General features: G+C 30.1%; 3 protein-coding genes across 4 annotated transcripts; 1 reads left to right on the plus strand and 2 right to left on the minus strand.

The window, feature by feature from the left end:
• Positions 1 to 6,271: 6,271 nt before the first annotated feature.
• Positions 6,272 to 10,104, plus strand: LOC105774077 (dihydroceramide fatty acyl 2-hydroxylase FAH1). Of its 2 annotated transcripts, none has more exons than XM_012596415.2 (7): positions 6,272 to 6,415; positions 6,517 to 6,577; positions 6,707 to 6,799; positions 7,155 to 7,351; positions 7,443 to 7,548; positions 8,871 to 9,017; positions 9,714 to 10,104. In XM_012596415.2, the coding sequence occupies exons 2-7, from the start codon at positions 6,527 to 6,529 to the stop codon at positions 9,831 to 9,833; spliced, it is 714 nt and encodes a 237-aa protein (XP_012451869.1). In that variant the 5' UTR covers positions 6,272 to 6,415; positions 6,517 to 6,526; the 3' UTR covers positions 9,834 to 10,104. The 2 variants fall into 2 exon arrangements, with proteins under 2 accessions (XP_012451869.1, XP_012451870.1); XM_012596416.2 differs by having other exon boundaries at positions 6,316 to 6,419.
• A 29,500-nt stretch (positions 10,105 to 39,604) lies between these two features.
• On the minus strand, positions 39,605 to 41,754 carry LOC105773714 (berberine bridge enzyme-like 21). The gene is made up of 2 exons (XM_012595797.2): positions 40,005 to 41,754; positions 39,605 to 39,829 (listed from the first exon to the last, which is right to left on the minus strand). The coding sequence occupies exons 1-2, from the start codon at positions 41,581 to 41,583 to the stop codon at positions 39,720 to 39,722; spliced, it is 1,689 nt and encodes a 562-aa protein (XP_012451251.2). The 5' UTR covers positions 41,584 to 41,754; the 3' UTR covers positions 39,605 to 39,719.
• Positions 41,755 to 59,611: 17,857 nt separating this feature from the next.
• On the minus strand, positions 59,612 to 60,933 carry LOC105773715 (mitogen-activated protein kinase kinase 4). Its single transcript, XM_012595798.2, has one exon. It carries the CDS (start codon positions 60,904 to 60,906, stop codon positions 59,815 to 59,817), a length of 1,092 nt encoding a protein of 363 aa, XP_012451252.1. The 5' UTR covers positions 60,907 to 60,933; the 3' UTR covers positions 59,612 to 59,814.
• Positions 60,934 to 72,089: the final 11,156 nt, after the last annotated feature.

Consider the following 72,089-nt stretch of genomic DNA (forward strand, 5'->3'; position numbering starts at 1 on the left):
CTAATAACAATTAAACCCATTACCCAAAATCTAAAAAATAACTTATCCAAATAAATAACTCAACCCAAAATATAAAATTTTAAAAATTATATTTAATACAATAAAAACACTTATTATATTTTTTTTGTTATATAAATACTTTTCAATGTGTTAGAAAACTTTTATTTTAGCTTTTTTTAGTGCATTTAGTGTATTATATTAAAAAAATTATTTTTAAGTAAAAACTAATCTAAAAAATCAAATATGAGCGGGTTGGGTCGTGCTCGGGTTTACTTTTTTCCAATTGGGCCGGGCTTGAGAGCAAATAAATAAACCCATTTTTCAGATCGAATCGAGCCAAGACTTAAAAACTTGATCTAAATACTTTACATGGACTCAACCCGACCCAATCTATCAACGTCTCTAATCTCAAAATCTAATTTTTTTTTTCTTTTTATAATTCAAAATTACAATAATTTAGTGAAAACAAAAGGTCTGAATTAGGCAGGCCTCTGCAATGGCCAAAAACATAAATTAGTCAAATAAACGTACAAAATAAATAAAACTATACAGGCTGTCCCCTTGTCGCCTATAATATTTTGGGTAAATATCAATATTACTCACTAGATTATGAGTAGGTTTTTGTTTTGGTCATTTAACTAATAAAAGTTACAATTTATTAATATTCTTTATTTTTGGTCACTGACACATTTCTAGTTTGTATAATAATAATAATTTTAGTCCTCAATTTTATACTTATTATCAATTTGACCTGATTATTTATAAAATGATAAAATTGAAATTCTTTTTAAAATTTAGAAATTTCTAAAAATTAAGTAAAAGTAGATAAAATTTTCAAAAATATACAAAGTGAGAGAAAATGAGGAAATTTATTTTAAACCCTCCAAAATTTCTTTTCAGTATTATTTGTATAGAAATATCCAATACTCATTCTTTAAAAACTATAGAAAAATAAAACATTAAGCAAAATTATTAGGTCTCTGCTTTTTGCCTATTTTGTTTCTTGACATAGCTTTTTCTTTAGAAGAAAAGAAAAATATTAGAATATAATTTGTTTTTACAATTTAGGTTTTGAAAAAAAATGAATGGATTGAAAATTTGTATTGAGTTTGAAAAAAGAAAATTTTGTGATATATTTTATATATTTTGGCTGAAAATGACATTAGTTCGATTTAGCAAACCTCTATAATATCAGTTCTGGATGTTTTTCAAGGGCATGGAACTCAACTTGATGAGATTACTAATTTGGTTCCGAGAAACACTAAAGAAACATGTAATGATATAACATTTTTTGGGGTTTTGTTCTATTTTTAATTTGTTATTGGATTCTATTGAATGATAATTTTTTATTTCCTTTACATATTAGTTCTTCAACAACAACATGTTCAAGATTTTATTTTTCTACAATTTTTCATATAAAATTTTCTACTTTTAAATAATTTTGAGTTTTTTTATAATTTTTATATACAATCGAGTAAATTTGATGAAAATATAAAAGCTGAGGACTAAAATTATTATACCAACTAAAAATATGCCACTTAACACTCGTGTGACAAAAAAACCAATTTTGAAAACATTATTGACCAAATTGTAACTTTTTTAGTTAAGTGGCCAAAGCAAAAACTTACCCATAGTTTAGTGATTAATGGTGTAGTTTACCAAAATATTTTTTGGTATGGTACAATTAAGGGGGTTAGTACTTATACACACGGTGGAGACATATTCACATCAGACATGCACACACTATGTTCAAAGGGAGTTTTTCCCTTTTTTCAACATTAGCGACCACCATGTTTAGGTAGGCTCAAAGACCACAACCTGAGGTCGAAATGGGTAAGAATGATGTCTTTATATTGTTGCCTAGAATGAGTTTGTTGCATTTGAGGTTGTGCTTAAAGTCGAGCATGATTGAGGATATATAGATGAGGGTGAGGTCTTGGGGACCCAGTAGGTGGAAGACCATGTTGTCAACTCCACAACTTACTCCTAGTTCAATGACACAATGATGGAGGATATGAAAATTGAGGAGTTTGGGAGTAAGGGTTATTGGTGTCGATGGTTGTGGGCAAAGGCGGAGCCCAACGCTCAGCAAATATGGCGAGAACTAAGGAACGCTAGAAGTATAATAAATAAATTATTATTTATAAAATTAAATTAAAAATAAGGAAAGGTTGAATTTGGTTTAAGTCTTGTTTGTGGTTTTTAAATAGTTTATTTATAAAATTATCATTTTAATAAATATATCATGATAGAAAAAGAGGAAAATGGATGTTCATTCATTTATAATTTTGTACGCATTTTTACAAAATTTTATTTTTATCAAAAATGAATTTTAACTTTTTAAATTTTAAAATTTTAAAATCAAGATTAAGTTGACATACTATGTAAAGTTGAGGGTTAAATTTATTGATTTTTTAGAATTAGGACCAAATTGATAAAATATATAAATATTAGAGCACTAAATTTGTTATTATGCTAATGAAAAAGGTCACGTCAAGCACTCCAAGAGTGATCAAAATATTAAAATTTGATAACATGAGTGACTAAAATAGAAATTTTAAACTTTTATGACCAAAATAAAATTGGTGATTATTTACACAGTTTACCCATTATAATTAAAGTTTATTTATTCAGAAAAGGACAAAATAAAAAAGTGGGGGAGGTTGGGTTCTTTATTTATGTACATATACAGATAGAGAAGAAAAGGGATGGTTTTAGAGAGGCTTTCATGGTTAAGTGGAGGGGGGAGTTTGATAAGATAGAAAATGAAAATTAAATTAGGGGTATGGTTTCAAGAAAAAAAAATGTAAACAAAAAGAGGAGAGTCTCTCTTAAAAATAAATTCGGATCGAGTCTTAGTTCAATTGATATTATTGTTATTACATCAATAACGAGAACGTGGGTTTCAGTATGTTTTTCTTCTTTTATTTAAGGGCAAAAAAAGTTTTAGTTCAATTAGTACGATTGTTATTATAGAAATAATGAGGACGTGGGTTTAAACATGTTTTTCTTCGATTCAAGGGTTGAAAATGTCTTAGTTCGGTTGGTACTAGAGGACGTGGATTTGAGCATTTTTTTCTTTAATTTAAAGATTAAAAGAAGATTATGAGAAATTTTATCATACACATATACATGTGGAAACCACGTATTTAGAACAAAGAAGTGTGTTAAAAATAACATACAATAAAAATGAAACGCATGATTTGGAACTAATTAATAATATCACATGAGATATGTACGATATTAAAATGAAAAAAAGATTAAATTGTGACTAAAACAAAATTTAAAAATAAAAATACATCAAATTAAAAATACTACATGAATATAATTATTTGAACCAATTTTCTCTATATTTAAAATATTTTATTTCATTTCATAAAATTTTAATAATTTATTTAATTGAAACGGACGAATCGATAAAAATAGGTTAAGTAGTACTTATATACATGATTATACGTGTTAAGTTGAGGTTTAATATGAAATGTTTAAGTTGATGCATAAGTGAGAGTGATATAGGCAAAATTGGGTTGAAATTGGTATGAATTTAGAATTGGCTTAAATGGTGTTTTATTTGATTGTTTTGATAATATATGTGAAGTACCTATGAGGGTACATTGGTTAGGAAACTAGGATGATTGTTTTGACATGTTTTAAAGGTATTAAATCGTGTTTTAAAGTGACTGAACGATTGGTTTTTGAGTTGCTTGGTGTTCAAGGTTGCAAGGAAGGTAAACTTGATGTTTAAGGTTCATTTTGAGTCGACACAGCCAGACACACGGCCGTGTGAATGGATCGTGTGAGACACACGGCTAACACATGGGCGTGTGTCCCCTGCACCTAGGAAAATTTTTGAAATTTTGCGAAAAATTCTTGGAGTACCGGATTTATTTCTAACACATATTTTAGGCCTCGAGGGCTCATAAAAGGGACAATATGATTAAATTATGGTGTGTATGCTAGATGATTATATAATGTTCATATTTGATCTGAAAAGTCCGATAATGCTCCGTAACTCTATTTCGACGACGGATAAGGGTTAGGGGGTGTTACATTTTCAAGCTTATCTTCATATATTCTTGTATTTGTTGTTCATCACTAGTTTATATCATACCGATTATTATGTACAAAAAAATAGATTGGTTATTCATTTCTTCTATGATTCATTTGTACTATTTTTCTTGAGATTTAAGATTTTAATTGCAATAATCAATGGAAAAGAGAAAACTTCTTTAGTTTGTATAAAAAAAAAGAAAATAAATCATGGGAGAAATTTATAATTTTTAATATTTTTTTGAAAAATCTTATTATAAGTTCTGGTCATATATGCTCTTTTTGACACAATGTCTAGAACTACCGATAGCTCCTCCTCAACCCATAAAGAGGAGGATAGTGCACTTCAGTGCACTCAAACCCATGTCCTCCTACATTGACAACAATATTTATGCCAATCGAGCTAAGACTCAATCTGCATTTTGAATATTTTTAAAATAGGAGGATATTTTTTAAAATTTTAAATATTTTTTTGGATTTTTATAAATTTTTTACTTTTTAAATTTTTAAAATTAATTAATTGCTCATGTGACATACACGTGTGTTGCAGTTGATAACTTTTCCTTCCATTTTGAGATAATTTAACAAAACACAAATTCAAGACTTAAAAGACAATTTAAATAAAGAGCTAAAATAATTTTTTTAAAAGTTGGAGGACCAAATAAATCATTATACCTTTTTTCTTTTATAAAATGGAGATAAATGTTGGATTTCTAGAAACATTAACTTAAAAAATAGTTTTAAGTACAAATTATAATAAAAAAAGTTTAGATACTAAAATAAAAAAATATTTAATTTAAGTACCAATCAGTAAATTAAACCAAAAAAAAAGTCAGGAGCAGGAAAGTGATTGTTTTATATCTATAATGATAATATATAAAATTTTGATTTATATTTATGGATGAGATGTGATGACATAATGCCATTATTTTATAAGATCCTGTTTCGGCCATATATATAAAATGTATTACATTAATAATTTATATTACATCAAAACTTGAGATACTTATGCATATGAAATATTAATAAAAAATTTAGGGATCAAATTGCAAAAGTTGCTAACTTCAGGAACTAAATCTTGCTCTATCCCGAGTTACTATTTTACTAGTTTTTAACTTTATAAAATAAAGTTTAGTATTTAGTACACTGACTGTGTACTTTTTTCTTCCACAAGTAATTTTAAGATATTAATACAATGTTGAATTTAAGTTATAAAATTTGTTTGGTATATTATTAATTATATTGTTTGATAAAGCATAATATACTTTTTCCTCTCTTTTTTAAATATTTATTTTTTAACATTTTATTAGACCTTATAAGGTACTTGTCAACCCGCTTAACTCCCGCTTGTGAAGTCTAAAACTTCAATAATAATATACTAAATACTTTCTCATAAAACAAATTACCATTATAAAATAAATGTATTACCATTTAATATTTAAGTATTTTTCATTCCATTAGTAACAAGAAAAAAGAGTTTAAATTAATATTATATTATAAAGTATTGAAAAAAATCAATCAAGTGAAAACCCACAATGGAAACTACTTGATAGAATTTTTCATTAAATAGGGGACGGCAGGCCCAACCCCTCTAAAATTTAGGCCTTTAAAATTGTTTGCACTTTGGCCTTCTTAAAAATAAAAATATTTTGATTTAATTCTTTAAAAATTATAATTTAATTTAAGCCCTCCCTAAAAAAATTTTCTGGCTTCGCCTCTGTTAAATAGTGTAGAAAATGATAAGTAGATAGGATTTACTTATCACTTAATAAAGAATAAATTCAATTGTATTTTATTTCATTAAAGATTATATTATGCTTTATCAAACAACATAATTAATAATATACCAAACAAATTTTATAACTTAAAGTCAACATTGTATTTTTCTGTACTTATTTTTTTCAGCAAATAATTTTTCATTTTATCAAAATAGCCTAACTCAAACTCTTACTATGGTTTGAAATTTTTTATTTTTAAGACCTAATCGTCATGAATATTATTGTCAATATAAGAGAATGTGAGTTTGAGTGCGTTAAAGCGTAATGATGAACTCTAATTTTCCATGTGTGTTATTGAAGAAATTACACTTTCCGAGAGAAATATTAAGAGAAAAAAAGAACCCTTATTTCCATAAGAAAGAAATTTTAATTGCGGGAGCATTAGAAGCTCATTGGAACTTTACTTACCTACTAATTAACAATACGTTACATAAAAGTTATCAATATGGCAGAGATTCCCTCTTATAAATATTGCCCTTTCATCTCTTTCTTTCTATTCACTTCAGTTAGCAGTTCCTTTCAGTACCCTGTTTTCCCAGAAAACTTTTCCTGGGTTTGGCTCTTGATCCAACCCATAAGTCTCTAGGGTTGGTACTGCTTTTTCATGTCTCTTTCATCTATTTCAAGTTCTGGGTAACTTTCTTTTCTTCTTTTACTGAATCGTGGGATTTAATGTGTTTGTTGACAGTTTCAAAGATATGGCTGGAAAGGAGTTCACTGTTAATCTGAACAAACCCCTTGTCTTCCAGGTTTTTTTTTTTTTTTTTCTTTTTACAACTTTCGGTTTTGCTTTTCGTATATTTTGGTACAAACATGATGACAAAGGAAACATAAGCTAATAACATTTTCACATGTTGATTATAAATTGGTAATGGCAGGTTGGTCACCTTGGAGAAGCTTACCAGGAATGGGTTCATACACCTATTGTGACAGATGAAAGTCCTCGCTTTTTCAAGAGTGATTTCATGGAGGTATTTTTACCAATCTTTCCCCTTTGAAATACCGTGGAGTATCTTGTAATGGGAGTTAAATTGTATTTTTTTTTCTCTAAGCAAATTAAGAGTAAACTAGTTGTTTTTGTAGACGTGCAAGCCATTTGATTATTCTGTCAATCACACCAATTTTTAACAAAAATAATCAATTTATTGTTTGATCTAATGTATAAGAATTAATTTACTTAACCTTTTTCAGTAAAAAAAGCAAAATATAATTTAGCTCTTTCAACAAGAGCCTCCATCGCACTTTCACCCTTTGAAATACTTTAATGATTGCATTACCCAAATTCAACTGAATTTTGAGTTTGGTCATAATTTGTGGTTGAAATAGATCCTGACTCGGACAGTGTGGTGGGTGGTACCATTGATATGGGTGCCGGTTGCAATGTGGTTCATCTCAGTCTCGTACACAATGGGTCATACACTTCCCCAAGTTATTTTAATGTCTGTTGTTGGAAGTTTCATTTGGACATTCTTGGAATACTGTTTCCACCGTTTCCTTTTCCACATTGAAACAAAGAGTTACTGGTTAGTGTTTTCTTTTTCTCTTGGACTTACTTATAACGCACATACATATTTTATGAGAGGATGTAGTAATTCATTGACAACATTGGTGAAGGGCAAACACTTTTCACTATCTAATCCATGGCTGCCACCATAAGCACCCTATGGATGGGCTAAGGCTTGTGATTCCACCTGCAGAAGCTGCTATACTAGCTATAATGGTATGTATATATTTATATGCATTCCTTTATTTTTTGTTTTTCATATATGGGTTGATTAAGAAAAATTATTATTATTTACAAATATTTATAAAAAACTTTTGAAATTTTATCAAATAATATTTAAAAACAATAACATATATTTAATTTTATCAAAATAAGTCTAAAACTCTAAAACCAAAAATTAATATGAAAAAACCGAAAATAGAACCGAGTGAATTCAGAAATTCTAAAAAATCCAACCGAATCATCCCTACATACATTGCATGGGTTTAGGGCTCTCACCTCTATAATTAGTAATTTAAAATTTTAAAAAAAAAAATTTATTGAGTTGGTGTTACGGGTCAACTAGACACCATCTCTATTGATAATTTATTAAAATATTAGTACTGACTACATTGAATTAGACCAGTGGAGGTAGCGATTTAATGAGAGGTATAAATTCAGTTGATTCGTGAACTGGTTGAGTCGAGTTAAAAAAATAAGTTGAACTAGTTTTTACTATATATTTTTTTTACTTAATTTTTAACAATTTATTTACCTTGAATCTACCTTACAAAATATTTTTTATATATGCAAAATAACAAATACTAATACAAAGATAAATTTTATCAACAAATATAATTTAAAAATAATGAAATTTAAAAACAAGTTGGTCCCATATTAATTATTTCTAACAAAACATTGGGATAAGTAAATTTTGATAAAATATTAGTTATTTGATCTTCACGTGTCAAGTAGTGTTAAAAATATATAATAAAAATTTAACGGTGAAATTTATATTTCCAACTAATAAATGGGAATACGTGGCCCAAAATAGTGACCAACTTTTTAAGGGTAAAAGAGAAAAAATTTAAAAGTTTCAAAAGATAATTTAAGTCGAAATGATTGAGACTTTTAGGTTAAAATCTTAGTTGAATTATGGTAGTTGATAATTTTCGTTAAAATTTGTCATTATATTTATTTCTTATCAATTATATATTATGTTCCAAGGGTGAAGTTAGAAATTTTTTTAAAAAAATCGAAATTAAATTGTAATTTTACCATTTTAATAGCTTATATCTTTATATTTTTAAAAAGATTAAATAAAAAAATTATTTTAGGGGGGCCGGGGGCCTACCAGCTCCCCTAGCTATGCCCCTGTCATGTTCTATGAAGACAACTTAATTAACGTGCCAAATTGATAAATTGACAGTAAATACAAATAATGCTAATCGTTGGGTTGAGATTATTAAACATAAAAATAAAATTACTTCATTTTTTAAATTTTAAAGTATATAGATGAAATTTCAAATCTTAAACGAGACTTAATGTGTTTGTACCAGTTTTGGAACTTGTATGGGATTTTATTCACTATCTCCACAAGACCTGCATTATTTGGAGGTGGACTAATTGGATATGTGATATATGATATGATACATTTCTATGTGCACCATGGCCAGCCTACCAAACAATCTATCAAAAAACTTAAGGTATGAGACTCCTTTTGAATTGCTAATTTATCCTTCCTCAATCATTATCTATAAAAATTAAATTAAATTATTGTTTTGGATTTTTTTCGTTTAAATTTGAGGTTTAATTTTTCATTTGACTTAATTTGGTTTTTATGTTTATAACGATATTATTTAGTTCAAATAGTTAGCATTGTTGATTATCCTGGTTAAAATGTTAATGTAATTTTTTTTCTTAAAATTCTCCTTTCGAATTGTTTTGGTGCTGAAAAGTGCATTTTAAGAAAAATCTACATTAGCATTTTAGTTGGAATATATAATAATATTAACCATTTGAACTAACTAAATAAAAGTAAAGGAATAGGATTAAATCCTAAATTTGAGTATAATAAAAGGATCAAAAGAGATTAATATATTATTTGGTATTCAAATTTGGTTTCAATGTTTAATTCGGTATTTGAGTTTAACTTCAATATTCAGATTAGTACTTAATTTTTTCCTTTATCCCAATTAAGCATTTAAGTTTGACTTAAATGTTCAATTTGATATCCAAAATTTTCTTTTGGTCCCAATTACGTACTTATGTATTTTTTCACTAGAACACACGTGTCAAATATTCATTAGCTGCTGTTTGATTTTGACATGAAAACTAAAATCAGATACCCAAAAACAGATTTTATAAGAGGCTAAACAAATAGATGCTTGGTTTGATTGCAGAAATATCACTTGAACCATCACTTTAGGATTCAAAACAAGGGCTTTGGCATAACTACAACATTGTGGGACAGAGTTTTTGGAACCCTTCCAAAGACCAAAGCAGACAAGAAGAGTGGATAGATGATGATGATGAGGCTGACAAGCATCACGTGATTGCACCCTGTGATGGCCTTGTCAATGTTTAAATAATGATTTTGCCCTCTTTACTTTTATTTTGCTCAATAATGGTGGTTGGGATTGTGAGGGAGGATCTTAGCTAAGCAACTCACTTCATGTCTCCTGTTGTACTGTGTTTTCCCTATAAATAGATGAAATGGATAGTGTAGTTGTAATGGTTTATAAAACTTTATGAAGGTAATAAATTTTATAAAATTTTATAAAATTTTAAAAATTATATTTTAAATAATTTAATCATATTTTTATTTAATTTTAAGAATTATATTAATTGATTTTTCAATTTATCAAACAATACTGAATATATCAAATAGGTTTTTCACCTATTGTAATTAATTTTAAATACAATTAATTTCATGATATTCAAGAAAACATGAAAACTTTTCAGTTCAAATAATAGGTTTTTCACGCATTTCAGTCTAATTTATAATAAAAAAATCAAGTGAATATTGACGAGTTAGTATAAAACACATAATAATTGAATTAGATATTTCTTGAAAAGAAAAATAATAATAATATAATTTAAAACCCGATATATGATGTTTAAGAAGCCCTTATTTGAGCATTTTCGAAAATGTTTGGCCCTTATTTGAACACTTTTAAAAAGATTTATCTTTCATTTGAACACTGTAGTAAAAGTTAAGCCCTTATACGATATTTTGAAAATTTTAACCTTTTTGTGAGTAACCCCTAAAAGATTGGACCTAATTTGAACATTTAATCTTTAATACCCAAAATCATATATGTGGCTCCACCATTGTTTGTATGTGTCACATCCCAAAAATCGGGTTAGAAGAATCGGATTCGTGACAACTAAAAATTGTCACGTCTCGATTTATAAGATTATCTTTGTGTGTTGTAAATAAATTGAGGGTTTGAAACGGATACCGAAATTAGGGTCATAAGTAATTAATTAAAGTATTAAAATGATACAATCATGTATTATTATTTTAATTAATCTAAAACAAAACTTGATTACAAGGTTTAATTTGAAAACAGTGTGTTTTAATTGAGTTAGGATCTAACTGGAAAAAGGGTAAAATGAATTAAAATATTAATAATGAGACTTGACTATAAGTATTAATTATTGTATATAAACTAAAATACGAATGTGTTAAAAACTATAAAGTTAAATAAGTTAATAATAAAAAAATTTAGTAAATGTATAAGCTAATAAAGAATAGGTAAGTTGAGTCCGAAATAAATATATACTGTCGAAACCATTTTTTTATTTTAAAAAAAACGGGGATCGACTTTTAAAAATGAAAATGGGAGTCACCACCGATCCTTTATTGAGGTGTGATCGGTACACCTTAAAACGATTTTGGGTCTATGAATTTTGAGAAAATAGGTTCGGGAGTCGATTACGTACGAGGAAGGGTTAGCACCCTCGTAACGCCCAAAATTGGTACCGAATTGATTGTTTAATGTCTTAGTGTCGAGAATTTCGGAAAAGATTTAAAATACGATCCTTTGAAATTTAAATTTGAATAAACCAAATTGAATAGCAAGATGTACTCATTTAAAAAAAAAATAGATTGTCACAATCAGTGAGTTAGAGTGCAACAATTCAATCGTCAAAATTAGAATTTTTTAAAAAAATCATGCATTTTGAGAAGGTTGTTCAGTCATTTAAGTCAAACGAGAAATCAGAATCCAGTAAGTTAGGTTTTGATTTCTCGAAGTTCTTAAACATTAAACATTGCCTTTATTTTAAAATCGAGATAACAAAATGTCGTATCCAGTAAGTTAGGATCCAACATTTTGAAATCTTAAGAACTCTATTTTAACAATTGTATGGTTTTAATAAAATGAACACTTGATTATCTAAATTCATCGAGAAGAATTGAAGCCCAGTAAGTTAGGGCACAATTTTCTCGAGAATCATGAATATCAAGTATTTTGACAATTTGCAAAATAAGATGATTTTAAACAATTTCATGAAATCAGATATTTTTAAAAAATAATGTGATGAGATATTAATGTACAACATAAAATAATAATTAATAAACTAAAGTTTAGATTAATGGTCATCAATAATTTATGAATACAAATAAACAACATCATACATGTACGAATAATAATCACACATCTCAAACCATGCAAACCTAATTATCAACATTAAAAAGAACCATAACATTAATAATTAATCTTTAAGTAACTAAAAGGAAATGATAATCAATAAATTGTAAACACCAAATTTTAAAAGAAATATATATGAATTTGTATTAGATTCAAAATAAATTTAATAAAACAAACACTACATAAATAATATTATTTAGATGAATTTTGAAGCAAATATTATGCAAAAAGAAAATTAAGGTTATAAAAAATTTATAAAATAATAATATTATAAGAATAATGTTATAAAAATAATAGCATATTATGTATGTACATGTGTATAAATAAAATAGTTTAAAAATTGTATATATATATATATATAATGGAATTATGAAAATATTGTTGTATAAATATTTTAAAGCACAAAAATATGTTTAAGTGAATCTAAATATATATATACATTATTAAAATATATATTATGTTGAATTAATATATAAAATAAAATAAAATAGTATATTGTAAAATTAAATAATAACATATAATAGTAATATAAAAAGGAAATAGTAATACAAAATAAAATAAAATCCCATATATAAAAAGCTAAATATATCGATATAAAATATAATAGTAATAGTAATGGTAAAAATGATAATAATAATAATAGTAGTACAAAGACAACAGAAGGACTGATTTGAAATCAAGGCTGAAATTTAAGAGCCAATTCAAACTAAATATAAGGGCGCGAACCATATTGAGCACGCGAGCAACCAAGAGGGGTCAAAAGGAAATTAACCTCGACCCTTTAAAACGCTGCGTTCCAATAAGGATCGAAGTAAAATCAGCAGAAAATTGCACGGCCAGAATTAAAATAGCAACGAAAACTAGATTGAACTACTGCGTAAAAGAAAAGGGACTTAGCGCGCAAATAACCCTCTCCCGCCAAAACGCACGGATCTAGCCGCATTTGGGTCGGGTCATCGGGTATGGTCGCTAAACGGCGTCGTATCATGGCCACTGCTCAGGCTCTGAATGACGTTGTTTCTTTAGTCAAAATAAAGGCTAAGTTAAGCCTAAAATCAGCAGACATTTGAAACTAACAAATCAACCCTAAAAAAATACTAATCCCTTCCCCTCCATGCGCCGTTTCAGACTCAGCTGCTCGAAGGCTCTCCGATCCCACCCCCGATCTTCGATTACGACGCAGAGGGCGAGGACTCGGCTTCGCAACCAAGGTAAAATCCTTCACTTTCCTCCTGTTTCCCTTTCTCAAACAATAAATAAAAAGAAAAGAAAACGGATCGGAAAATGATAAAAGAACCAGAGAAATGAAACTCGAAATCACCTTTAAGAAATTGTTTTTTTCTATTGCTTTTTCAGATTTTTTTTACAATCTCCGTGTGTGTGTTTTTTTGTGTGTTCGTCCTTTACAAATTCTAAAAAAAATGGCTTTATAACCGAAAGTAAAAATGAAAAATTACAAAAGATGTATTTTTCTTTTTTTCTTTTTTTTGCTGTCGGTTTCTGCCCCCCTTTTCGTTTGTTTGTCCTCTGTTGCTTTGTCTGTTGTAGGTGTACGGTCGTACGGTGACATGGTGCGGTGCAACGCGTGAAGGCGTGGTACGTGGCGGTGGCGCACGTACGAGGGCAGAGGCTGGGTCCTGGTTGCTGCGGCGCCTGGGTCTTATAAGGTTTCTGCAAATGTAAAAAAATCCGGGCTGGTTTTGGCTATTGGGCTGGAATCGGGTTTGTCGTATTGGGTCAGATTAGGTTTGGGCTTAATTGGGTTTGGGTTATAACCGGGTTTAGGACTGTATTTTGGGTTAGATTTTATTGGGCTAATGTTTCAGTATTTTTGGACTTTTGGACTTCTAATTTATTTTTAATTTTTTGATTTTATTTGTTTTTGTAAGGGCCGGGCAAATTGGGCCTATTACATATACAATTAAGAAATAAAATTAAGTAAGAAATGAGCCTTAAGTTTGGTGGTTAAGTGCTATTCCCCCATCAAGAGGTCCTAAGTTCAAGCTTCTTTCTCTCATCCCATCAAGAGAACAAATATTATTTGAGGTAAAAACTAAACAAGAAATAGACTTAAGTCTAATGGTTAGCACACTAATTTCCTTCTCAATTGACGCTAGTTTCCTTTTTATTTCATAATTTAGCCAAAGAAGAGATTCGAACCTGGATCAATTGGGAAAGAAACTAGCATAAATAAATTAAACATTTAACTGTTAATACCCAAAGTCATATATGTGACTCCACCATTGTTTGTAGACTTACCAATTCGGAAAAGAAAAGAAAAAACCCTTATTTAAGAGTTTCAACTTAGGGTGAGTTTGGATGGGCGATGGAGTGCGATGCGGTGCATTTAGCCTACTTTTTGTCTCACGCTACAATATCACTATAGTATCTAATCTTACCGTCATCGTTGTTTTTACACTAACTGCAAGTAAATACACCGCCTATCCAAACCCATCCTTAGTTATGACATTACAAAAATACATTATTTTTACAAATAAAAATATATTATTTTGAGAATATGTTTAACTTTTATATTTATACATAAATCTAGAAATTACATACGCATGATAACCTAAAACATTATGATTTTTATTATTTGAACTTTACCATTTTAACCAAAGTCACATTTGATATTTATATCATTTTTTATAAATATCTTACATAAAGTTTTCACCCACGTTGTAAATATACTATAATCGATGTTTATAAATTGTTCCATATTTATAAAACTATGCTAACAATGTAAAACGGACATGGGTCTCACTTAATTATTTTAAATTTTTTAAAATTTTGAAGTATACTTCAAAAGACAAAATATGGTTAGTATGGGCAAAAGGTGAGGTTCTCAAGTTCCATTATACGTGGATATCATGTTCGATTTTCAATCTAGATTTTATTCTAATTTAAGTCTCACTATGTACGAATCTTTTTTTTAAATTTATTCCAAACACGCATATATCAAATATAATTATAATTTCATTAATACATTATTATGATTAATTCTCGTTATAGTTATACGAGTATATTTATTGTAACTGCCTAAAACTAGCAACCAAACACAAAATACACCAGATAAAAAGGTGAGATGTTTAAGCCCACCCCAATCCACACTACCAATTCCCACTACAAATGCTCTTTCATCTTCAACCACCAAACGTACCTAGAATTATGAAGAAACTTACCGAATCTTATAAAATTCATGTAAAATTATTTAAAGCCTCGACAAGGACATCATTAGATGCAAATATGTTTAATGTATTGTCTTATCCAATCTTCTCAGTTGATTTGGTCTTTGGAAGGGTACCAAAAACTCTGTCCCACAATGTTGTAGTTAAGCCAAAGACCTTGTTTTGAATCCTAAAGTGATGGTTCAAGTGATATTTCTGCATCCAACCATAAATATAATCCCCTTGTAAAAAAAAATTGGTCTTTGGAATTTATTACAGTGTTTGTACCTAGGTTTAGTGTTTCAGACGCTGTTTGCACTAGCTACAGATGTAGCCTGAGATCTTGGACTGGAGTGTGATATACCTCTATCTTTCCCAAAATACCCCAAAGAAGTAGTGGAATGGTCATGATATTTCTTTGATTTCTTTGAGGAAGACTGATATGACTTTCTGGTAAATCTTTTACTTGAAGTTCGGGCTTCAATCTTAGTTTGTCTCTTTTATTTACTCAATTCTTTAGCTTTATGTGTTCGGTCAACCAGTTCAACAAATCCTTTTAATTCAAGAATCCCAACCAATAACTTTATGTCTTCATTTAAATATTCTTCAAACCGCTTACACATTGCCATTTCAGTCGGGACACATTCTCTAACATATTTGCTTAGTCGAACAAATTCTCTTTCATATTCAGATACTGTTCTATTCCCCTGCTTAAGTTCTAAAAATTCTTTCCTTTTCTGATCAAGTAATCTCTGGCTAATATACTTCTTTTTGAATTCGGTTTGGAAAAATTCCCAAGTAACCAGTTCTTTTAGCACAACAGAAATTAACGTGTTCCACCACTGGTAGGCTAAGTCTTTTAACAAAGATACAACACATTTTAGACATTCGGCCGGTATGCAAGACAATTCGTCCAAAACCCTGATAGTATTTTCTAACCAGAATTTGGCCCTTTCAGGATCATCTTCAGTTGTTGCTAAGAATTCTTCTACCCCATATTTACAGATTTTATCTACAGGAGGCTTACCAGTTCTAACAAGTTCTGTACTTTGTGACATATCAGGAACCGGTTGAGAAACAGGAGGGGGTGGAGGTTGTTGTACAGCTGGGTTTGTTATTACAAACTCTGTAAATCACTCGTTCATCATTTGGAAGAAGGTTTCTTTTGCCTCTCCTCCTCGACCCTCAGATACGAGCCTTTTACTACTAGATATTGCTCTTTGTACTGAAGCTTGAGCATTGCTCTCAGCTTCTTCGGATTCAACACGGTTGGATGACATTATTCTATGAAAAATATATTTAAAATAGTCAGGAGATATCACACTATCATAGATTATATAATGGCATGTATAGCTAGACTCGTATACGTTACGTTAGCCCGAGAATCGGCTAAACTGTAGCTCTGATACCAATAAATGTAACACCCCTAACCCATATCCGTCGTCGAAACAGGGTTACAGAGCATTTTCAGAGTTTACAGAACAAATACAGTTAATTAATATCATTTACTATTCATATCCGAAATCAATCATATTGTCCCTTAAATGGTCTTTCGAGGTCCAAAATATACATTTAAAACAAGTTGGGACTAAACCGGGAACTCAGAGAATTTTTCACAAAATCGTAAAAATTTTCCAAGGTGTAAGAAACACACGCCCCTGTGGCCAGGTTGTGTGTCTCACACGGTCAAGAGACACGCCTGTGTCTCAGGCCATGTGGACATTCGAAATAGGGACACACGGTCGTGTCCCAGCCCGTGTTCAAATTAGGGTGGTTACTGACTTTGGTCACACGGTCAAGCCACACACTCGTGTGCTAAGCTATGTGAATATTTTAATTTACATTAATTAGGTGCAGGGGCCACATGGCCAAGTCATACACTCGTGTGCCAGGTCGTGTTCCACACACGGCTGAGACACACGCTCGTGTCTCTGCCTGTATGAAAATACTTGAGCATTCTGTTTTGCAATTTTAAAGATGCAGGGGACACACGGCCAAACCACATACCCTTGCCTATGGCCGTGTACCACACACGGATGAGACACACGACCGTGTCTCTACTCGTGTGGACAAAATAAAGCCATTTGCAAGCCTTATTTCTCACCCAATTGGTCTTCCACCTACATTAACATTTTAATACATTCACAATCCAATTTTTAATATACTTACAAGATTTCCATCATTCAACCATTTCAAGAACATATCAAACATATTAAGGCCATATATATGCACATCAAAACATACTAAATTACAAGCCATATCAAATGGCTAATTTCAACCAAACACATACATACTATCCATGACCACTTTAGCCTATACATGACATTATAACCAAAATGTATTTATTATATATACCGGGATAAGCTGATGGATAGTGCGATGATATCTTCGCCAAGCCTCCAACCCAACAAGCTTCTGAATTACTATAAAACAGAGGAAATAGAACAAAGTAAGCATTTAATGCTTAGTAAGTTTGTATAACGGAAATTAACTTACCATTTAATTGCATTTAAGGTAAATATACATAATATATTCAAAGCAAGTTGGCCAATAGCCTATACACATGTAGGGGCCTAATTTTGTCCGGGCCTTAAATAGAAACCAAAAATAAAAAAAAATAGTCCATTTACAAAACATCAAGCCCAAATTTAAAACCTATTACCTAAATTACAAAGCCTAAAAATTCAAAAAACCCTAACAGCCCAAATGGCCCAAACACCTAAACTGTTCAGTATACAGAAACCCTAACCCTAGCCTTTTACGCCGCACCCTACCTGGCCGCCGCTGCTCCTTTCCATGTCAGCGCCGCACCAACTCGTCTGCCACCATCATTAACCACCACCTGCAAAAAACAGCAAAGAACATGCAAGGAACAATAGAGAAAAAATAAAAAATGTAACGAACAGTTAAACATATGGCTATAAAAGCCATAACCAGATCGTAAAGTTTTTTTACTGAGAAATATACAAAAATAATAATATACAAAAAAGCAGAGAGTTTGAAATAGATTCAAATATCAAAAGGTGTTGTTTTTTTTATTTTTATTTTTTTGAAATAGATAAATAAAATAATAATAATAACTTACCTATCGTTTGTCTCCCCTCGCCATCGAACATTGCTGGCGTCTGATGAGGGTTTAAAAGGCGATGAGGGCCCTTTTTTATTCTCACGTATTATTTTCTTTTCTTGATTTCTAAACCAAAAAATTGATTTAAAAGTTTTAAAAAAGGGGGGGCTGAAAAGGCCCATTTTTGTGTAGCTCCGGCTACCGGCCACAACAGAGTTGCGGCAGAGGCTCGCCGGTCTCCATGGCCGAATTCTAGGATACCCAGAAAGAAAAGAAAGGAAGAATTTTTTTTAAAGCTATTCAAATGATTTTTTTGTTCTGTTTTTATTATTTATAATAGGACCAATACGACGTCGTTTTGAGTCGTCGTTTTGAGCCTAAGCTTCAGGCGCCAAAACGGCGTCGTTTTAACATTAACTCGTGACCCGACCCGATAGCATTTAAGATCCTCGTGTTTTTAAACAAAATGGTCTATTTGCTTTATGGGTCTTTCCACTTTTGGACTCCTTTTCAATCTGGTCCTATCTATTTTATATATTTTAAAATTTTCCACATAATTTTATTTTTGTTTCATTTTGGTCCATATTGAAACGACGCACTCTAAGGACTGGGAATAATTTCCCATCTAATCCCTGTACCTTTGCGCGCATTTTACTTTGGCCCATCCTTCTTCCCTTTTTTTTTTTTTACAATCTATCCCTAAAATTCGTTTAAATGGCGACTTAATCCTTGGTTATTTAATTTCAACCCTTGATATATATTTTTGATATGTTTTGTTTATTTATTTATCTATTTATTATCTTATATTCTTTATATATATATATATTAAAAATTATAATGTTTATATTTTCTTTATTTAAATACTTGTTGTTCGTATTATTTTATCCTTACTACTATTATTTATTTATTAATCCATTTATATTATTATTATATTTTGTATATGTTTAAAGTGAGATTATTACATTTTTCTACTTGCACATTTTTACTTATTTATTATTGTTATTATATTACTTTTTATCTCGTTTTTACTATTTTGTCATTTCTTTTAGCATCCTCGCATTATTTATGCTTATATTCGTCATGAGGCATCTAACATTTTATTTCTTTTGTTCGTATTACTTTATTTATTTTATTTGTAATGACACGAATTAATATCCTTATTATAGTATTATTTTATTTACCCATTGTTTATCGTCTTACCCAAACAAGCTTTTAAATTATTTCATTATCATTATATCATACATTAGGCTTAAATATTTATTCATTTATATATATGCCCGAATAAGTTAAAATGCCCATCTCTGTAAGCATCATGTTCGTTTTTTTGCACGATGAATAAAAAGAAAATTTTAAATCGAAACGACGTTCATTATTTTTGGAATTAGAAAAGTCGTGTTCGTAACTTACGAAATATGTATTCTTTCTAAAACCGAGATAATCGAATATATTTTAAAATAAATAAAATTTTTAACGTTTATTCTCGTTTTCGGGGATTTAAGGCATTGTGTCCTAACTTACGGGACGTGATCCTTTTTCTCGATTAACTTGAAACAAACCCCTTTTCGTGAAAATGAACTTAGTTAAGTAATGTTTTAATAAAAGATCGTATTTTAAAATCTCTTTAAAATCTCAATTTTCGACACTAAAGACACCAAATAATCAACTAGGTACCAATTTTGGGCATAACGAGGGTGCTAGTCCTTCATTGTGCGTAACCAACTCCTAAACTCATTTTCTGGATTTTTTGTAGATTGAAAAACATTGTTTTAATAAATCAAACATCTTATTAAAATGATCAAATTACAAGATGACCCGATCACGCCTCATAAAAAAATGATTGGTGGAGACTCCATTTTTGTTTTTAAATAAAAAGTCAATTTCAAAAAAGGGTCTCGACACACATATCCTCATAAAAATGTTAGTAATTTATTTCACTTGAATATCAATAAACAAGTATGAACTTATCATTAATCAAGTTTCCTTATTCATGTACCTTCCATATCATGTATTCAAACTTCATATACAAGTCATGTTCATGTAGTCAAATATATGTCCATAATCTTTTATCAGAAATTCATATTGTTATTTATCATAACTTTACTCGTTGAACCACTTATAATATCGATGGATACATGGTTAGCACACACAAAGTGTACATACTATATTCCGTCAATTCATATTCAGGAATGCTCATTGAGCATTTAAACGGGAAGCTCTTCCAAGCCAAATAACAGAAAGCTCAGGTGAGCTTGTAACGGAAAAGCTTATCCAGGCTTAATAACAAGAAACTCACAAGAGCTTAAATCAGAAAGCTCATGCGAGCTCAACGGGTAACTCTGAAAAGCTATTATCAGGAAGCTCATGAAAGAGCTTTTAATAGGGAAGCTCAGGATAGCCATATATCAGGACGCTCACCAGAGCTGCGGTGTGTCCGCAACACATGCAAGATCACTACCGATCAAAATGCTCATAGGAGCATATAAACGGGAAGCTTGGAAGAACCATATATCGGAAAGCTCAAGAGAGCTTATATCGGGATGCTCATGTGAGTTATAGCGGGACGCTCTTACGATCTATGGTGTGTTCGCAACATATGCAGAACCACTACCACTTCAGGAACCTTATATCCATCTAATTTCATTTGTTCAAATGGGATTTATTTCTAGTTGGACATTGTCGGATATGTGATTTATTTTCATACTTAACAATTATACAAATTACATACATATAAATCAAGCATATCACATAAATATACAATTTAGTTCCACGAACTTACCTCGACAATGTTGGTGTTTGTAGGGTACTAATCCGATACTTTTTGTTTTCCTAGATCCAATTCCGTACTAGGTCTATCCGGATCTATATGAATTTTGATCCGTACTAACTCAATTTAATAAAATTCACATTCAATTCCATCCAATTCAGATCTTAGGCAAAATTACCATTTTGCCCTATACTTTTAATTAATTTTGATTTCGTCCCTAGACTCGGAAAATGAAATTCATGCAATTTAATCCTTATTCCAAGCCTAGCCAATTTTTACATATCACAATATAAGCCCATGTATTTCACAAAAATCATAATTTTTCCATAAATTTCACATCTTTACAATTTAGTCCCTAAATCACAATTTCATCAAAATTCACTTTATAAAAGTTGTTTACTTATCAACAACCTTTCATTTTCTACCATAAATTTCATAATTCATACACATTCATCCATGGAAAAACCCTAGTACTTTGATAACTTTACAAATTAATTCCCGAGATAGCTAAATTAAGCTATTACGATATGAGAAACATAAAAATTACTAAAAACGGGACAAGAATATTTACCCAATTAAGCCAAATAAGCTTGCTTGTACTCTTTTCTCTTAGCTAGAGTTTCCATGTTTTATTTGGGAAAGATGATGATAAATGATGATATTTTTATTATTTTATCGTTTATCATCTTTTATTATTTCACTTTCTAATTTCATCCTTTTCTTTAATTAATTTTCCATTGATGACTAATCATACTTATCTGCTAACTCCTCTTAATGGTCTAATTTCTATATAATGACCTCAAATTTTGAATTCCATAGTTATTTGATCCATTTAGCTACTAGAACTCAACTTACATTTTATGCAATTTAGTCCTTTTTATCGGATTAGACATAAAATCAATAAAATTTCTTTACGGAATTTGCATTTCGACATTTCTATCATAATGCAGAGCATGAGATAATATTAAAATAAAATTTCTTCCGGACTTGAATTTGTGGTCCTAAAACCATTGTTCTGATTTCACTGAAAAAGGGTTGTTACAGTCAATGATATGTCAAGAATTACACAAAAAAGTACTAATTTTTTAAAATCGGTTGCAAAAAAATAAAAAAATTATTAACTTATTGAAAAAAACAAAATGATAAAAATTTGTAAAAGAATATATTAGATATAGATGAGTATAGAATAATGTTTTGTTATCTTTAAAATTTAATGTCGTGGCACTATTTTATTGGTGCATAAAATTATTATTTTAGGATGATCTTAATATAATTTATTCCTTTAAAAATATTAGAGAATTAATCTTAAATATTATAATTTTCAATATTATTAAATATACATATTTTTATTTTAATAAAAGTATTTAATATTATAATTTTATTTCATTAATAAAATTTAACATTGATAATAATTTCAAGTTCTAATTAATATTTTAATATTTTATTACAAAAAATTTATATTAATCTTTTAATAATATATTAAATTTATAAATATTTAGTAATAAATATTTTATGATATAAAATATAAATATTTTAATAATACGAATATGAATATTTATTTAAATCTTACTTAAAATTTCATTTCCCTTCCTGCTATAGTGTTTTACTATCCACTTTAAAGTTATTTTTATATTTTTAAATATATCTATTTTTTTTACATAGTGCCTAGAACTACCTATAGCCCCTGCCCAATCCATAAATAGGAGAATAATACACTTTAGTGCACTCGAACTCATATTCTCCGACATTGGCAACAATGCCCATACCAATTGAGCTAAAACTCAATCGACAGTGTTTTAGTATTTTTAAATAGTCATGCAAGTTGTTTAGCTAACCTACACTACAGACTTATTTATGAGTCGAGCTATTCACCCAAACTCGAAGGCTTGTCCGAAATTTAAAAGGGTTTGGCAAATATTAATCCTCAAAAATGGGTTTGGGTAAAAAATAAGTTTGTTTAAACTATGGTCCAGGCTTGAGCTTGAATATTCAAGGCTTGAGCCTGGCCCGTTTTAAATTCATTATATAATATAAAGCCTCATTTAATTCTTACATAAACTTTTAATAATATTTTTGGTTAATTTATGGTATTAGTCCTTATACATTGCGAATGTTGTGGATTTAGTTTCTATACTTTAATTTGATCAATTTTAGTCCTCAGATATTGTGAACAATTTTTCTATTTTTATATAAAAGACATAAAAATTAAAAAACCTCAAAATAATATAATTTATTTTATAAAACAATTTAGAATTCATTATAACTAAAACATAAAAAATATGCACATGAACCTTATTATAGTATATAAACATGGTACATGATGTGATTTAATGAAAAAAAATAGAACCGAAGAAACATATAAAGATAATTTAGAACTAAAAAGAGAAACTTTTTAACCTATTAACATAAATGATTCATTAGTGGGATTTACCCTTTTCAAATCATTAATTTCTTTTTGTGGTTAATATCTTAAAAAGTCCTTAAACTATTATACTTTGTTTAAACAAGTCCTAATACTATTTTTGTAATTAAATAAGTCTCTAACATATACTTTTACTGTTACAGTAAAAATATTTTCAACTGTGAATTTGACGAGAATAGTTTATTATATAAAAATAAAATAATATTTTTGAAAGTAAGATGAAATAATATTTTCAAATTCGATTACTCTTTTAAATCTTATGTTGATGTTAAAAGTGTATAGAATTTCTATTGCATCAACTATAAGTGTCTGAAATTTAAAATAATTTTACTTTAATATTAAAATCAATGACTTTTCCGAATAAAAATGATAGGATAGGAACTTATTTAACTAAAAATAAAGAATAATAATTTAATTTTTTTAACATATTAAATTTTTCACAAAATATCTTGAAAATTTAATAATATTGATCTATAATGAAACATTCAATTAATGTTCATACTTGTAAAATTTAAATTCATTTTGAACTAAATGGGATTTCGTTATAGGTTCTGGTCATATCTATTTTTTTTTTACATAATACCTAGAACTATCCACAGTCTCTCCCATCCTCATAAATAGGAGGATAATGCACTTCAGAGCATTCGAGCCCACATCCTCTTATATTGGCAATAATGCACATACTAACCGAACTAAAATTTAATCTACTAACAAATAACTTTTTAAAACCAAAGAAACATGAAAAGATAATTTAAAGCTAAAAAAAACCTTAGGTGAAAGTAAACATTACAAAGGACTAGAAATAAACTAGAGGAGAAGCTCCATATAACTGTAATCCTTCCTTCCTATCAAAAGCTAACTTGGTAATTTGATCAGCTTCTATGTTATTTTTTCTAGGCACATAATTAATGAACCAGTTCGCTTCCTTTCATATAAAAAAAAAACCTTTTTAACCTATTAACATAAATAATTCATTATTGGGATTTAACCTTTTCATATCATTAATTTCCTTCTTCTTTTTTTTCACAAACAATATATTGGGAAGTTAATAACCTCGATTTATGATGAATAATTAGTAGACATTCAATGAAAGACATAGTGAAGGAATGTGCAAAGTGGGTGTGGCGTATACGTTAGTGGGTGCAATTAATTTGTTTAGTGTATTTATAAGAGGCGTTACGCTGGTCTGTTGGAATTAATATGGGGAATTTTTCTTTTTCGGTTATTGATTATATTTAGAGTTTGTATTTGTTTTTCAATAATGTTGCTTTCAAAATTTTCTTTTATAAAGAAATACTCTCAAAATTTAAACACACGTTTTTTTTTATTAAAAATGCAATATACTTGAACATGATAGCTATGGACCAGACCCCACACCACCTACAGACCAAGAAGGGTCAAGCTCATAAAAAGGGTGTGAGCCATTAATGTACCCAACCATTGATTAGGGATTGTAAAACCTAACATTAAGTGGATTTTGAATCCATCTACTTTGAATAAAGTGAAATTCTTTCTTTCTTTTTTTTTTCTAAATGGATATAGGGTAAGGCAAATAGGTTTTTTTAAGCGATGGGTAAAGAACGATTATGGTAATTGTTTATTTTACGCTAGAGGCAATTATTGGCTGGTTCGAGTCGGGCTGTAATAAAATTTTAGTCCTATTTGATAGGCTCGACTTAAAAAATAGGCTTAAAATTTTACCTAAGTCTGACCCAGATAAAAAAACTAAAATCTAAGCCCGATTTGATCCACCCATATTAAATTTTTAATATTATTTTTTATATAAAAATAAAATAAAAAATACAATACATCAAATACACTAAAAAAATTAAAATAAATGTTTCCCAAAAAATTAAAAAAATTAAAAAAGTCTTTATACTTAAATAACACTAAGATAGGTGCAACTTAACAAGTAAATCCCTCTAAAATAGTAGCAAAATTAACAATAAAATAAGAGTTATACAATATCCAAATAATAACAACAACAAAATAATAGCAATATAATAGTGAAATGGCAACAAAACAATAGTTTTTTTTTTTTTGCAAATTCGGATTAGATCAGACTCGGACAGAAAAAAAGCTTACTCGAGGCTCGACCTATTTTCTGAACGGATCTTATTTTTTTACCCAAAAACATTTTTAAGTCTATATTTTTACTCAAACCCTTTCACTTTTCGAGCGGACCTTTGTACCAAGCCCAACCCATGAGCAGGTTTAGTTCAAGTGCGTTGAAGCACATTATCCTCCTATTTACGGGTTGGGAGGGGCTATGGGTAGTTTTAGGCATTATATCAAAAAAAGCAGATATAATTAGAACCTATAATGGGATTGTTAAAAGAATTCTAGAAGTGAATTTACTTGTTTGGGTAAAAAAATTGGAGAATTCCAAAATTCGTTAGTAATTTTAAGAGGGAATTTTGGTAGCTCGATTTCCCTTTCCAAATTCCATCTACAGAGGTCGTTTTTCAAATTTTATTATAATTTTGTTTCATTTAGTACACATGATCTCACCATAAGATAAATACCAAAACTTTCAAAAACATTTTTTATTCTAATTTATATTTTTAAATTTTTATTTTATTAAAATATTTATAAAATTTTACAAATACAATGATACTGAATATTTTTATATTATTTATTTCGAAAAATCCAATAACCTATTTTTTTAAAGATAATTATTTATTCAAACAAAAAAATTATAATTGCTAGCATTTTGAATTTGATGAAATTTAATATGCTAGCATTTTAAAATTTTCAGATTTTCAAAATTTTTCATCGAAACACACTGTTATTGAATTCGATATTGCAAATCAATTACCATCAATTATATTAGAAAAGAGAAAAGAAAAATCATAAGAAAAAAACATATTAATAAATTTAAATAGATAATTTAATTTTCCTTGATAGTTGAATTAGTATGATTTACTGGACTAGTAATAGGCCTTGAAAATTCCTGATTATAACTTCCATTAGAGAAGAAATTTCAATACATTGAATACACTATTGTCAAAGACAATGATGGAAGTTGAAGTAGCAATATATATATGGAAGTCTTAAAAGTGGAAAATTTAGGTCAACATAGGTTGGTGGAATATGGGTCCATAAAGAAAAAAATTAGTCAACGTTAAAGAAAATTAATTTATTCTGACTTAAATATATTGGTGGATTATAAGAGGATAACGAGATCGTAACAACAACATGATTAGAGCAATTTAAATTTAGGTTACACTTGATATGATGAATACTTTAACTATCAGGTCAACACACGGGGTTCAATTCAAATATATTTCTCTAATGGAAGTCTTAAATATATGTGTGGAAAGACTTAAAAGTGAGAAATTTTAATTCAATATATGTTGGCGGAATATGGGTCCATAAAGAAAAAAATTATGGCATTGAAGAAGAGAAAAAGGAAGAAAGAAAATAAAAGTCAATTTTAGTCTACGCGGGAAAATAAAATTATTTTTTCCGATTTCAATTGAATAAATTTTTGTTATCAGTTGGATTGTATTTTGTAATATTTGATTTTTATTATAATTATTTCGATATGTATTATTTATATTTTAAAAATATTTTTTAGAAATAAGCGATTGAAAAAAGTGGAAGCGGATTTCTTTTTTATCATTTTGATCAAATTCTAATTATAAAGATGTCATTATTAGGAGAATTTTGCCTGGATACCACTATCGACTCAAACCAAACTTCTCTCAAACTGTAAAATAGATAATGTCACACATTTGGTTATACCCAGAGGCCTAGCCGGGGGCAGGCTTTGGCCCCTTAACCAAATGGTTGAATTGTAATATAAGGCCCTCCAATAAGTAAAACATTAAAATTAAGCATTTTAAGCTTTTAATAAAAAATAAAACGTGAAAGAAAGAAAGAATTCAAAAGCAGCATTAGAAGAATATGGGCTCTATTTGTTTATATTTTATTTTGGATCTAAATCCAGTGGAAGAAATAATTTGGGTCAAAATCAGTGGATTGTTAATGGAATTGGGCTTCAAAAGCTAAAATCATAATAATAAAGATTACCTATTGGTTGTAAATAGATTGCATTTTGTTCTTTTTACTTAAAAATAGATAAATTAATCCGTAGACATTAAACAAAAAGTAATCTAGTTCTTTCTGTTAAAAAATTCATTCATTTCTAATACTAAAACCGACTTGCTAATGAATAACCAAACAAGTGACACATTATGTGTAAAGAGATTAATTTTAATGGTAAAATAGATGAAATTTTTAATAGAATGGCCATTTTACTATTCGATCTAACATACAAGGATTAGTTTGCCCATTTTTTTAGTAAAGAGAATAAAATGCAATCCAACTCTTATTACAATGGCTTCCATGATACTTTTACCAAATTTGAGCATTTGATGTGCTTTTAGTACCATGAACCAAACATTATAAAATTAAGGATAAACTTAAAAATAAAAGCTACTTATATACGGTTTAAATTACGTTTTGATCATTAAACTTTAATTTGTTACAAAATGGTCATTAACGTTAACGATTTGTAACATATTAATCACTGAACCGTTAATTGTTGTTGATGTGGCACGCTAAATTATCATATTAGACGAAAAATTTAGGTCAAATTGCACAACTAATCCCTATATATTCTTTTACTACGTTACCTAAAAATTTTAAAATAAAATGATATAAAATTTTAAAAGATAATTAAAATATATGAAAGAATTCATAATATATAAATAAAAAATCTTAGAAAAGATTCAATTTCCAAATCCAATCATTTGCTTGATTTAACCAAAAAAAAAACTTCTTAGAAATCCCTAAAATCTAAACCGAAGTTTGGCTTTCCACCTCCTAAAATGTTTTTTTTTTTTGTCTTCTGTTTTCTTCTCAATTTCTTCTCTCTTTTTTTTTTTTTTCATTCTTTTTATTGCTAATGATGAATCTTTTATGCAAATTTCTTCCTTTCGAAATGACATTTTTTTATGAAAGCACGAAATGACCATTGAATAGTGGTAAGGGGGAGTCTGAAGTTGATGATTTAAGGGTCCTTTGGATGGGAGTTTATTTTCAGTACGGTGTGTTTAGTTTTTTTTTTTTGTCTCACACTACAGTATTGTTATAGTATCTAATCTCACCGTACCACTATTTTCACATTAACCGCAGATAAACGCACCGCCCATCCAAAAATATTTTTAATTTGATTCGACAGCTAGGAGATTGAAGAGGGTTAACTAATAACAACGTTTACTAATGTGGGAAGGCTTAAAACATATTCCTAAAATTAATGAAGCCTTTCTAATTTGCAGCAAACCCACAAATCAGCTTACCGTTATTAAAATGTGCAATTTGATCTAAAATTTTTGTTTTAAGTTAGTTTACCGTTACACCATTAACGAGAGTTAACGGTTTAATGATCCAAATGTTATAAATCAATAACGTTAGTGACCATTTCGTAACAAATTAAAATTCAATGACCAAAATATAATTTAAACCATACGTAAGTGACTATTTTTGTAATCTACTCTAAAATTAAATAGAATTTGTGAGGAGGGATCAAAGCAAATCTCTTATACAATTTCTATTACTTTAGATTATGTATAATGTTGACTTCATCACATTCCCGAATCAATAAGATCTGAGTTGAGCTTGAAATGGGGGCAACTCGTTAATAAAATTTTAGGTTCCATGTGCTCCTTTATATATTATTTCTATGTAAGATTTAAACCTATTCTTTTAATTCATTAATTAATTATTATTATGTGTTTTTTTATATATAGATTTGGATTAATATGTCACTTGATACTTAAGTTTGATATTTTTTCTTTAATATGGTATTTGTGCTTTTTTTTCTATATATTAATATGGTACATATATTTGATAAAAAGTTATGTATTTTTGTATCGAAAGGTGACAATGTTAACTTTTGAATGTTTAATTCGAATATTAGGGTTGAATTGATGAAAATTCATGTTTAATTCTGTTGGAGATCGACCCGAATAAACAACGAGATAGTAAAAGTCGAGAAGAACAAAACACAAATATTTTACGTGGAAAACCCTCAAAGAAGAAAAAATTACGGGCAAAGGAGGTATCGACTTTTCACTAAATGAGTAAACAAACGATAGTACAATATAGAGAAAATAAACCAAAATGTACTAAGTGTACAAACCCAAACCCCAAAAACATAATCTTAACTTGAGAACAAAATACTATCCATAGTTACCACGAAATTCTTACCAAAACTCATATGCGACTACATCTTGTCGCCCTAAAAAAAACCCTTGTTGATTGGTATATCAAAATAATGATACAATGACCCCTTTAAATAGACTTAGATTAAAGTTCTAATCATACTAAAATATCCCTAGAGTAATTAGGGTCCAACTGAGAGAAGCAGTTCTGCTTGAAGTAAAAAACGTGACTGCCAAATAGGAGAACACGTCGTGACGTGGCATATCGCCTCGTCGCGACGTCGTCTCTACTTTTTCATTTCAATGTTGTCATGTTGTCTCGACGTCCTGATGCTCCTCATCATGACGTCGGACCTATTTTGGGTCTTCTTTGATTGTTCGTCAAAACACCTTTCTAAGTGTCTGCAAAACGTCTAATAAATGCGAGGTACACACCACAAATTAAAAAATAATCACAATCATCATATTGTATTTAACAAATTACAAAACAAAATTAAACAAATTCAATTAACACTAAAATTAATCTATTAGCAAAATCATGAAAATTTATTTCAACAAAATAAATCATGAAAATTCACACAGACACTAATATTTGTCGAAACCATTTATTGAACAAAATTGGCTTCATGATTTTTTATAAAAATGAAAACTTTAGTTTTTTAAAGCACTGAGTTTTAATTAAGAACATACGAGTCGCCACTAATCTTTTTAACTACATGTGATCGTTCACCTATAATTTACTTTTTTAAAAAGAAATTTTTTTTTTGTCTACATTGAAATCTAGAGAAAATTTGAGCTTGAGAGTCGGTTATGCACAAAAAAATTTTAACACCCTCACGACGTCCAAAAATCGATACCTTTATTAATTACATGCTATTATTACTATATTTCTGATTTCGCCCTTGAAATAAAGGTATGCATTAATAAAGGTCACTTTTAGATTTATTTCGATTTATATTCAAATATATTTCGGTTATTATTTTAATTATGTTTTTGTAATAGTTGGTTTTCATTAGATAGTTGTTGTTTTTAGGTTATTTTAATTAAATAATCTACATGATGTATTAATGCGAAATGAATTTTGATTTGTTGATAAAATATAAAATAATGTAACTAGAATTTATTAATTTATATTAGAATCAGGAACGAAACCAGAAAATTTATTCGGGAGGTTGGAATTAAATTGTATATTTTACGATAGTAAACATGTAATTTCACCATTTTAATAGCCTATATTTTTATAATTTTAAAGAATTAAATGAAATTTTATTATTTTGAAAATTAAAATATATTTTTATTATTACTAATTTAAAATTTTATAAATTAAAAAAATTTAAATAAAAAATTTTTCATTTTAAAGGAACCACCTAGCTCCGCTGCTGATTAAAGTAAGTGTATCTCATCTCGATATATATAATGTGAAATCAAAACGTGAAAGGGAGATCATTTAAAAGCAGCATTTGAAGAATATGGGCTTTATTTGTTTATATTTTATTTTGGATCTAAGGCTAGTGAAAGAAATAGTTTGGGTCAAAATCAGTGGATTCCTCAATGGAATTGGGCTTCAAAAAGCTAAAATCATATGGCAAAAAAAAAAATTACAACTCCAATTTTATCGAATTTCTTTTATTTATTCATGAAGTTTGGTTTGATATGCAATTTGATACATGAATTTTGATTTGGTATACTTAACACAAAAAAACACTTAAATTATGATTTATATGTATACATGAAACTTTGATCCGGATTCAATCATCTGCATTTAAAGAATTAAGTACATACATTTATTTTCATACTAGATTAATATAAGTATTTGTGTATACAATATATCAACGTAAAACAATGTTAATTCAATAATCTAATTAGCGACATATGAAAATTAAATCAAATTAAAATTGCACGTATAAAATTACATAAAATCAAAGTTTATGTATGACATTACATATTAAATTAAAGTTCATATATAACTTTGATATTTATCCCAATTTCTTTTAAATTAGCAGGTTTACGATTATCAATTAATTATTGGTCCGAACTGTTTCACTCATTTTTCAATTCTAACCCTATAAAAATCTATAATTTTATCGATTTCCATTTCAATCAATTAATGCTTAAATAATAAAATTTAAATTAATTGTATAATATATTTATTCAATTAAATAAACAAAATATATGGTTACAATAATGTCCATAATTTCTAAAAGAAATCACACAATCATTTAAGTGAAGTCTTTTTACTTTTTAATTCTCAACTTTAAATTCAAAGTTTTTGTAGAAATCTAAAACCAATAGAATAAAATTTGTATTATTTGATTGGCAAGTAATCCAAAAATCATACTTGTTGCTATAATAATAATACATTTTATAAATCATAACAATAAAATTAAATATTTAATTTAGCTTAAACTCGATTTAAAGAAAATTTTTAATCAACTCAATCAATTTTTTATCAATTCAATCAATTTTGCATCGATTAAATCTTTTTTAGGTTTTTGAGTATCGGTAGGACCATCGGTTCCCCTTTCAACTAGTTTATCCGCTCTTATTCGAATAACCATGCTTGTCTGTATGTATCTTTAAACATAAAATAAATGGTCAACTTGCATAAAAGGTCCTTATATAATGCATTTTTATTAATTTAATCCCTTTATTATAATATTTTCATTTTAGTACCTCTATTTTTCAAAAGGAGTATTTTCAATCTCATTGCATTTGTGGATATATCATTTTCTCATTTAAGTATCTAATTTTTATTTGGTTAAAAAACTCTCAACCAATTATATCATGACATGTGGCACTTTTTAAAAAAATTAAATTAAAAATAAAATGTAACTATATTTATAATTAAATTAAAAAAGATAAAAATTATAAATGCTTAAAATCATTTAACATAGCAAAAAACAAAATACATTTAAAAGAAGTGAAATAAATTATTAATTACTATTACTTTAGATTATTCATCATTATTATTTGAATAAATGGTTGCCTAAATACAAAGTGATTGGAGCTATGCATAATGTTTGACTGAGTCAATAAGATCTAATTTGAGCTAAGATTTGGGGCAACTCGTTAATAATTGTAAGTCCAACTCACCTACTACTACCCACATGCCCCTTCCTATTTCTATTTTCAACATTCAAACCTATTCTTTTCGTTGGCATTAATTAATTTCAATATATATATTATCGCATGATAATCTCGTTTTTGGAGTTGACTTAATAGAATAATTAGCATATAATCATTTCAAAACCACAAAATTCACATTCGAACATGGCGTGGGGCAATTGGAAGAAACATTGTGAGATGTAATTTAGAGTAGGTTGAGCTTTGAGTAATTTACGATAGACGGATGTTAATTGGGTTAATATTATTGTCAAAACGAATCAAGCTCAAGTTATGAAAGTCATTTTAGATAAGTTTTGTGGGCATTTGAACAGGGATCTAGTCTTGAGAATTCATAATCTATGTAGGAGACAGCGGCGAGTGGTATTACAACATACTGCTAGAGTGTATGAATGAAGAGAGCTTTCTCTTATGGTCCAATAACATTCCAGGAGATTTTGGCAGTGATCTTGGCACTGGAGTAATTTTGTAATTGGTTCTAGTTTTTTTTTTATCTACCAAAAAGATTTCCAATGTTGAGGCGCTAAAATTTTAATTATTATTATTTGGCATAGTGATAAATTGAGCACTTAACGTTTATATATTTTATCAATTTGATTTTTATTTTTATTTTTAGTTAAATTTGACAAAAGAGTTTAATTTAATCATCAACTTTGCACACACAAAAAAAAAAAGTCGAATGGTTGCTTTTTAATGAAAATACAACTAAAACATTAAATTTTTAAACACGATAGCCTATATGGAAATCCATGTGTACTTCATGCCAATTTCTTTGAAATTTTTATGAACTTATTTATTTTTATTTTTTGAATTATAATTTTAAATTATTTGTTGACATTACATATAAGAGAAATAATGTTATGTCAATAAGAAGTACATGTGGACTATCACACGGTTTGCCACAAACATCATTAAAAATTAATATTTTAGTAGGCATTTCTATTAAAAAATAATTCGTCTCTTTTGAAAGATCAATGGTCAAATTTAGCTCAAAATAAGAATAAGAGTCAAATTAACAAAAGTATAAACATTGAGGGCTAATTAAAATTATCATTATATATATATTTTATGGTGACAATGTCAAATTACAAATCGAGAGAAAGGAAATTACATTAATAGGTTTTGAAGCTAGATCACTAAGGCGTCAACAAAAGAATTTAATCATTGCTCCTTATGTTAGTAACAACTATTTATTGTTATTAAATATTAATAATATGTGGTTATTTATATATGTATATATAAAAAAAATAAGTGTTACCTATCAATCAGTCTTAGTTTGGTTGTGAAATCATTAAAAACTTTTTTATATTTTGATAAATTTAGAAAAATACGTAGAAATAATAAAGATCATAAAATTTGAACGCAAGACATTATAATTTTCACCATTTCAATTTTATTATTTCAACTAAAGTTATTTTTAGTTTTATATCAGTTTTTTTTATACATTTGTTGCACAAAATTTTCACCCACATAAGAGATGTGCCATAATTTAAAATTTTTTTATACATTTTCTAAACCACTCATAAAGCTCGTAAATTTTAAACTGATCAAATTGAAAATTGGTACAAACTTAAGTATATTAGAACCCACGCTATCTTCAATTTATCGTAAAAATAACTGTACCAATCAAACCAACACTTAGGGTGTGTTTAGTATTGCTTTTAATAAACACTTTGGGAGGCAAAAAGCACGTTTAAGACAAAAGTATTTCTAAACAAGCTACTTTTTGAGAGAAAAAAATACTTCTCTCAAGCTAAAAAGTAGCCCCAAAACATTTTTTTTTGAGAAACTAAAAATTTTAGCATTGCTAAACTAAACCCCAATCTGCTCATGGTTATCTATATTAATTTAATAACAAGCATGCAATGTGGAGAAGAGAAAACAAGTGAAGCCAACTTGGCACAACAAATATTTACCCAAACCATAAGAGAATAGTCAAAGTGGAGCCTAGCCGTAAAAACCAAGTTTGTATTAGTTCATGTGCATCTCATTATCGTGGGTTGTCACTTTTCATCTGACCTTCTTTGGGTCTTTAATTAAGGACAGATTGAAAGCTTCTTCTCAAAAATATCAGCCGGCCAAGGCCCGCATTTAAAGTCTTCCACAAAGGGTTACACAAAGGTACATTATATTTTGGGACTAAATTTTAAAATTTTCAAAATTTTAAGAGTTTAATGATATTTTTTAATAAAAAATTAGGGTTTAATTAAAAAATTTTAAGGCTAAGGCCCCACTAAGCCTCTATTAGGATATCTCTCTACATTATATTTAGACCCAGAGGGGTGAGATTAATTTTGAGTTAGAAATTATTTTGGGTTTAGATTAATTTAAATTTTTGAATTAAATTATCGTATAACTTCAGACTATTCTAGGTTTTATAGCTTTGACTCATTTCAAAATTATAATTTGTATCATCTTAGATTAGGATGAGTTTTTTATTATTTAAATTAATTTGGGTTCAAGTTTTTTTTAACCGAAAACAAATCATTACATATGTAAAACATGGGAAATATATGATTATGAAAACGAAAAGGAAGGAAGGAGATTATGTAATTATTAGATTTATGGGACACTCATGTGAGTGAAAAATTTAACAAATATATTTATTAAAATGGTAAATTATAAAAATAGTTAGTTTTATTTGCCTCGAATACATTTTAGTTACTTATGTTTGAAATGTTACGTTTTAGTCACTTATGTTATCGTTTTGTTACGAAGTAGTCACTTTGCCGTTAAGCTCTGTTATTTCCCTAACGGCAATCCTACGTGGCAGTCCAAATGGGTTTTAAATGCCAACTTGGATGTCCAACTGGGATGAGAATAGTTTTTCGGTCAAAATGGAAAAGAAAACTAAAAGAAAAAGGAGACGAACGATTTTTCTTTTCCAGTTCAAAATGCAATTAATTTAAATTTTTAATTAATTAAATTTATTTAATTAAAAACTTATTCTCAACCAAGTTGGCATTTAGGAAGGTAATGGAGCTTAACGACAAAGTGACACATATGTCCCTCCAGATTACATTTGGACTGCCACATAAATGACATCCAAGTTGGCATTTAGGGAGTCCCTAAATTGGCATTTAGTAATTTAGTAATTTTCTCATTGAATTAATACACGATTGTTTCGTGACACTAACTTAATCAAAAGCTTAAATATAAGTATATAAAAAAAAGAAGAAAAATAACCAATAGCTCCTTTAAAACCTAACTAGGAAGTCTATTGAGATGGATATAATTACAATTATACACGAACAACAATAAAGATATTAAGTTCGAATTACTATAAGTAGAATTAAACATTATAAAATATAAATTAAATTAACATGTTCAGATCAAAATAACTCTAAACAAAATATACGTGTGATAGATTTAAATCAGAATAAATATGGTGGATACCACATTCATATTATTAAAAAATTATTTTACACCTAGTTTGCTACTACAATGCAAATTTCCTCTACCATTTTAGGACTAAGGGTGGGTTTGGATGGGTGATTGGGTGCAGTGCGGTGCATTTAGTTTACTTTTTGTCTCACGCTATAGTATCGCTACGGAATCTAATCTCATCGCCACAGCTGTTTTTATACTAATAGTAGATAAACACACCGCCCATCCAAACCCACCCTAAGCCAATAAAAATCATTTGGGTTTTCCAATTTTAGTTATTATGAGTTTAAATAATTTTGAAGTTCTTTTAGATGAAAGCGAATTTGATATTTGGTTTGATTTAAACTATTGTTGGACTGTTTTTAATAATCAAATCAGATTGAATAGGGTTTAAATTTGATTTAATTGATCAAGTTTCAAGTTAAAGTCAAATTAATTGTGGGCCAATCACTGTAATATCCCGAAAATTACTACTGTAATACCCCGAAAATTACTACAGTAAGAAAGTAGGTATCCTTGATAGTAAAATAAGGAAATAAAGTGACAAAAAGGGAAATTTTGAGTTATGGCAACATTGGGAATTATATTATGACATATTAATTCAAGAAAGGATTAAATCGCAAAGTGAGAAAAGTTTTGTTGCCCAAGAGTAAATACTTGAAATTTGAGGGGTTAAAGTGTAAATACGAAAAAGTTGAAAGACCAACAGTGTAAATATTTTAAGGGTGGAATAATCTAGAAACTAAGGAAAATGGATGAATTAGGACCAAATTGAAAAGGTGAAGAATTTTGAGGGACTAAATCATAATTTTATCATATTAAGTGATGACTCAAGGATGAAAATTTTAAAGATTATAAAGGGCAAAATGGTCAATTAGAAGAGAGAGAAATCTAGAAGGCAATGATGATGTTGGTGATATTTTAGATTAATTAATTAAATAAATATTAGTTTATTAATATTTTAATTTGATTTTTAAATGATATTTTATTATTTTATTATTATTCTATTTAGTATATATGGAAGGAAAGATGAAGAATCTTCATCTTCTTCCCATGCATCCAACGTATGAAGAGAAAAGAAAGAAAGAAAGAAAGAAAGAAACTTTCTTTTCTTTACAATTTGGTCCTTTCACCAAAATTTCACCATTTTCACTTAGAAATCAAAAGAATTTTCATATCCATCAAGAGAGAAAGATAACAAGGAGACTATGGGGAGCTAGAATATCAAGTTAGATTCAAGAAATAGAAGCTGGAGGAGAGAGAAAATCAAGTTAAAGATTGAAATCAATAGGACAAGGTAAGAACATCAAGATTTCAATATATTTTTAAGTGTGATATTATTGAAAAAGCATGGAAATGATGTTATAGTAGAGTTTTATTATATAAGGTCTTATGTTTTTGATATATTAGTGAAGGAAAATAAGAAAAGTGATGGGAAATATTATAAAGAAAGGGAATAAGAGTGTTTTAAACTTAGTAATCAATATTTTCACTAAAACAGTTTTGGATAGCAGTAGTAGGTTAACTTTGAAAATTCACCATAAATTGTGGAAATCGAATTAGAAAATGAATAAAATATGAAATTAAATCTTATTGAGTCTAGTTTCTCATATAAGAAACAATGTAAGCAATTGAATTGTAAATCATGAGATATAATAAATTTTGTGAGACAATGTCAGAATGAATTCGGGTTCCCCTATTCTGACTTTGGAAAATTATAAAAAATTGGAGAAAAATAATTATGGGCTTAAATTTAAAATCCCGAATGAGTCTATTTTCAAGAGAAACAAACGGGAACATCATCCAAATCTTGTACGAGGAGATAATTATTTTTTAGTGAAGAAGGGTCGGAACTGTCAGATAGCAGAACAGGGATGACTTTAAAGAATAAACTGTACTTATTGGCTAAACCAAAAATTCTGAAAATTTTATAGTAAGAAGATATGTGAGTCTAGTTTCAGAGAAAATTAACGGATCTCAATTCGGAGTTACATAGCTCAAGATATAAATAATTTTGTGACAATGACTTAAGTGGACAACTTTGAATGAACAAATAAATAAATAGTGAAATTATAGATAATGTTACATATAAGCATGTTATATACATTAAGAATGTGGAATGGAGAGGAGGAGGAGGAAAATATATTATTATTCAACTAGCATGAGTTTTCATTAAAATGGCTAATTTGCATGTTTTAGGTTGAGGATTAAATTGAATAAGAGTAATATTTTAAGGGTAAATTTGTAAAATGTCAAAAAGTGACCAAATTGCATGAAATGAATTTTTTATTATTTAAATTAATAAATTGAATGAAATATTAATTTATATCAAGATTGGGTGGAAATTGAGGAAAATAAAAATTACCAAAATGTCCACAATTTTGGTATTTCGCAATTTAGCTTGGTAAGTTCGTGTAACTTGAATTATATTCTTAGATGATTGAAATATATATATATATATATATATTGGATTGAAAAATTGATTTGAATTGTGAACATGAGAAATTGTGAATTGAATGAAATTGAAATAAAACTTTGAATTACATGAGTAAATATCGGGTCTCGTAGGCCCTATTTGTTATGAATATAATATTTTGAGGATATGTTGTAAAGAATTATAAAAGCACGTTAATAATTTAAAAGTTTTAATTCGGATGAAATTTTGCAACTCAGTTTAATACGTATGCAAATGTATGCCTTGTAGTAATGCCTCGTACCCTATTCCGGCGTCGAATACGAGTAAGGGGTGTTACAATGTGACATCTCCAGATTCGGTCATAACGTCTAGACCAGGTTTGGGGTGTTACAATCACAAAGACTAATGAAAAAGAGTCAAAATCTATCCTTGAGAAAGACCGGTCCAAGTAAGTGAGGGTAGGAGAAAGTAAGGGAAATGAGCCTCAAGTCTCACCTAGTTTCAATTTGGTCATTATTAGTGCTAGTACCTTACTAGAATCGAATCACACAACTGTGATCGTTGAGGACGACAACACCTTAGTGGGTCAACCCATCACGTGGGCTACTCTATTGCTTCTTCTTCAAAAGATCTTTTGCATGCAATGAGGAGGATTGATACGTCTAAGCATGAGATAACCAAGCGCGGGTTTGAAGTGCGGAAAAAACAAGGTCGTGCCAAATCTTCAGGGTCGTTGTCTAAATGGATTGATTCAATGACTTGTCAACTAGATAATCCTGATAATGTTTGGGGATAATCCATGTTTGTCGTGATGTGTTGTTAGAAACAGATTGTTTGGAAGTGCTGCATCATGTTAAGGGTACTATGATGATATAGCAGCTAGATTTGTATGTCATTCATGCCATTCGAGACCTGTTGTGTCGAGGAGGAATGATTATTGGATTTTCCTCTTGGTCTCAACCTCCTGATTTTGTTTTGAATGTGTTGCATGAAGATGTTACTAATTTATCTTTTCCTAGATTGATTGCTATGGATTAGCTTTTACCCTTCTTAGTTAAAAAAAAAGAAAAAGGGTTGATTGAATTGGTATCACTTATGGATTCTAACTCAATTAAAAAATTACAAAAAAAAAACCTTATCCCTTTTACAAAATGACAAACATTACAATAAGAATATTTTTTTGTCATTTTATATGTATTACATCATATTAGCTACTACACAATTTTTTACCTGTTTAAAACAAATCACTACATAAGCTAAATATAAAAACTATATAATACCAACAAGTATGGACGGCAATGATAATGCACGTTGCACTTCCATAAGAAGAATGTAGAATCGAACCTTGAAAATCACATTGTCGAAAGGAACGCCATGAATTCCGAACATATGAAAAATATAAAATAAATTATTACCAATAAAACCCCTCGAGAACATTGTATTATTAGAAAAAGAAAGAAAAACTATGTTATACATAAATGTTGGGAAACAATTGCTAAATTGGGTGTCTAAATCTTACTTGATCGAGGTGGTATACTCTGTTCATTCCTAAAGAAATTATTGGCATCAACAGCAGTCTTCACATCAACCAATCTTTCATAATTCCCATTAAAATAACTTTCTCCATAAACTCTCCCTTCTTCATAACTCCATTTTTTAGTAGATCCAACATCAATATCTCTATAATTGAAATAAGCACTCCTTGGATTTTTAGACACAAACGGTGTCATAAAATCATGAAGTAATTTAGCTTGAGTTGTGAAATTCTTATCTGCTTCACTTCCAGGTTGATCCCAGTTCACTGAGTATTGAATTTTATACAGGTTTCCGGCACGGTGGGGGAACGGCGTTTCATCGGGTTTGATTTGGTCCATTCTGCCGCCGTAAGCATTGAAAACCATCCCGACTTTGCCGAGTTCGATCATTTTTTGCCAAAGTGATTCTAACCCAGATTTAGGGATTGGGGTCTGAACATAATCTGATTTTCGTTTTAGAAAACCGGCGTCGTTAAGATCCCGATCGAGTAAAGCCGTCGGTGGTGTACCTAAATCGAAATTAGCCCACCATAGAACTGAATCGATCCATGTTGTTTCATTACAGTTTGATTTTCCGATGGATAATTCCGGGAAATCTTTTTGTAGAAGAGATACGAGACTATCGGAATCTCCCAAATACAAAGCGATTACAGAGATTCTCGCCGTTTTTTTCTTGTTTCTCGTCACCGGTTGTAAAAGCATTCTCATGAACAGATTCTCGTCGGTCGTCGGAGCAATGGTTTGCCATTTGAATGTTATATCGGTGGCGTTTTCAGTTAATAATCTTTCGATTCTGAAAACGGTGACGGTTTCCGGTACAGGGACGAGTTTTATTTTATAAGATAAAACAACGCCGAAACTGGCTGCTCCGCCGCCTCTTATAGCCCAAAAAAGGTCCTCCCCCATGGTTTTCCGGTCAAGGATTTTTCCGTTCACGTCGACTAATTTAGCATCCACGACATGGTCCACCGACAAACCGTACTTTCTTATCAAAGTACCATACCCAGCACCGCTTAAATGACCACCAACGCCAACAGTAGGACAAACCCCCGCCGGAAAACCATGAACTTTACTATTTTTCCAAATGTTATAATAAAGTTCACCGAGTGTAGCACCAGCACCGACCCAAGCTGTTTCATCAGCCATATTAACCGTTATTGACCGGAGATTAAACATATCGAGAACAAAAAAGGGTTTATCAAAAACATAAGACAACCCTTCATAATCATGGCCGCCGCTACGGATTTTGACTTGAAACCCAAGTTTTTGGGAACAAATAACGGCGGCGGAAACATGGGATTCATCTAAAGGAGTGATGATGATGAGTGGTTTAGGGGTTGAAGAAGTGTTGAAACGGGCGTTTCGAATGTAAGCACGTAGAACAGAATTATATGAAGGGTTGGATTTAGAGACTATAATGGAGGAAGCTGTGTCAGTGGGAATGGATTGGGTTAAACATTGAAGAAGGGCTTGATGAGTAGGATCTGGAACCGCCATTGAATGATACAGGTTGAAGAAGAAAACTACGGATAGAAGAAGGTACGGACGCATTGGATTCGGCATTGTAGTGTTTGATATTTTCTTGGGGCATTTGTTCGAGTATAAGCTTGATCTTCACATGGTCTTATTTGTAGCATATATAAGAATATATTGGGAAATGGGAGATTTTTTTATTATTATTTGATGAATTAAGAAAAAAAAATCAACTTAATTAATAAATCTACTTGATATTTGGCGCTCACTATGGGTGTAAATGTAAAAAAATAATTAGTGGGTATTTTTTTATTATAATTTAATTTGATACTCTAATTATTAGAATCTTATTTTCGAGAGTAGTATTCGAATTGACGTCCAGTCGATCTAAACCTCTACAATCGAAAGTATTGTCTCTGTTTTGAGGTTGTCTCCAACCTCCGTAGAGAGCTTTGCATAGTTTACGAAGGAAGACATCTTAATTATTAGAGATAGATACCTGTAAGACTCGAGAAAAATATTAATATGGAGTATGTGAATAATAAATATACCTAAGTGTCCCAGTATTTGAACCACCAATCAAGGCTTAAAGGTAACATGTTTACAAACGTATTTTTAATATTTTATAAAAAATTACACACTTAAAACTTCTAATGCACTTTTTCAAAATTTTATCTACTTAAAAGAATTATGTATTTTCTATATATATATATATATTTTTTTTTGAAACACAAGTTATTTGACTAACGTGTTGTAGGTTTTTCTTGGAGTTGACTAACCAAAGTCTTAAAAGTTGTTTGAAAACTAATTAGTGTTCATGTTCAATACATTAATAATAAATAATAATAAAATTTTATTATTTTAATAAAATAATATTATTATTATCCAATTAATTCTATAGAGAATTAAAAGAAAACCTGGGATGGAAAAGTTATTTTTTAATATTATGAAAGAAAGAAATCTTTGTATTAGAAATCGGGTTGCGTTTTTCCTTTTATTTAAAGAGTAAACAAAATTACATCTATTTCTACTATTAAAAATTGATATGGTGATAGAATAATTAAACAAATAGGTATATATATCTCATTTTGACATATAATAACCAGCTTTTTAACGGTAAAAATAGATGGAATTTTTAATAGAATAATCAATTTATTTTAATCTAATATATAAAAATTATTTTGCTCAATTTTTAAATAAAATATAATTTGACTTTTAGTACAAAAATTTTCGAATGATATGAGTAATAGTGGAATATTTGTTAGGGGAATAGGAACTCAGCAGCACACAGCTTTATGTTGTGGGCAACTAGGTCCCGTAATGTAACGTGGTTACCTGCTTGCCTTAATAAATAAAAAATTATTAATAAAATTAATTTTGACTTTTCAATTTCGGCGCCTATTATGGATGAAATCTTAAAAATGTTGCCTTCTCCACTATAAATATTTATTAGCCGGTATAATGTAAATAAATACTAATTTTAGGGTAAATTATAAAAATAGCCATTTTTGTTTGCTTCAGATTACATTTTAGTCACTTATGTTATCGTTTTGTTACAAAGTAGTCACTCTACTGTTAAGCTCTGTTACGGGGTCCTACGTGGCAGTCCAAATAGGTTTTAAATGCCAACTTAGATGCCGTATGTGACAGTCCAAAATAAATGTATTTAATTAAAAACCTATTTTCATCCCAGCAACTTGACATTCAAGTTGGCATTTAAAACTCATTTGGACTGTCGTGTAGGACTATCATCAGGGAGGTAACAGAGTTTAACGGTAGAGTGACCACTGCGTACAAAACGATAATATAAGTGACTAAAACGTAACATTTCAAACATAAGTGACTTAGACGTAATCCAAGACAAACAAAAGTGACTATTTTTATAGTTTATCCTAAATTTTATTTTTCATCATTTACGACGAGTGCTTAATATATTTTTCTGAATTGTATTTCTGAACAAATTAATAATTTTTCCTTTAAAAAATCATAAAAATATGAAAAAGGAATTATTTATCATTGTTTATCTTTAAAAAGTTCATTGATTTGGACCCTTCGTTTAAAATTAAATAATTAAATATAGAAGGATAAATTTCAAAATATGTGCAATGTTATATGATTTTTATTTTGGTACAATAATTGAATTTAAGTTAATTTTGGAGAAGGTGAACATCGGACCAATAGACCACAACTTGGGTTCTATGTTATATATGAATTTGATTTTATGTAATTTTATTGAATTTAATTTTCACAAATTACTAACATAATTAGTAATATACAAATATTTTGCATTTACGTATTTATATTTATATAATATATAAATAAATTTATTTATTTAAAAGTTACTGATTGAATCAAAATCAAAATTTTATTTGTACGATTGCATCAAATCAAAATTCATGTATAGTTTTAAAATTTATACTAGTATAAAAATTATCAATATTTATGATCATAATCGAATGCTATCTAGATTTTTCTATGGGTTGGAAAGCTTGCTTAACTCAATAGGCTCAATCCTACTTGGACCAGGCTTAGGATAAAAAATTTGCCTCTTGAGCAGACTCGACTCGAGTTCAATTTAAATGATAAAAATATTTTAAAATTTAAATTTAATTATAAAAATATAAGAGATATTAATATAAGAAGATATTTTTAATATTTTATTAATTTTTAAACAGCAAAATGAGTTTTCTTAAATAGGACGGGTCTATCCAATAAGCAACTCTAATGTTAGCTTGATGTCATAAAGTCATAAAATTTATGGGCTATGGAATAAATTTGGACACCCTGATTATCTTTTTTTTCTCAATTAAGTATAATTTTTTAACATTAATTCCATTATAGATTCTTTATCATATATACTTTTTTTGATATAATATCTAAAACTACCCAGAGCCCCTCCTCAACCCTTGAATAAGAGAATAATACGCTTCAGCACACTCGAACTCACGCCCTCCCCTGACCGATAATAATATCGATGACAATAAAACTAAGACTCAATTGACTATAATTAAATATAATTAATTAGAAGTTTGAGTTTGAAATAGAATATATATATATATATATATATATATATATATATATATATATAAAAGGAGATTCTTTATATAGAATTTTACTTAAAATAAAATCCCAATCTAATTTCTTTCTCTCCTTAATTTTCGGTGCCAAAGCTTTTCCATTTTTTAAACGAGTAATGTGATAATTGTCTGTCCATTTCAAGTTTCCTTTTAATTTATCAAAAAAAATAAAAAAATCAAAGATTCCTTTTTCTTTTTTCCTTTTTAATTACTTTTTGGATTTGGTTAATTAGGCATGTTTGAGATCAATGGGCATTGGCCGAACTTTGGACGGCCATTTCAAACATTATGTTATTATTATATTTAATAATAATTTTGTATTTAAATTTAATATATAATAGCAGATTGAGTCTTAGCTCGACTGAGCACATCCAAACCCACGTCCTCCTATATTGATAACAATGTTTATGCTTGAAACGCATTATCCTCCTATTTATGGGTTAGGGAGAAGTTATGGGTAATTCTAGGCATTGTGTTATATATGAAGATTAAATGTGAACAGAACCTATAATGAGATTATTTAAAAAAATAATATATAATATATATAGTTATTAGTATGAAAATAATTTTATAGATTTGATAGCAATTCAAGCATTTAGTGGGCCCGAGTGAAGATTTGATAATAACATTAGGGTAAACTACACTCAAAGTCAGTAAACTATTTGTAAGTTTACATTTTAGTCGTTTAATTTCTAAAAGTTATAAAATGGTAAATGAGCTATTCAAAAATTTTCATTTAAGTTACTAGATTTTTAAAATAGTTATTGTATGGCTTCCTTTGTTAGTCCACCATTTGCACAATCAAAAGCTCTCATTCTCCTTTTCTTTTATAATTTAATTTTTTATGAAACAACTTTGAACATTACAAATTTACGAACCAAAATCTAAACAACTTTCTTCTTCGATCTCCAGCACTAATAATCATATTGACTTGGATCTAAGATGTGTTTTTTTACTCGTTGATGGGTACTGATCTACCGTACCAATTGTCAAATCATCACTGAAGCTCACTAATCAAACTTAAAAAAAATGGCTTAACAACCCAATGACTTAAATAATAACTTTCGAATAGTTCAGTGACTTAAATGAAAACTTTTAAATAGTTCAGTGACCATTTTGTAACTTTTGAAGTTGAATGATCAAAATGTAAACTTACTAATAATTTAATAACCTTAGGTGTAGTTTACCCTTTCTTTTAAAAATTCAAGTTGCTATGTTATAATAATATTGATGAAATTTCATTTAAACATAAATCTCTGGTTCCAATCTATTATGTGTGTGATGAAATTTTATTTTAGCTTTAAAAATATATAACTCAATTTCAACCTTCAAAAATAATTTATGACTTCATCTCTACTATTATGTGTGTACCTTGTTTAGATAAATTACGATTTTCGATTCTGTATTGAGTCTTACTTGATTATATATATAATTTATAGTATGTATTTGTTGGTGGAATTGTATTTGTAAACAAACTCGGTTTAATATATGCCATTATTCTTGTCTTGCTCATTCTAACCTTTGCTTTTGTCCAGCACGATATTACTAATTTATTATTATGATGATGATAATGATGATGAGGTTGAATGTTTAGTTATCAATACGGGTGTAAATGAGACACAGTTGCTCATAGGTTATTTAAGTTTGACTTGAAATAAAATTGAACTCAAACTCTCAATCGAGCCGACCTTGAGCTTAGTAATATTCGACTTGAACGACTTGTGAACTTTATTGAGTTTGTCATATTTTTATATTATTAAATTACGTTATTACTCTTAATATATATTATTAACTCTAAGCTTAGTTATTTAACCAAGCTTGAGCTTGACTACAAAATTTGGTAAATGAGCTTAATCAAGCTCAAACTCGAGTAATTTGATTATATCTTGAGTCGAGCTTGAATTTAAAAATAAATATTTAATCAAGCTCAAATCGAATATCAAACTCTAAAAGCTTAAATTGAGCTCGAACTTAACCGTATTTAAATTCTATTCAATCCAATTACACCTCTAATTAACGATATATCCTTATTGTTTAGATTTATTTTGAATTTTAGAATTTGAAATGTGTTTCATATCAGAAACCCTGCATATTATAATAAGGTATAAAATAAAAGAAAATAATAAAAGTAGCAAAAGACTTTATAATTTGTTTTATTTGTTAGCATGTTTGACCGATCTATCTTAACTATTTGTTTATATAATTTTGAGGTTTTATATAGCTAATCTCGAGATTATAATTAGAGAAAAGATTGGATCTAAGTAATGTTACTTTTCAAGAATACTAATGCGATTTACTTATACACTATGATATGCAATCATAATAAGATATGAGATGACTTTATGAAGAATTATTTTAATCATTTATATCATTATATTAAGTATAATTGATTTGATGAGATTTGAGCATATTGAAGTTTGATTATTGTATAAGGAAGCCTTGTTGGAAGTTGTTATGGTCACAATTACAGCAAAGAGTTACAACTATGCCTTTAATTTCTCGAGTCGCATTACTTGCTTTATTTGGAATTAACAATCTTTTCAACCAAAAATGGTTGGGTCATAAATTTACTAATATTATGGGCATTTGTTGGCCCGAAGATTGATTTTATGGAGGAACAAATCTTTGAAGATTGAATCGATCTAGATCAAGCAAATCATATCTTTGTTTTGTGAGGATTGGCTTGAATGATTTGAAGACTTATAATCCTACACTTCACTTTAGAAATGTCTAAATAATCCTAAACTTATTATGATACTTGTCAAACCTTTTTATATGACTATTTTAGCAGGATCTTGAATGTAATTGATAGGTATTTTAGCAAGCTTAAAATTTTTATATATTAGGGGTTTGTGTAAGATAGAGTTAAGGAGAATGATTTGTGTTTGAGAGTGCATTTTGTTAGTAAAATAAGCGTGTTACTTCATTTCCAGGGAAAGCTTAGAGGGTGTTTGGTGTGATTGAAATTTATTACTTTCCATGAAATTTAATTGGTTGGAATATGATTCAAATGTTTGGTATGCAAAAATTAATTTATTTTCTTTAGAATGTAATATTCTCACGGGAATTACTTTCTTACAAGTAATAGAAAGTGATTTCCTTGATAACAGATATGAAATTACTTTGCCATGTTGATGGAAAGTAAAAGGATTTGCTAAGACATTTGTCTACTATATTTTTGTTATAAATATTTTATTTAAAATACACGTTTTGTTATAGATATTTTTAAAATATCGTTTTCATTAATATTAAATCTTAGTATCAAGATAATTTCAAGCCATATATATATGCAATATATGAATACACTTGAATTTATATCTACAATGTAATGAGGAAAATTTTACAAAATTTACATATTCACAATCTTGAGTTAATATACAAGTAATTTTTCAAATGTATTCATGTAACGAATTCAACCAAAACTGTGAGGAAATCATAACATTGTGGACTAATTCAAATATTTGTTAAAAATTAAAATGATTGAAAATATTGAAATACATTAATATTATATTTTATTTAATAAGGATAATTTTGTGAAGTATCCTTACACTTATCCCAAGAAAGTATCAGTATATCAAACGCTCCCCTCAATCATATTTCATTTGAACCATAACATGGGAAAACACTGAACGCTTCCTTAGTGGAGAGAAACCTATATCTCAGGTGCTGAGATTGCTAGACTAATGAGTGGTAAGATTTAAATAATTGTTTACAAAAGATTAAAGATAAATGAATTTTCACTTTGAACAAAACCCCGCAAATGTAGATGAAAACCAACTTGCAACCAATTACTTTTGTTTTTTTGTTGTTTCGTAATTCTTCTTGCAAAAATAAATTGTTTCTTCATATCGATTTTCATCTTATTAGATTCTTTTGTCTAGTGGGAAGTCTTACTCTCCCAAGTCTAATTCTTTCCGAAGCCTTATGCTTTTTCATTCAGAGCTTTCTTCCATTCTAGTTCCTATAGGGTTGCATAAACATTTCTTTTAAATATGATTAAAATTAGTCCTCACAACACGAAATCTAGAAGACAATCCTTCATAATGTAAATGTGTTTATCATTTAATTTCATGATTGAATGATTATTTTATAGTATAATTCACAGTAGTTGCTTCGGCACAATTATAATATCCTATAACTCAAACTTAGCGATTGAGTCAGGTGAAGGGTGTTATAATACTTTTGAATGATGATTACACTTGTATTTAATAGTAATGGACACAAAAGTAATGGAGGGGAGTCGAAACCTTTACTCAATACATTAAATTTCTATTGATGTTTGTTGTGTTTCTTTGATTAATTTTAGTTGTTTTGATACTTTCTTTTTAATACTAAACAAGGAGTCAAATATTTTGAATAATGATTTAGAGGAAGTTTAAAATTAAGAATTTATTGAGCTCGACTGTTGGTTGTAAGTTCAGTTGCAACTAGATGAACAATGGAAAGAGTAAAAATAAAAATGGACACAGAAGTTGGTTACGCAATTTGAAAAAGTTACTTATGTGGGGTGTCGAAACCATTTTTTTGAATCGGGTCGACTTTTTATTTGAAAAAAAAATGAAAATGGACATGGGAGTAGCCACCAATCCATTTTGATGAGGTGGGATCGGGTCACCTCGAAAAGTGGTTGTTTTTAATAAACGGTTTGATTTATTAAAACAATAATTTTTTGAGGTGACCCGATCCCACCTCATCAAAATGGATTGGTGGTGACTCCCATGTCCATTTTCATTTTTTTCAAATAAAAAGTTGACCCGATTCAAAAAAATGGTTTCAACAGCTTGGCGATTCCACTAGGGACCAAATAAGAAAGTCAAGCCACGAGTTTATTAGTTCTTTTCTTTTTGTCAAAAATTGATAATTTGGGGTTAAATTTACGATCCTTTCATTGCATTTCATATTTATGGTCTACATCATTTTGATATGTTTGCTTTATTGGTTCAAGTCTTTTAATCTCTACATATTACACGGCATAATCGGTTGATTTTACCCTTTTAAACGGGAGTGAAAAACTATTCCTTCATGAGGTCTTCACCTTCGTATAGGATAGCAGATCACTTTCGGGATACATCCGTACCTATGTCTTCATGAGATTTTCATCTTCGTATAGCCATAGGGAAATGTATTCCCCCGAACTGAACTCGGTCCATATGAGCTTATAATGGGTGAGGATTGAGGAATCTGCCGGTTCAAGTACCCTTACTTTAGAACCAAACTGCATATAATGAGCCCTCGGAGCCTGCCCTAGGTAGAACCACGCCAAAACCCTAGTGGTCATCCAAATAAGGGATCTTTTTATTTTTTATGTTTTTGTACTGACATGTTTTCTTTTGTTTTGGTTATGATTGCATTGCATTTTCATCATAGAAAAGAGGTGTTGATTCACATTCAGTTGCTAAATAGAGAGCTTGTCATGAAAAATGGATTTCTTGATAAAGTGGAAAACAATGCGGTCGTCTAAATATGGTTCGAGAAAACGTAACGAGGGAAGGATGATAGTCTGATGAATGAGTACACGACTTTGCTTCGTTGCTCGAGGATTCAAGCTGACAAAGATTATTCGAGAGCCACCAATGTTCCAAATTTCTTAAAGAAGCTAACGGGCATCACGAGGATGAGTGAACAATGAGTCGCGACTTGGATCAAGCAAAAAGGAGATAGATGAGGAACCCCTTTGAAGAGTTCACGAGATTCGATCTTAACATACGGATATGAGGAAAAAGATTGATGTCTTCACTTTGAGTATTAGGGCAAGACTGTATATGTAAATATCCGTTTTATGTAAAGAGATTTGTTTTCTAGTAAAGTTGTTCTAATATAATTGAATCAGAATCAACGCCTCTTTTTGCAGTCATTCCATTCATCTACATTACATTTCATTGCATGCATTAAATTTCACAAAAGGACCCTAATTAATCAAAATTGTTACAGTTACCTTGGAAACTAACAAAAATCCACCAACTAAATATCGCTACGGTACCCGCCGCAAAACCAAAGAAATGGATCAAAGATTAGAAAGATTAGAACAAATGTAGAAGGATATGCAATATTAGTTGCAAGCGCAGTTGCAAGAGCAATTAGCCAAAGTTCAACAAGGCATGAGGGATCAGATGCTAGAATCCCAAAAAAATATGATGAGCCAATTAATGCAGTTACTGGCTGGAGGGCTTGAAAAAAGGGAAAAGCCTAGTGGTAAACTTGGGGATGATAATGAAGACCCTACCTATCCCCCAGGTTTTACCCCGATAAGTGTCCAGGCCCAACCAGACGCTCATCCACAAGGGGCACTCGTTACTATCAGACCCCAACAATATCAGACCGGTACCTCGACACCAATGAACTACCTGATAGGCTCAGGTTCCAATTCGGGGAACAATCCAACCAATCTTGTAGTTCTTGATCTAGACGAAATGACAGAAATAGAAAAAGCAAGGGTGGAACTGCCAAAACAACTTGAAGATCGGTACAGGTGGTTGGAGTAAAAACTCAGAGTAATGGAAAATACTGATTACCATTACGGAGTTGACGCCAAGGATCTGAGTTTGGTCTCAGATCTAGTACTCCCGCCGAAAATCAAGACTCCAAAAGTTGAAAAGGATAATAAGACTAGTTGTCCTGAAGCTCATATCACGATGTTCTGCCGAAGAATGATAGTATACGTTAATAACGACCAATTGTTAATTCATTGCTTTCAAGATAGTCTAATTCGGCCGGCTACCAAACGGTACAACCAGCTGAGCCGTGCCAAGATCCACTCGTAGAAGGACTTGGCACAGGCTTTCATGAAACAATACAGCCATGTAACAGACATGATACTTGACAGAATTACACTACAGAATTTGGAAAAGAAGCAAAGTGAGAGCTTTAGGCAATATGCCCAAAGATGGAGAGAGGTAGCGACATAAGTCCAGCCACCTCTTTTGGAGAACGAAACTATGATGCTTTTCATCAACACTCTGGAAGCCCCATTCATTAACCATATATTGGGAAGCACTACGAAGAGCTTCTCAGATATAGTAATGTTTGGCGAGATAATTGAAAAAGCAATAAGAAGTGGGAAGATATATGCGGGGAATTGTCAAAAGATCAACCCCAAAGAACAAGAAAAATGAAGTGAATAACCTGAGCATGTATAATAAAGGGTATTCCAAATCGGTCACTGTAGGCCAGCCGAGGGCTGTAACCACTAGCTATCAAGGCCCTTCAAGGTAAGAATCCATCTCAAAGCCAAACACAGAAAGACTCCAGTTCACACCTATCCCGATGACATATAGAGAGCTGTATCATAATTTGTTTGATACGTATGTGGTATCTTCATTCTACTCGGAACCCGTGCAACCTCCGTTCTTGAAATGGTATGATGTGAACGCCCAATGCAAATACTACGCGGGAATAACAGGACACTCAATTAAAAACTGCGCTACATTTAAAAAGTTAGTTGAAAGGTTCATCAAGATGGGCATATTGAAGTTTGGTGATCCATCAGGACCTAATGTGGCAGGAAATTCGTTACCGAGTCATCCAAACCCAATGGTAAACACAATAATTGAGAGTGGAGGAAAGAGAACCAAAACCAATGATGCAGAAGTAAATACCCCACTGAAATGGGTTTTAAAACAAATGATAAACATGAGATTAATCATTCAGAATTCAGATAAGAGACCAAAATAGATGAGAAGCTACTGTGAGTTCCACGCTGAAAAAGGTAATGAAATCTAAGAGTGCATTGAATTCAAAGCTTTGGTGCAGAGCTTAATGGATAACAAAGAGTTGGAATTCCTTGAAGAAGTCAAAGGCCCAAAAGGAATATTGAGGAACTTGAACGTTAACGCCGTATCCGAAGAGGGAGCCAGGAAAGAGAATTTATCGGGCATTTACCCTTACACACCTGGGAGTGTTTTGAACAATGGGATTGTGGAAGAGTTCCCTGATTTTTTTAGACCTAACTCGTAGTAATGTCCAAAACACGCTTATTGCTCTCAGCATAGGAGCAATAAGAATCCTTTTGTGAGATAGGCTTATGTCCAACATATTTATTTCAATAAAATGCATCTTTATTTCTCACTTTAAGCAAATATTCTTTTATTGTTTCCATTTCATTCATCATTATAATATACAGATAAATATTCTTAGTTTCTTGTGATCTTCCTTCATCCCTATAACAGGTCTCCAGATATCAATGATATGGGCGACACTACTATTGACTCAGAACCTCTTTTTGAGCAAGATATGTGTCCAGAGGGACCACAGGACTTTGAAGATGACCGAGACTGTAACTTATCTCCTGATTTGTTAAGGATCGTAGAACAAGATGAGAAACAGATCCTACCTTACAAAGAATTAATAGAATCCATGGCCTTTCTCTATGTGGGGCAAGGATGTCATTGGATCGATCTCGCCAAAAGCTTCTGGCGATCATCGATTCATCTTTGTGGTCGTCGATTACTTCGCTAAGTGGGTGGAAGCTGCTTCATATGGTAATGTCACAAAGTCGACAGTTAGTAAATTCTTAAAAAAAAGAAATCATATGTCGGTATGGAATGCCAAAAAGGATCATATATGACAATGCACTAAATTTAAACAACAGCACGATATCATAAGTTTGCTGTCTATTCAAGATTAACACCATATTGCCCCAAAATGAACAGTGCAGTGGAGGTAAAAAAACTCTGCCGGGGCAACGCCTTTCTCTTTGGCTTATCTCAGTTTTACCCACTGAAATTGAGATTCCTTCTCTCCGAGTTTTTTTGGATTCAATCCTGATTGAAGAGAAAGGTTCAAAGTTATCTATCATGGTCAAATGTACCAAAAGCAAACGATACGAGCTCACCAAAAAAGGTTCATCCTAGAGAATTCCATGAAAGGGACCTGGTATTGAAGAAGATCCTTCCCATACAAAAGGACTTTAGAAGAAAGTGGATGCCAAACTGGAAAAGATCTTATGTGGAAGGCCTTATCTGGAAAAGTGTTGATTTTGACCGTGAAGGATAGCAAGGACTTGCCTAATCCTATGAGTTTATATTCAATCAAAAAATGTTTCATACAAAAAATAAATAAAAAAAGGAAGAAAAGAAAAAAAAAGGAGAGGGCAAGGAGAAAATCCGCAAAGGGCGGTTTAAAACCAAAGGGGTTTTAAATTGAAAACCCAGGAAAAGGGCAATTCAAATTTTGATTGAAGGTGGGGCATGCGGTAGTCTTACATTCTTGGGGCATCAACAAAACATTCTGAATCTTCGAAACACATATCAACTTCAAAAGGGTCCTCAAGAAGTTTGTGCGGAAAAGCTCATGCTACGATATCTGGGGCACATGTTTTCATCTTATTCATTTCGTATCTTAGCAAAATTTGCTATCTTGATTAATTTATTCATTTCGAGCTTTGCTCTCAATAAAATTTCATCTTGTCCATTATGATAATCTTTTTCAAGCTTCTTTTCATTGAAGTAACAATTAATGGACTAATAATATTCAAGTAAAAGGAATTCTGCATATTACTCTGAAAACTTCTAAATGGTACAAGAACCTGAAACAGGAATATTATTTAGAACTAACAAAATTTAAGAATTGGAAATATTTGGGAAAGAATAGTCTAAATTGTGACTATTTCTTTAGGTTTTTTGTCAAAGATAACAGCTGAGCAAGAATGCAGTGTAATACATCAATGATAGAACATTGATGAACGACGAGCAATGACAACCTAAGCATTAAAAAGGGATCATTCTCAAAAAATGACATTCTACATTCATGAAAATATCATTCATACACATCTAGTTAGGAGCATTTGATTCATTCTGATCATGACATCCTAATCACTTGGCATTTCATGTTACCCAGAGAATGGTGCAACAGGTCAATGAAGCCACTAATCCTATACCCTTGAAGTTGCAGTGGGATGGATTGAAGATCATAGCAAGCCTTATCTCCCTGAAGTTGCAGTGGAGCAGGTTGAAATTACTAGTCCTATCTCTCCGAAGTTGCAGTGGAGCAGACTGAAGATAGCGAATCTTATTTTCCTGAAGTTTCAGTGGAACAGATTGAAGCTATAAATTGCAGATCTTATCTCTCTAAAGTTGTAGTAGAGCAGATTATAGCAAACCTTATCTCCCTAAAGTTACAGTGGAGCAGGTTGAAGTTACAAGTCTTATCTCCCTGAAGTTGCAGTGGAGTAAACTAAAGATAGCGAATCTTATATCCCTAAAGTTGCAGTGGAACGAATTGAAGTTATAAATTGTAGGTCTTATCTCTCTGAAGTTACAATAGAGCTGATCATAGCAAACCTTATCTCCCTGAAATTGTAGTGGAGCAGACTGAAGATAACCAATCTTATCTCTCTGAAGTTGCAGTGGAGCAGATTAAAGCCACAAACCTTGTCTCCCTGAAGTTGAAGTGGAACAAGTTAAAAATAAACCAATCTTATCTCCCTAAAGTTGCAGTGGAGTAGACTGAAGATGGGCTACAAATCTTATCTCCCTAAAATTGCAGTGGAGCAGATTAAAGCCATAAACCTTATCTCCCTAAAGTTGCAGTGGAGCAGGTTGAAGATACCAATCTCATCTCTCTGAAGTTGTAGTGGATCAAATTGAAGCTACTAATCCCATCTCCCCGAAGTTGCAGTGGAGCGGATTAAAACGATGAATCATATACCTCTGAGGTTGCAGTAGGTCAGATTAAATCTACCAGAGCAAGTCTTATCTCCCTGAGGTTACAGTGGAGCAGACTAAAACCGCAAGTCTCATCTCCCTAAAGTGGCAGTGGGTTAGAATAAGGCTACTTGAAGAAGATGAGTACCAAGAAGTAAAGATTCGGTAAGACCGGGAAAAATTGGTCTTTCTTAAAAGTCTTTGCTCCATTCTCGTTATATGACAACGAGCAAAAAGGGGAAGCTGTAATGGCCCAATTTCACCCGGGCCCAAGACCAAATACAAATAATAAATAAAACCAAAAAATAAAATAAAAAGTCCAAATATCAAAAGTCCATTTACAATAGTTACAAGCCCAAATTACATTAAATCCAGCAGACCCAAATACAAGCCCAAATCAAAAAACCCTAAAGCCCAAATGACCCAAAACCTAAACCTATTTTAATCAAACTAAAAACCCTAGGTGCGCTGCACCTAGGCCTACCGCCTCTGCCACCCCTGACAGCCCTAGTCGCGCCACCGTACGCCAGCCTCCTCCACGCGCGTCTGTCACTTGTAAGAAACCGAAAAAACATAAGCCAACAAGAAGAGAAACAAATAGCAAAAAAACAAAAAATAGAAACAAAAAGTTTGTAATCCGATTATAAAAGCCACAAACACCCACTTTGTATTTTTTTGGACAAATTATGAATACAAAAATACACAAAAGAAAACAGAGATTTTGAGATAAAAAATCAGAAGGTGATTTATTATTATTTTCTTATTTTCGAAAGAAATAAATAAAAGTTAAAAAAACCTTACCTGTTGTTTAGTCGGGGTGTCACCGCTGGGGCCACTATCGGTTCGCAAGGCCGTCGAATCCTCTGGGATTCGGCCAAAGGTCGCGACGGCGAATGGTGGAAGCCGAAAGGCTTTCTTCCTTTTAGAGTTCTTTTAAGTTTTATTTTGAAGATTTTGGGCTCTAAATTAGTTTATGCAAAAAATGGGGGCAAAAAATAGGTTCGGGACGATTTTCAGCCACCGTGGACTGCGGTGCCGTCGCCAGTGACCGTGGCCCTCGCGGCGACTACTAGCCAGAGCCAAGGCCGGACTTGGGGGGTTTTGAGAGAAAAAGAGGGGTTGGTTGATTTTTTTAGGAATACTAGAAGAAAATGAATTTGTTTTAAAAAAATTCAGGCTTAAAGAAGACATCAAAACGACGCTGTTTTGGGATAGCTTGAAACGCCCCAGAACGATGTCGTTTCACCTCTGACCCAAGATCTGACCAGTCCCTTTTAGAGGATCCGCGTTTTTTTTTTACAAAATGGGTTATTTGCGCGTTGGCCCTTCCGCTTTTATGGCATGTTGCAATTTAGTCCTATTTCCCTTTTTTTTTTCTTTTTTGATTTCCCCATGTAATTTTATTTTATTTCATTTTAGTCCCTCGTGAAACTGTGCGTTTAGGGAGTTTGGGATAATTTCCCGCTTAGTCCCTATTTCTTTTAGCGCATTTTATTTTGATCCTTATTTCTGTTTTATTTGTTATTTTTTATTATTTACAATTTATACTCCTTAATTTTATTCTGATTTCAATTCTGTCCTTGGCTTATTTAACTTCAAAATTTTTTTTTACAAACTGTTTTTTATTACTACACTTTATTTATTTATTTAATTTCAACTTTTAATCAAATTTTATTATTCATTTATTTATTTTATATACTTTCAAAATTTATATTATTCACTATTATTATTATTATTATTAATGTCGTTGTTATTATCATTATTATTGTCATCATTTTCATCATTATTATTATTGCTTATGCATATTAATATTATGATCCATTAATATCAATGCTATATATGTTGTATTTTGTTACGCATATTATGTCATTGTTACTCCATGTATGACCCTTTTACGTTTTAAACAATTTTTAAATATAATCAAATAAACTACACGTATATCATTTTTAATATTGAGTTAATTTTCACCCATATTCAAAAAGAAAACTTTTAAAAATAGGCAATATTTCGCATTTTGGAGATTAGAGAAATCGTACCCTAACTTACGAGATTTCGATTTTCTCGATAAACCTAAATAGCCAAATATCCTTTTAAAATTAAAATACATGAAATTTAAATAAAAAATTCTAAAGGCAAGCTTGTTCTTGAGGGCTCAAAATGTCGTGTCCTAACTTACAGGATGTCACATTTGTTATCTCGAGACGAGAGGGTCTTTGACATTCGTTTCAATTTATTCAAGGTTTCTTTTTTAAAAAAATTTAACATTAAGAGGAATTGTATTGTAAATTCTTTCAAGTTTTGAAATTTTTGATATTAAGACATTAATTAATCAATTAGGTACCAATTTTAGGCGTTACGAGGGTGTTAATCCTTCCTCGGATGTAACCGACTCTCGAACCCGTTTTTCTGAATTCCATAGACCGAAATCGTTGTTTTAATAAATCAAACTGTTTATTAAAAACAACCACTTTTCGAGGTGACCCGATCCTACCTCATCAAAATGGATTGGTGGCGACTCCCATGTCCATTTTTATTTTTTTTTTTCAAATAAAAAGTCGACCCGATTCAAAAAAATGGTTTCGACATGGGGCATTGGCTAAAGAGTAATGCATTACCAATCTACATTACACAATATGATTTAAGTTCAACTTACTCACCAAGTTGTAACCTCACTTTTGTGCATCAACTACATGACTCTCTTTATTAAGATTTTTCCTCTTGAAAGCTTAGTTACTAAAAAGTAATTGCACTAAAAACTACTTCTCCAAAAGTTGAAACATGTCTTAGGCATTGTAGTAATTTATAAATTAGCAAGTGTCAGAATGAAATGCAATAATAGATCATCACAATTTTACAGCTAGATACACAACAATAACCTCAACCAAACAGTCTACCTCAAACTTGATCACATAAAGGAAATAATCATGCTTGGTGTACATGAATTGACATAAGAGTACAAGAAAGGGTTAAGAATTACCACAACCTAAAAAGGACATCACCAAGGTGACTAAGAAATAAGAATGCATCCTAGATTACATGTAAAGTAATAAAAATTTTAAAAAAAAAGTAGTAAAAGAATTATAGAGACTTTTATTAGTAGTTAGATTGTATTTTGTTTCTTTTACTTAAAAAATGAATAAATTAGTCCTCATACATTAGATCAAAGAGTAAACTGGTCATTCTATTAAAAATTGTATTCATTTCTATTGTTAAAAATTACTCTCTGTACATAAACATGTGGTACATGTGACACATGATGTGTCATTGTCTAATTATTCTGTTCGTCAAGTCAGCTTTTAACAGTACAAATGCATGAAATTTTTTTTAAAAAAATGATCGATTTATTTTTTGGATTTAATGTATAAGGACTAATTTACCCATTTTTTTAAGTTGTGCAATCTAACTTCTAGTGTAGAAACTAATGTACTTTAAAAAAAAAAGTCAATGGATAAACTGGGAAATTACGCAATTGAAGGTGAAAAATAAGTACTAGCATATGTTTATAGAGCTGGAATATTTATCAACAAGAAACCTGATATTCCCACCCAATTTAAGTCATGTTTAGTTTACTTTCGAGGTCAGAAATTGTTTTCCATTACAAAAATAATGTAAAGCTAACATTAAAATCATGGTTTGACAAATCAAATTAAAAAAAAGGTCAAAAAATGGTGCTTTGACTTTTAGAAATTGACTTTTAAATTAAACAGATCTATTATTCTCTCATAGCTAAACTTCATCTCTTTTTTTTCAATGCCAAAGACTTCTATAAATTTTCAAAACCAATTTTTTTTTCTTTATTAATTTTTGAATTTACAATTAACTATATCAATAATTTCAAGCAATATCATTCATTATAAGCACTAAACTGAATCCACTGAGCTCATCATGATCCCAAAGCCCCATTGGCTTTTTCTACACTTTTTCTAAACCAACCTTTATCTAACAACAATTCTAAATTAAACCTCATACCCACTGATGCAAAATGGTAGCAATAAATGAAAAAAGCAACCACATAAGCTGAGAAAAAGAAAAGAAAAAAGCCAATGGATGAAGTGGAAATTAGGCAATCTAACAAAATGTCTCTAAAAGTGGCAACAATCAACAAGAAACCTAATATTCCACCCTGTTTAACCCCAATGATCTTCTTGCAATGGAAGAATATGGCAACCAAACAACAACACAAGAATTCCAAACAATAATAAGCATCCAAGCCAAAAAATTTGGAACTTTCCCTTTTTATATTTACCAGTCTCCAGTATTAGATAATAGATAAAGATATCTAACTACCAAGGCTAAATCTAAACTATATAGCAACTCTTTCAAATATTAATAGAATTAAAAGAGCCCATAAGCCAAGCTAATGAAAAGCATAGTAAACAATGAACAAAAACATGGAAGGAATTCATGATATAACAGCATTTTTTGTTTCTCCTTTCTTCTTTTTCTTTTGAATATTGTTAAAAGTAAAACTATGTTTTATAAAAAGACGAGGATTGATTAACTGAAACATTAAGAAAAGAAAGAAAGACCATTGACCCAATTGACCCCAATTCCTCATCATTTTCAAAACTTACACAATAATTATTTTTTTAATGGAAAGAAAACTAAGAGGAAAGTGGTGGAGGGGGTAATAATTGGTGTAAATTTTGAGCAACCTGATTTTGTCCTCTGATTATGAAAGGATGCTGCAATAATTGAGCTGCCGTCAATCGCCTCGTCGGATCCTTCTGCAAACAACATGATATAAAATGCCTAAATTCATAAGAAGCAGTGGGCGGTGCCTCCGGTGGTTGAGACAAACAAATTGCACACATAAGACTGGCCCAATCACCTTGTCTTCCCACCGCAAAAGGAAACCTCCCTAAATAAAATTCCAATATGCTAACCCCTAAACTCCAAATGTCACCAGCGTAACCATCGTATTGTCCTTGGTTTAAATCAGTGTTGATCCGTTCAGGGCTCATGTAAGCTATTGTCCCAACGGATGAATTACATGGATGCATGGTTTGATCCAAGATCCGACTCACACCAAAATCAGCTATTTTAACCTTCTTCTTCGAATTGATCAACAGATTCGAGGGTTTTATATCGCGATGAACGATGTGTCTCCGGTGAAGGTAGTTTAAACCATTGAGGATTTGTCGAGCTAGATCCGATAAGTTAGATTCGTGTGATATATGAGTCCCTTCTAAAGATCCAACATCCATGAATTCCAATAGGACCTGAATTTCGCCATTTTGATCGTACATTTCATGGCATTTGACAACGTTAGGATGATTAACATCACGGAGGATTTCGATCTCTCTACGGATCTGACGACGGACGGTCTCTTCATGGTTCCCGTAGATGACCTTAAGTGCATAAAGGCGAGACGAAGGACGGTGGATGACTTTATACACGGTGCCTCCCGCGCCGCTTCCTATTCGGTTGACCCGATCGATTTCCGATAAGTTGACTTGTTTAGAGTTAGCGTTACCGTTGGAGCAGGTTGACTGAGCAGCGCTGGAAGCCGGAGGAAGTGGAAGAGGGACGGGGAGGGATACGGTTCGTTGAGGAAGCGGTACGGTTAGTTCCGCCAGCCTACGTGGGCGGTTTCTATTGGCGGAGGAAGAGCCGCCAACTGCCGGCGGTTGAGAATGTTGATTGGGTCTCATTTCTCCCGAAGAAGGAGAATTGACGGAATTGAGGAATAGCATTAAGATTTTTTTTTTAAAGATTTAATGTTTTGATAAATAAATTTTTTTGTTATTTATTATGGTTATTATAAGAAAAAATTAATGAAAATTTCAAATTAGAAAAAAAGTAATTATAAACAAGAAAAACAAACTCATAAAATATTAAAAAAATAATAAATAATTAACACTGTTGGCAAAAACAATAAATAGATGATACTAATTTTTTAAAGGTAAATAGAGTTTAATTTTAAAATTAAAAATATATTTTTAATTATTTTATATCAAAATTAAGATCGGATTATAATTATTGTTTTAATTATTTTATTATAGATTCTAATCATATCTGTTCTTTTTGGCATAATGTCTAAAACTACTCATCACCTCCTCCCAACCCATAAATAGGAGAATAATGCATTTCAACGTATTCAAAGTTCAAACCTACGTCCTACTGCATTTGTAACAATACCCATACCAATCAAGTTATGACTCAATTACTTAGTTAAGTTTATTTTTTACTACATTATAAAGTTTATCTTAATTAGACTTGGAAATTTAAAAATAGCTAAGACTATACTATTGAGTTAAATGAAAGGAATATTTTTAGAAGTTGACTGTTTTTAAGGTAAATTATTAAAATAGTCATTTTTGTTTACTTTAGGTTATATTTTAGTCACTTATGTTTAAAATGTTGCGTTTTAATCACTGAGCCATTAATTGCCATCAACACTGTAATGGTAAGCTGACATGCTACGTTAAATAATTATTTCAAACAAAAATTTTAGGTTAAATTCTAAAATTGGTCCTTATATTTTTTTTCATTTTGAGCAATTTTTTTCTTTTATGCTCTTTTAACTTTTCTTTTTTCTTTTTCATTCTCTTCTACTTCTCCCCTACTTTCCTCCCTTCTTAATTTCTTTTAACGTAGTTTTTCTATGTTTTCCATTTGTTAAAACTAGTCCACAAACTCGCCTCACTCAAAAAAAATGAAATTGTTTTAAAAAATAAAAGTATAGGGACTAGTGTTAACAAATGGAAAACATAGTAAAACTACATTAAAAGAAATGGAGAAGGGAGGAAAACAAAAGGAGAAGCAAAAGAGAATGGAAAATAAAGAAAGAAAAAATGGAAAGTTGAAAAAAATTAAATTGCTCAAAATGAAAAAATATGGGGACCGATTGTACAAATTAACCTAAAATTTTTATTTGAAATGATAATTTAACGTGCCACATCAACTTACCATTACACCGTTAATGGCAATTAACGGCTTAATGACTAAAATGTTACAACACGATAACATAAGTGACTATAAGGTAACATTTCAAACATAGGTGACTAAAATGTAACCTAAAGTAAACGAAAGTGACTATTTTGGTAGTTTACCCTATTTTATTATTTAAAATAATTAATATTATGCTATTAAATAAATAAGGGACAAATTTCAAAACTATACATGAAGTTTGGTTTAATGTGCAATTGTATATAAGAATTTTGATTTTGTGCAATTTTATACATTAAATTTTGATTCGATTCAATTCTCACAAATTATTAACATAATTATTGATGTGACATCATTTTATGTTTATTTATTATGGACGAAAATAATTATATTTATCCAATATAGAAATAAATTGATATATTTTACAACCAAAAATTTGATGTATTTATTTCTTTAAGCGTGTATGATTGAATCGAATTAAAGTTTCATGTGTATAATTGCATTATATTAAAGTTCATGTATCAAATTGCATATTGAATCAAAATTCATGTATGATTTTGATATTTATTCAAATAAACAAATATTTGTATTAAATTTTATTTCGAACATATAATTTTAAATTTTATTTTACATTAATTAAACATAAATATTTTATTTTTGATAATAAACAATTATTTAAATAATAAATACTAATATTTTAGATATTAGACCAAAATTTGAAATCCTTTATATTTTGGTATATGTAAACCACAAGGAAATTTCCTCATATAGAGTTAAGTTGAATGGAAAATTATATCAATCAGTTTGAACTTTGATAATAAATTGTGGACAAAAATTTTGCTCCTTTATATTATTGACATTAACAATTATTATTATATTAATATAATTTTTTAAAGTTTTTATTATTATTATATTTTAATCTTGTTTATTTGTTGCTATCATTCAATGTTTGAATGAATATGAACTTGAATTTTCATATAGTGTGTACAAATAGATTTTTATGTCATTTTCTTGTATGAAGATAAACTTGTCTTTTAAAGAAAATTGGGTATGAATTTCCTACCTTATAATAATATGAACTTGAATTTTCATATAGTGTGTACAAATTATAGATTTTTATGTTAATTTTCTTGTATGAAGATAAACTTGTCTTTTTAAAGAAAATTGGGTATGAATTTCCTACCTTATATTAATGTCACATTAATGTCACATTACTTAATTAGATCCATTTCACCTCATGGTCAGGTTAAGCTTTTTAATGCTCTTTTTTGTGCCTTGATTGATTGATATTTTAAAGAGTAATTTGACATTAATTTAAAGGTTGAAGTGATGTTGGTATGTAAAGCTTATAACGAGTTAAGTGTTATCGTGAACTGACAACGCGTAATGAGAAAAGAAGGTTAAAGATTCTCGAACAAGTTGCTTAGTCTTCACTTGCAGATGGTTGGTTGAAGTTGAATATTGATGGAGTGATCGGTGGCACCAACGATGAAGCTTTTGTGCGGTGTTCTTCGAGATGCTAATGAATCTTAGTTACTAGGATGCAATAGGAAGGTGGGAGTGTGTTTAGTTACTCAATACAAAGGGTTTTAGAAAAATTCAAGTTGAAAGTGGTAATGTTGCAATTATACACATTCTTAATAATATTAATGAGATAAGGAATCCTTTAGCCATTGTGAGATTAGACTTGTACAATACTTTTAACTTAAAAAATTGAATTGGAAGTATTAAGTTGAACCAAGTTCGAAGAATGTCAAGTTCGAGCTCAATTCTAAACTCTCAGCTCAACTTGATCGACTATTATTTTCGAAGTTAAACTCAACTAAAAATATAACGGAATTACTTGAACTTAAATTCAAGTAAGCTTGTTTGTAGGTTTTCTTGAGTTTGAACTTGAAAAACTTTTGCATATAAATTAAAGTTAATAATTAATTAAAATATTCTAAAATAATCAAATTTCAACTGTAAAATATAAGCTTGATTATTTTTTCAAATGTAGAAATTATTTCGTTTTCGAATGAAAATCAAATCACACCAAAATTTAAACCCCACACCCACCCACACACACACACAAAACCATTTTCACATATCAACCCAGTCTTTGGTTATTTGGATTGCACTCCATCATAGATTGTGAATTGAATATGTATGATAGATATACTAGTTCGAAAAATGAGGTAGAGTGCTATTAAATTTTAAATTCAAAATAAGTCCTTGAATTCGTTAGTTGAAGAAATTGCTTTCGTGAAACAATCGTATCTCAAGCTGTAGAACTCAAAATTAGGTTAAAAGATATCTCCAAGACCTACAACTGATTAATTTTCACTTTTCCTAGATCTAGTTGGAAGCCCTCCAAAATCAAAGTCGAAGTTAATTAGAGAAGTCCTATGAGATTTCGATTTCTCTCGAGGATCTATTCATCTCTACTTCTAACCTTTCGATCTTCTCTACCATCTGATAACTCACGGATTTCAAAATGTGTGAGCATCTTATAAAAATAAACACATATTCAAAAACCCTTTAAATCCACAAATAATACATATTTATATAGAAGTTTATTAGCTTTACTATTAATCTAATATATATTCTATAGCAATTACCAAATTCACAGATTAAAACAAAGGAAGTAAGTTTGACTATATTATCATATTTATTACCTTCACTTATTAATCATATTAATCATAAGCATATGTTTTTTTTTCTGTATCGTTCATGTTCGTTTTATAGTTGATGTTCGGGATTCGGGTTACCCTCCCAACAATGTCGTCTTCAAGATTCAAACTTAAGTCTCCTTTGAGAATGCAATGTTCGATCACTTTACTATGCTTAAATTTGAGATTTAATCCCTATAATTTCATTTGATATAATTTGTGTTAGGGATAGAGTGTCTTTACTCATATTATGGTTTTGATCCCTTACATTGTATAAATTTGAGATTTAGTTCCTATACCCTTTTGGGTGCGAAATTTGGTCTCTATATTATTATAATGATATTTGTTAATCTAAATAATTAACACCCTTAATTATTTCGGTTAAAATGTTTATCTTGATTTGTTATTAAAACATTCATTTAAATTCATCTTGATAAAATATTTTTTTGTTAGAATAATTTTTTAAAATTGGCTTCAATATTTACTCGAAATAGTTAACAACATTGATTGTTTAGACTACTAATGACATTTAGAAATATAGATATCAAATGATATAAAAAAACTAAAGTATAAAGATTAGCTTTTAAATCTCAAGATAGTATAAGGATGAAACTAAAATTTAACAATTGTATTATAATGAAAAGAAAAAAAAAAAAGAGGCGAACGCTGACACTTGTGAAAATGTAAAACCCTTTGAACCTTACTTTTAAATACGGGTAAACTGGACAAATAGTCATCCAACTATAAAAGAATTTTCATTTTATGCACTTACAATAAAAACCTTGCAATTTAAGCACCCACGTTACATAGCTCTCACTCCCGTTAAAATCACAAACGACAAGCTGACATGGCAATTAAAAATGGTATAATAACAAATTTAACCCTAAAATTTTAAAAAATTAACCCTCAAAATTTACAAATGTTCTCAATTTGATCCTAATTTTAAAAAAATCAAAGAAATATATAAAAATACATAAATATTTTAAAAATGTATAATAACAAATTTTAAAATATATTAAAATAAAAAAGTGATTGTTGAACAAAATAATATATAAATGTAATGCCCTGAATAACTTATTTCTATTTTTGTGAAATTTAACATAAATGTGTATCTGCTTCAGTGGTTAAGTGTTCTAGGGGTATGTATGAGGTTTTGGGGTTCAAGTCCCAGTATTGGAAAATGTTGTTATTTTTTATCCAAGTCTTAACCCTGTTGAGTGGGCCTATATAATAATGTTTGCAAACTATTATTAGAATGAGCCTGCTAGTTCGAGTGATAAGGAGTTAGGGTGTTGGAGGTTCTGTGTTTGAATTCTTGCGTGAGCATGGGTGATACTTTTTGCTTCGGTCTAGGTTCGGTGGAACCAAAACACTGAAGTTGTTGGATAAGAATCAAGTTGTGAGACAGTGGGGGAGTTGGGATAGTGTTTTATCTTTTTTATTTTTATTTTTTATTTTTTATTTTTTTCAAATCTTTTCTCTCTCTTTCCAAAATTTTCCTTTGACGTTATTCTTCAAGTTTTCTTTGTTGATTTTGACATTTTTTCCCTTCTCGATAAATTATTGTTTCATTCTTCTTCTTTGATTCTATTCGTGAATCTATCGTTCAATCATGCCTTGTGTTTTGTCGGGTTCTCTAATCGGTTGGTAAGTAAGCTTTGCATTCTTTTAACTTTTGGTTTGGGATTTTAGTGATGACAACCTGTAGTGATTGATTAGTGGTACTTCATGTTTAGAAGTAGATTGTAGAGCAGGGAATTGCAATTCATCGGTTTGGTGTGCGTTAGAGGTGGTTGGTCATCGGTGGTAAGTCGATTTCGTGTTGATTCTTGTTGTCGAATTCGTTAATCAATCTGCTAAATCAATGTTGGGTACTCTATTTTTAGGTTTCAAAAGGCTCGAGATTGTCTTCGCATCAAAATCGTACCAGCTGTGTTCCCAAAATACAGAAAATTGAGTTTTGGTGAAAGCCAAAAAAGTATTCTGTCGATGCCACACAGGCGTGTGCCTAGATGTGTGGTTGGCCATGTGTCTGACAAAGGTGTGGCCGTGCACAAGACACAGCCGTGTGATGGTGTGAGTGTGGCTGTGTGGGCCATACAGGCTAGGCCATATTGGGCGTTTGAACCCACACAAGCATACCACATAGCCATGTGGGTTTTGGGTCAGCCCGTGTGGGCCACACAGGCAAGGCCAATCTAGGCGTGTTGGCCACACGGGCGTGTGTGCCCACACGAGCATGTGGGCCCATAATTCTGAAATTTTCTCTAAGGTCACATGGTTCATTTCGATCGACTGTGGGCCTACCGTAAGGTTGGTAAGGGCTAACCAAACCCTAAATTTGTGGACAAAAATTTTGCTCCTTTATATTATTGACATTAACAATTATTATTATATTAATATAATTTTTTAAAGTTTTTATTATTATTATATTTTAATCTTGTTTATTTGTTGCTATCATTCAATGTTTGAATGAATATGAACTTGAATTTTCATATAGTGTGTACAAATAGATTTTTATGTCATTTTCTTGTATGAAGATAAACTTGTCTTTTAAAGAAAATTGGGTATGAATTTCCTACCTTATAATAATATGAACTTGAATTTTCATATAGTGTGTACAAATTATAGATTTTTATGTTAATTTTCTTGTATGAAGATAAACTTGTCTTTTAAAGAAAATTGGGTATGAATTTCCTACCTTATATTAATGTCACATTAATGTCACATTACTTAATTAGATCCATTTCACCTCATGGTCAGGTTAAGCTTTTTAATGCTCTTTTTGTGCCTTGATTGATTGATATTTTAAAGAGTAATTTGACATTAATTTAAAGGTTGAAGTGATGTTGGTATGTAAAGCTTATAACGAGTTAAGTGTTATCGTGAACCGACAACGCGTAATGAGAAAAGAAGGTTAAAGATTCTCGAACAAGTTGCTTAGTCTTCACTTGCGATGGTTGGTTGAAGTTGAATATTGATGGAGTGATCGGTGGCACCAACGATGAAGCTTTTGTGCGGTGTTCTTCGAGATGCTAATGAATCTTAGTTACTAGGATGCAATAGGAAGGTGGGAGTGTGTTTAGTTACTCAATACAAAGGGTTTTAGAAAATTCAAGTTGAAAGTGGTAATGTTGCAATTATACACATTCTTAATAATATTAATGAGATAAGGAATCCTTTAGCCATTGTGAGATTAGACTTGTACAATACTTTTAACTTAAAAAATTGAATTGGAAGTATTAAGTTGAACCAAGTTCGAAGAATGTCAAGTTCGAGCTCAATTCTAAACTCTCAGCTCAACTTGATCGACTATTATTTTCGAAGTTAAACTCAACTAAAAATATAACGGAATTACTTGAACTTAAATTCAAGTAAGCTTGTTTGTAGGTTTTCTTGAGTTTGAACTTGAAAAACTTTTGCATATAAATTAAAGTTAATAATTAATTAAAATATTCTAAAATAATCAAATTTCAACTGTAAAATATAAGCTTGATTATTTTTTCAAATGTAGAAATTATTTCGTTTTCGAATGAAAATCAAATCACACCAAAAATTTAAACCCCACACCCACCCACACACACACACACAAAACCATTTTTCACATATCAACCCAGTCTTTGGTTATTTGGATTGCACTCCATCATAGATTGTGAATTGAATATGTATGATAGATATACTAGTTCGAAAAATGAGGTAGAGTGCTATTAAATTTTAAATTCAAAATAAGTCCTTGAATTCGTTAGTTGAAGAAATTGCTTTCGTGAAACAATCGTATCTCAAGCTGTAGAACTCAAAATTAGGTTAAAAAGATATCTCCAAGACCTACAACTGATTAATTTTCACTTTTCCTAGATCTAGTTGGAAGCCCTCCAAAAATCAAAGTCGAAGTTAATTAGAGAAGTCCTATGAGATTTCGATTTCTCTCGAGGATCTATTCATCTCTACTTCTAACCTTTCGATCTTCTCTACCATCTGATAACTCACGGATTTCAAAATGTGTGAGCATCTTATAAAAAATAAACACATATTCAAAAACCCTTTAAATCCACAAATAATACATATTTATATAGAAGTTTATTAGCTTTACTATTAATCTAATATATATTCTATAGCAATTACCAAATTCACAGATTAAAACAAAGGAAGTAAGTTTGACTATATTATCATATTTATTACCTTCACTTATTAATCATATTAATCATAAGCATATGTTTTTTTTCTGTATCGTTCATGTTCGTTTTATAGTTGATGTTCGGGATTCGGGGTTACCCCTCCCAACAATGTCGTCTTCAAGATTCAAACTTAAGTCTCCCTTTGAGAATGCAATGTTCCGATCACTTTACTATGCTTAAATTTGAGATTTAATCCCTATAATTTCATTTGATATAATTTGTGTTAGGGATAGAGTGTCTTTACTCATATTATGGTTTTGATCCCTTACACTGTATAAATTTGAGATTTAGTTCCTATACCCTTTTGGGTGCGAAATTTGGTCTCTATATTATTATAATGATATTTGTTAATCTAAATAATTAACACCCTTAATTATTTCGGTTAAAATGTTTATCGATTTGTTATTAAAACATTCATTTAAATTCATCTTGATAAAATATTTTTTTGTTAGAATAATTTTTTAAAATTGGCTTCAATATTTACTCGAAATAGTTAACAACATTGATTGTTTAGACTACTAATGACATTTAGAAATATAGATATCAAATGATATAAAAAAACTAAAGTATAAAGATTAGCTTTTAAATCTCAAGATAGTATAAGGATGAAACTAAAATTTAACAATTGTATTATAATGAAAAGAAAAAAAAAAAGAAGCAACGCTGACACTTGTGAAAATGTAAAACCCTTTGAACCTTACTTTTAAATACGGATAAAGCTGGACAAATAGTCATCCAACTATAAAAGAATTTTCATTTTATGCACTTACAATAAAAACCTTGCAATTTAAGCACCCACGTTACATAGCTCTCACTCCGTTAAAATCACAAACGACAAGTGACATGGCAATTAAAAATGGTATAATAACAAATTTAACCCTAAAATTTTAAAAATTAACCCTCAAAATTTACAAATGTTCTCAATTTGATCCTAATTTTAAAAAATCAAAGAAATATATAAAATACATAAATATTTTAAAATGTATAATAACAAATTTTAAAATATATTAAAATAAAAAAGTGATTGTTGAACAAAATAATATATAAATGTAATGCCCGAATAACTTATTTCTATTTTGTGAAATTTAACATAAATGTGTTATCTTTAATGGTTAAGTGTTCTAGGGTATGTATGAGGTTTTGGGGTTCAAGTCCATATTGGAAAATGTTGTTATTTTTATCCAAGTCTTAACCTTTGAGTGGGCCTATATAATAATGTTTGCAAACTATTATTAGAATGAGCTGGTAGTTCGAGTGATAAGGAGTTAGGGTGTTGGAGGTTCGTGTTTGAATTCTTGTGAGCATGGGTGATACTTTTGCTTGTAGGTTCGGTGGAACCAAAACTCGAAGTTGTTGGATAAGAATCAAGTTGTGAGACGTTGGGGAGTTGGGATAGTGTTTTATCTTTTTATTTTTATTTTTATTTTTATTTTTTCAAATCTTTTCTCTCTTTCCAAAATTTTCCTTTGACGTTATTCTTCAAGTTTTCTTTGTTGATTTTGACATTTTTCCTTCTCGATAAATTATTGTTTCATTCTTCTTCTTTGATTCTATTCGTGAATCTATCGTTCAATCATGCCTTGTGTTTTGTCGGGTTCTCTAATCGGTTGGTAAGTAAGCTTTGCATTCTTTTAACTTTTGGTTTGGGATTTTAGTGATGACAATCTATAGTGATTGATTAGTGGTACTTCGTGTTTAGAAGCGATTGTGGAGTAGAGGAATTGTACTCTATAAGTTTAGTGCGTGTTAGAAGTGCTCATCATCGATGGTAAATCGGTTTCGTGTTGATTCTTGTTGTCGAATTTATTAGTCAATTTGCTAAATCAATGTTGGGTTCTCTATTTTAGGTTTGAAATGCTCGGGATTGTCTTCGCATCAAAACCGTACGGTGTGTTCTAAAATGCGAGAAATCGGGTTTGCGAATGCCAAAAAGCATTCTGTCGATGCCACAGAGCTAAACCATATTGGCGTGTGGGACACACGGTGTGTGGATTTTAGGTTAGACCGTGTGGGCCATACGGGCAAGGCCAATCTGGGCGTGTGGACCCACTGGGCAAGCCACACGGATATGTGGGCCTATAATTTTGAAATTTTCCCTAGGGGTGCACGGTTCGTTCGATCATTGTGAGCCTAAAGTAAGTTCGATGAGGTTAACCAAACCCTAAATTATGTGATATGATATTCTAATAGTGCACTTGTGTAGGATACCGATATGTTTATCATTACATTTAAGTATATATATGCTATCTGTATGTGAGTATGTTATGCATGATATTACTCTATTTGTTATTTTTGTATCGTATTACGTATACGTGATTGGGGTGGGTTTTTTATATGTGGAGGAAGTGATCTGTACGGTGACACTTCACTTATATTCTGGCAGCTTGACTGCATATTATCTGTTATGTGTCGTATCGACACTATATGGTGTGTAAGGATGGGTGGGTATTTTTAACCTCACATGGTGTGATAGGATGGTCGGAGTTGGTGTGTAGAGGATGGGGGTAGGATTCTGTATATACGTATGTGATAGTTGTTTGTATAGCATGGCTATTTCTATTGGGTTACACACTGAGTTTACAAAAACTCACATCCGTTAGTCTATTTTGTTCAGGTAATCCACAGACTTAGGAAGATTGATGCGTGAGTCCCACGGTGACCAAGTTTCGAACTAACTATAAATAATAGTTTTATTTAATTAAAGATTATTTTTGGGAGTTTTGTAATTTATGGACTCTTGATTGTTTGGTTTTATTTTGGATTTGGATTTTCGATTTGACTCTCTATTGCGACGGTTGGCTAAAAACATGATTTTTACTAAAACAAAGGTTTTCTAAAAATACGACAGGATTTTCAAATGTAACGATTTCTAAGACTTCCATTGTAAATCATGTTTTTGCAAATGAAATGATTAAATAATGCTTTCAGTAATAGTTATAAATGAAGGTGGGTTTTAAAACTTGGATGATTTTTTTTTGAACAACTATACAAAGCTTTATCAAAATGACTCTGTTTTCAAAATCCTTCTTTGTGACATCTTCAGATACGGCCATAACGTCTAGGTCGGGTTTGGGGTGTTACAATAAAATTCAAATAAATATATAAAAATACATAAATTGAGAACATTTCTTTGAATTGTGTATTAGTATTTATGAATTTTTA

Source organism: Gossypium raimondii, chromosome 6, assembly GCF_025698545.1.
Source record: "Gossypium raimondii isolate GPD5lz chromosome 6, ASM2569854v1, whole genome shotgun sequence".
NCBI classification, from domain to species: domain Eukaryota; kingdom Viridiplantae; phylum Streptophyta; class Magnoliopsida; order Malvales; family Malvaceae; genus Gossypium; species Gossypium raimondii.

What these genes read in the sequence shown, in the direction of transcription:
- LOC105774077 (XM_012596415.2), top strand. Translation starts at nt 6,527, where the DNA reads ATGGCTGGAAAGGAGTTCACTGTTAATCTGAACAAACCCCTTGTCTTC. An exon ending in ACAAACCCCTTGTCTTCCAG is followed by an intron (nt 6,578 to 6,706) that starts GTTTTTTTTTTT and finishes TGGTAATGGCAG; the next exon opens with GTTGGTCACCTTGGAGAAGC. An exon ending in AATCTATCAAAAAACTTAAG is followed by an intron (nt 9,018 to 9,713) that starts GTATGAGACTCC and finishes GTTTGATTGCAG; the next exon opens with AAATATCACTTGAACCATCA.
- LOC105773714 (XM_012595797.2), bottom strand. Translation starts at nt 41,583, where the DNA reads ATGCCGAATCCAATGCGTCCGTACCTTCTTCTATCCGTAGTTTTCTTC. An exon ending in GAGTATACCACCTCGATCAA is followed by an intron (nt 39,830 to 40,004) that starts GTAAGATTTAGA and finishes GTGATTTTCAAG; the next exon opens with GTTCGATTCTACATTCTTCT.
- LOC105773715 (XM_012595798.2), bottom strand. Translation starts at nt 60,906, where the DNA reads ATGCTATTCCTCAATTCCGTCAATTCTCCTTCTTCGGGAGAAATGAGA.